General features: G+C 36.8%; 1 protein-coding gene and 1 non-coding gene across 5 annotated transcripts in view; both read right to left on the reverse strand.

The window, feature by feature from the left end:
- The window catches only part of LOC130941946 (uncharacterized), a 4,149-nt gene extending 3,346 nt beyond the window's left edge, over positions 1 to 803 (reverse strand). For 3 of the 4 annotated variants that reach the window (XM_057870589.1, XM_057870591.1, XM_057870587.1), the window contains exon 1: positions 365 to 803. The gene's annotated coding sequence lies outside the window, so the exon portion shown is untranslated. The remainder of the gene's footprint in view (positions 1 to 364) is intronic. The other variant, XM_057870588.1, reaches the window with a different exon arrangement.
- A 48,963-nt stretch (positions 804 to 49,766) lies between these two features.
- LOC130943193 (small nucleolar RNA R71) lies at positions 49,767 to 49,874 on the reverse strand. Its single transcript, XR_009071722.1, has one exon. It is a non-coding gene; the product is annotated as a small nucleolar RNA R71 (small nucleolar RNA).
- Positions 49,875 to 72,089: the final 22,215 nt, after the last annotated feature.

Here is a 72,089-nt window from a genome sequence, read left to right on the forward strand (position 1 = left end):
AAGCTCATCACAATAATTAACGACAACAAAAAGCACTAAAGGAACAGTGAGTCAGTAACATAGCTAGTGCAAATTTAAAATTTAAAAGTTATCAATTTAAAATTTATCATCAAATACAATCAGTGAGCAAAGCCAATCAACCAAGCACTGACTGAGCATTCTGTTCTGATTCTGTGACTGGGAAGCAACAAATTCAAGTTACAGCAACAAATTTAACAAATCCTAGTAAAGTCCCGATTTACAACGACATTCAGATCAGCAACAAGGCAAATTTATTGATTAGCAATTCAGCAACATGCAAAAATACAGGGAGAAGGGAAATCTGGAAAAGAGAGAACAGAGAAGCGATGGTGCACGGACTCACCAACGGTCGACGGCAAGTCGGCTACCACCCCACGGAAGGCGACGAAGCAAGAGACAACCCCACGAGTTTCTTCTGCCGCCGGCGACGAGACAGACGAACCACGAGATGCCAGTGACTGAGACGAGACTCGAGTGAGACTGGGAGGCAGAATCGAGCAAAGCCAACACGACGCGCAGCAACCAACATGCACAGATCGAGCACTCACTGGCGGAGGGAGGCGCGAGCAGCCGAGCACAGAGGAGAGAGGCGAGATGCGAGCACACGACGCGGAGGATCCGGCGAGAGGCCCGAGAGCACGAAGACGGCAGTTCTTGAGTGCGACGGATGGCGGCGCAGTCTCTAACTCCGACAGACGGCGACAACGATTGGTGGAGGCTAGGGATTGCTTTCTTTGGTGGAGGAAAGAGGTGGAGAAGGGGGATAACGTGTGCAACTGCAATCCCTTTTTCCCTTTCAAGGAAGGAAACGACTTTGGTTTTTTTTAACCGGCCGGGTTCTGGTTCGGTCTGACCGGCCGGTTCAGCAGTTTTCAAACGGTTTTAATTGGACGGTTTTATACACTGACTTGGATAATTTCTTTACCGGTTTTTGGTTGAACTGATTCGACCAGTCGATCTGATTCGATTTTCATAACATTGTTCTAAATATTTTATTGAAAGAGAGGTATTTTCCTGAAAAGCAAAAAAAAAGAGAGGGTATCTGTTTTCTACTTTTGATTTGGGAATAATAATTAAGTAATTGGCCAGCGCCAAATTCTTAATGGAGTTCAGTATTACGACAAATTAGTCCTTAGTCTGTCAGGTTGGAGAATATTGTGAAAAACTAAAAAGAAAAACGTATTAAGTATTAACAGAGACCTTCATTTAGTCTCCTTAATTCATTCAATGATTTAATACAAAAGTTATATTATTTATTTATTTATTTATTTTTAAGCATATAAAAAATATTATATAAACACAACCAATTTAGCATTATCTATTTATATATAGATATATGTGGTGTTTAATTCATTTTTAATATATATTTTGTATTGTAATATATATATATTGTATAGATGATTAATTTTTTGTATATATCTAATATGGTTATAAGCATATAAATGTCAAACCAGTAAATCTCATAAAAGTTACCATATTCAAAGTTGAAGTAATACCAAAAATTTAGAAGGAAAAAAAAGTTCAATCAAAACTAAAAAAATTCATATCCAAAATGAGCAACTGCTATCCACTCTAGACTAGATTGTATTTGCATTTATTGTAATGTTTACCAAAATAAAATTGAAAATTCACTTAAATTTATAATTTAATAATGTCAAAAACATTTTCCTAATCAGAAGTGTATTTTATTTTATTATGAGTTCCTGAGCTTTATATTTATTAATTTTCATGTCAAATTTTTCTAAAACTTAGTTCAAATATTGACATCTATAAATCATAATGTGACCCGAAACTTAGAACAACTTGACAAATACAGTAAAATCTTTAATTAAGCAACTAAACATAAAATTTTGAGTTATTAATTGCAAATTTTAGATGCCAAAAAAGCATGTCATATTTTTCAACTTTATAATGTTTAATTAAGTTGCAACATAACGTAAGAAAGTGATCATTTAAATACATTATTATCAGCATAAGATTAAGAGCAACAAGGAAAATCTCCATTAAAACCAAACTAAAACAACCAAAAGTGAAAGCAAAGGCGAGAATATTCTTTCAACTTCAAAATCTTTCAGTTGAAATCAATTCACTTCAGTCATGGCCTGTTGATCTTTTATGGTGGTAGTGGTGGTAGTGATGGTGGTTGATGTTGGTGTTATCTTGGTTTTTCTACATGACTTTGTGATCTAGTTGTTATTAGGGGGCTTAGGCATTAACCTATACCCCAATTTATCAGAAGGTTGTTCGTATGGCCTAATCGTTGCAAGTGTGGGGGAAGACCAAACTTTTTGTAGCATATATACTTAAATTATTTGACTTATTTTTTAAAATAAAGATGATTTTATTGACAAATATTATTTTGAACAATTTTATTGAAGTTAAAAATTAAAAAAAATAGTGAAAGAATTTATATTATAATTTGACTATTTTTTATTTGTATTTAATTTTTTTAATTATTATTTTTTGGTTAATTTAATGAATTTTATTTTTCAAAAAAAAAAAAAGAGTCAAGCGAGGTAGGCTAGCATTTTGAACCCACTTTAGTTGACGGCCCGCCCCGTTTTATGGTGCGGGCTTAGCAGGGCGGATTGGGGCAGAGCAGCCCGCTTTGCCACCCCTAGTTATGAAGAAGCATATGAATGTTATGTAAGGTATGCCAAGTGTATGGGGTTTAGAGTTTGAAAGGGGGATGCGGTTCCTAATAGAACTGGCAGTTACGTTCGACGTAAATTCTTGTACAACAAAGTAGGTGAGAGAGAAGAAATGCTACGCAACTACTAGTAAGATAAGAAAGCAAAAGCCTGATACCAGAACAAATTGTAATACAATTTTGTCAATTTATCTTAACAAGAGTTGTTCAATGTGAAAAGTGAGAAAGATTGTAGAGGATCATAACCATCCTTTGATACCGCTTAAATTAGTTCACCAAATTTCAAATCATCGTACAATGACAGATGTAGACAAATCGCAAGTGGATAACATGCATAGACATGGCCTCCCACCTTCGAAGATCATGGGTCCTATTGTTAGACAAGCTGCTGGTTATGAATTTGCTGGTTTTACAAAAAAAAAAAAAGATTTGGATGAACTATATTGAAAGAAATCTACAAAGATCATTGAAGGATATGTAAATAGAACTCTTAATTATTTATGTGGGAAAGCAGAGGATGAACCTATGATGATTGTGAGACACAGTTTAACAGATGACGATAAATTGGAGCATTTATTTTGGGCAGATGATGTAACACCCTAACATACAGATCCTTATACTCGAGTCATAAGTCAATGATATTAAGGTGGTACAACTCTCAAGGTGGATTATAATACGTAATTATATATGTTGAAGGGAAATATTAAATGAGAAGCCTGAAAAGGAGTAAAAGTAAAATCGCAAAAATGGGAACTCTTACGTATCGATAACATATAAATGAGGCGCGATCAAAAAGTGAAGGTAAGTATAAAATAGTAGAGCAGAATGAGATAAAGACATAATATAATGGTATAATATATGCAAATAGCCGCTAGTCATGACCTGCGAAACTTAGGCCGGCTAGGGTTACAGAATGAAAACCAGTTTGACAACAGAAATTCCTATCTCTCCCAAAATACATCACAGTCTCTATAGACAAGTTTCAAAGGATTAAATACATTGCATAAGTTTTCAAAACAAAAGCGGAGAGAATCTAAGAAAATGTAAATAAGAGAATTTCAAGGTCTTCACCGTCTTTCAGATAAACCACAGCTCACTGCTGAACTCCTGGACCTGCATATGAAAAATAAGAGATATATACGGAATGAGAACCCCCTGACCTATGAGTTTCCAGTACGGTAAAAATGCCAAATAAATACAATGTACTATAATATAAATTCACTAAGCATCTTAAACTTCTTATTTCGTCATATCCATCCTAAGTTCTCACTAATCCATAACTTGGCAACTATCTTAGGGGATTCTAATACTAACCCAATATCCTTCATACTTTCACTACATTCCCAATCCATCCCTCAAGTAATTCAACTTTATACAAACACAAACAATACAGACAAGTAATGCACAGATAAGACAAGTATGACAATTAGCAAATAATCATGAAACATGTACAATTAGGCAAACCAAGGCAAGTAAGCAAACCCAAACAATTCAAACATATGCATATGATGTATGTCTATACTATTGATCATAAGCTCACGTGTCGGTTAACTGCCAGAACCCGACACACCCAGTAGCTAACCCGGATATCGTCTCTCTATTGCGCATTAATATCATTAGAGGGAATATGTGTCTTGTCACCGTTAGAGGGTATCTGTACCCTGTCACCGTTAAAGGGTATCTGTACCCTGTCACCCTTGCAACCAGAGAAAAAATACAAGCATACTCACATTCAACATTTTTCATTCATGATTCATTTACTACATTCAGTCATTACTCATATATGCATCTCCGTCATACTCGCCACATTTTCATGTTTCCTCAATTAATCATAATCATTTAATCATCAATCATATTTCAGCCTTACTTCTTTATTCATTTCCCTTACATTCATTCATTCATTCATTCATTTTTTTCAAACTTTCCTTATCTCTAAGTTACCACTCCTCCTTACCTTCTTCTCACACTCAACATACAACTAAGGTTTAGGGGCTAAAAGAATAAAAATAAAGGTTTAGATGTTTGAAATTTGGTTTTAAAACACAAAATCCACTTTGCTAAAAATAGTGGTCACGCATACGCGTGGGAGTGTAGTTTTGCCCATTATGTGTACGCATTACCTCGTCCGCGTACACAGTACGCTGGACAGAAATGCCCATCTGTGTATGGAGGGATCCGCGTACGCATGTAATGCAGAAATGTCAAAAAGCTGCTTAGTCCAGAATTTTCAGCTTTGTACACCAAACTTTGATCGAGCATAACTTCCTCATTTTAAAACTCATCCGTTCTTCGAACGAAGTAAACATCTCAGACCAAATTTTCTTTCTAAATAAGTTTGAAATAAAATGGAGGTTCGAAGACCAAGTTACGCTCAACCAAAGTTGGATCAAAATCATAATTTTTACAAAATTTAAGAAACCTCCAATTTCAAGACATACAAACTCCAAATCCTTTGAAAACAACCCAAACCTTTTAAAAATCAACGCCAAACCTTAGCTATTCAGAATCAAACCATTCCCAACTCATATTTTCAACTTTCTTATTCAATCCACCACTTTTGACCAATCCCAAATGCTATAATTCAACTTCAAACAACATAGCTAAACATCATTCCATATCCCAAGTTCCAACAATACTCAATTTCATCCACTACCATACATATAAATTAATATCATCATTTATAAATCACATGCATTATCAACCATCACTTACCATTCTTATCTCTTTTCGGCCTCCGACACAAATTCACGGCCTCTGACCCAATATTTCATCAAATAAACTCATAACCACATAATTCACTATCTAATATCAATTTCAAACCACACATCAACGATGCAAAATCCACAATCCTTATGCAATATCGATATCATCCATTTCACATATCATACTAATCAATCATACCATTCAAGCTTAATCCTAGGGGCACCTAACCTATGAATTCACATCATATCACACGGTACCTAAATGAAACTTAAACAGTACCTTAGTCGATTCCTCGTAAAATCCAAAGACACCTCAAGGTCAATGTTCCTCAAGAGTTCACAGTCCCAAAGCCTCACCGAATCGAATTCCAGGCACCAATGTCCAACAATCAAGCTCCCAACATCATTATTGTTCTCCAAATCAACAATATTCAATTTAATCCCACAACATATCACTATAATCAACATTCAAGCTTGCTAACCCATAAATCAACAAGGGCTTGAGGTTTTTACCTTATTTATGCATCAATTGTGTAAGACCCACTAATTTTCTCCAGTTAATTTGACTCTAGAATATCAAAACAACTAAAAATCTCAACACTCAAACATCAAATTTTCGAAATTAGGAAGGAGAGGATGAGAGTGAGATTGATATTTTCTTACCAAATTAATTAGCAGGCTTTGTAGAGAATTTCAAGATGAACGTGTGGCTGTAAGCGGTTCGTCAATTGGAGCTTCGAATCAAAAGTTATCTCGCTTTGAAATCAAACTAAGGTTTTGGAATTTCACCACTCTCTTTCCCTTTTCTATGAGTTTCAGCATGTTGTTGTGTTCGATAGGGGAAGGAAGGGCTGTTGCCCTTCAAAGGAGTCCTTGGGTTGGGCCATGGGCCCAGTTTGGCCCGTTTAGCCCAATCTTGGGCCAAATTCTTTAAAATTAATGTCGAAATTCTTATTTTAATTAGCTCTATCTTATTAAATTATAAAATTCTATTTTCTAATTTCTTTAAATAATAATTAATTTATTCAATAATTATTTACTAATTTCTCAGGTTTTATATCCTACCCCCTAACAGAAATTTTTTGTCCTCGAAAATTCGCTCTCAAATCTTCATATATGCTCTCTTATATTCAACCGACCTCTTACCATTCAGTTTTCCATTCTCCAACATTAATTCTTAACACCCTATTCCCAATTTCAGCTTAAGCTATATTTATCCGTTTCACTCTTAGCTTCTTATATGTTTCTCTCAATAACTAACCAAATGTCATGTTCATCTCACCCTTCTTAAAACTTTTCCTAAAATCAAAGCTCACCACCCTACACGTGTTCCCTCAAATTGTCCTTAATACAACTTCAATATTTCAATTCAATGTTTTCCAAATCTATCATCCAAAGACTAATAATGTATCCATCACAATTTAAGCACAAATCCAATTACACCTCTAATCATTTATACAACTATCTCAGGATCAATCTAATCTCTTAGCCACAATCAAATTTAATTACATGCGAATCGCTATTGGCACTAACTCGCTAAACCTTTTAGGTCTTCAAACCTAAAGTATTTCTAATCATCTTCTACAGCTCCTATTTGCAACTATCCTATTTTAATGCTTCCGCAAGCTTCCGCTACGTCACTCTAATCATTAGTCACCAAGAATCCAATTATGCATCCATGTCATATTCCTTATCGAATCACAATACCTAGACCCACTTCTAAGTCTTCTCAACCTGACCGAAACACAGCTCATGCTCATCGTAAGATTCAATCACAATCTCTTAAAGATCCTTGATCTCCATACTCACATTACCTAATTGTCCAAAACCTATAATATTCATTGCCTAGCAATTAGTCATTCTCCAATTCCTACACAAGTGTTTAATTTCACAAACTTTCATTCCAATTCAAATCCAAACTATGCCAATGATAATTACAAGCCCATTCTACTTTAAATCATCAGGTTCCAAATCAACTCAAGCCTAATTAAACAAATCATCTAATCAACCATCCGCTTCTAAGTATTTTACTCAACAATCCAAAATCAACACACCGAGCTCACATATATCACAGCTAAGATTCCTATCTCCGCATTTCCTCATTAGTTCGTTCTTGGGAACTCCTTGCCGAGTACCTCACTCATGTCCATGAGACGCCTTTCAGGTCTTGTCCACACCAAATAAGCGATATTAAGGTGATCAGCCTTAATATCTCAAGTTAAGTGCTTCAAATTACCAAAGGTACACTCATGAACTTTATGCTAGATGTATCAACTAGATACCCTAACTAGCACATGCACAGACTCAGAGTCAGCATTGAAGCATAAGCAGTCTCTCCCTCATGCATACGAGGATGAACTGCTCTGATATCGTAATGTAATACCCTAACATACAGATCCTTATGCTCGAGTCATAAGTCAATGATATTAAGGTGGTATGACTTTCAAGGTGGATTATAATACGCAATTATATATATGTTGAAGGAAAATATTGAACGAGAAGCTTGAAAAGGAGTAAAAATAAAATCGCAAAAATGGAAACTCTTATGTATCGATAACATATAAATGAGGCGCAATCAGAAAATGAAGGTAAGGATAAAACAGTAAAGCAGAATGAGATAATGACATCATATAATGGTATAATATATGCAAATAGCCGCTAGTCACAACATGTGAAGTTTAGGCCGGCTAGGGTTACAGAATGAAAACTAGTTTGACAACAGGAATTCCTATCTCTCCCAAAATATATCATAGCCTCTATAGACATGTTTCAAAGGATTAAATACATAGTATAATTTTTCAAAATAAAAGCGGAGAGAATCTAAGAAAATGTAAATTAGAGAATTTCAAAGGTCTTCACCATCTTTTAGATAAACCACAGCTCACTGTTGAGCACCTGGACCTGCATCTGAAAAACAAGAGATATATACAGAATGAGAACCCCCGACCCATAGGTTTCCAGTACAGTAAAATTGCTAAATAAATACAATGTACTATAATATAAATTCACTAAGCATCTTAAACTTCTTATCTCGTCATATCCATCCTAAGTTCTCACTAATCCATAACTTGGCAACTACCTTAGAGGATTCTAATACTAACCGAATATCCTTCATACTTTCACTACCTTCCCAACCAAATAATCCAAGAACCAATCCATCCCTCAAGTAATTCAACTTTATATAAACACAAACAATACAGACAAGGTTTTGGAATTTAACCACTCTCTTCCCCTTTTCTATGAGTTTCAGCATGTTGTTGTGTTTGATAGGGGAAGGAAGGGTTGTTGCCCTTCATTAAAGAGTCATTGGGTTGGACTATGGGCCTGTTTTGGGCCCGATTCGACTGATTTGGCTCGTTTGGCCCAATCTTGGGCCAAATTCTTTAAAATTAGTGTTGAAATTCTTATTTTTATTAGCTCTATCTTATTAAACTATAAAATTCTATTTTATAATTTCTTTAAATAATAATTAATTTATTCAATAATTATTTACTAATTTTTTGAATTTTACAAATGACTTATGTCGATTTGACTACCAGTATTTTGGTGATGTCTTAGCCTTTGATTCTACCTACAAAAAAAATAAGTATAATAGGCTGCTATTGATCTTTTTAGGCACAAACCATCACCACCAAACTTGTATTTTTGACTTCGGTTTGATAGCAGATAAACAAACAAAATCATACAAGTGATTACTAGATACTTTTCAGAAGCGATGATGAATAAGCATCCCAATCTTGTCATAACGGCTGGTGATAATGCCATAAAGAGTACAATTGAAGAAGTTTTTCTAAATGCTACCCTTAGATTGTGTGCTTGGCATCTGTATAAAAATGTAGTATCTCATATCAAGGACCCAGAATTTCGTGAGGAATTTAAGAAATGCTTGTATGCCAAGTTTAAATGTGATGAATTTAAAGAGGATTGGCATCACATGGTTGAAAGGTTTAATCTCGTGGAAAACGACTGGATGGAGAAATAATATAGAAGGAAAGAACAATGGACTACTGCTTATTTGAGTAGCAAGTTTTCTGCTGGATTTAGAATTACATCCAGATGTGAAAGCATACATTCTTTCATAAAAAAACTTTGTTAGACTCAAGGAATAGTATACTGGCGCAAAACCTAGAACGTGCTTTAAAGGACAATAGAAATAGAAATAATGAGATTGTTGCTGAACTCAAAATAATAAATGGAAAACATGTGCCCACAATCGATTTACATTCTCTTGTGCATCATGCTACGTCAGTGTATACTAGGGAGATATTTTAAAAAATACTAGAGAAGATTAAAGGTGTGACAGCTTTGGATATTGTGTGGTATGGTAGTCGTTCACAACTTAGAGTACAAGATCATCAAGTATGGAAGACCTGATCATGAGTACATTGTTTTATATGATCAATATACTCAGAAAATGGTGTGTCCATGTCAAAGATGGGATAGTTATGGCATTCCATGTTCTCATATGTTTTGTGTGATGAAATGAAAACATATTAATGAATTGCCAAAAACTCTTCTATGGAAAAGATGGACTGAAGACGTTAAAAAAATTGACGATGATCAAGGTAACATAAACAGAGAACAGAATGAAGAAAGGAGCATTCTGATGTAGATAGGTGCATTATCAGTTGCTAGTTCTCGTATGTATACTTAGAAGGCAAAAAATTGTCTTATTTTCACTACATAATGAATGAAATTTCTAGAGTGACAAAAGATTTGGAAGCAAAATTAGAGCAGACTATTTCACAGGAAAAAAGGCAAGAAAGTTGGTGATCCTTGTGTTGCAAAATCCAAAGGTGCACCAAGAGCCTAAAAAGATGAGACGACAATGTTTTAAGTGCAATCAAAGTGGCCACACAAAAAGGAAATGCATAAAGAGAACGGCTGAAAAATATGTTTAACATAACGATTGAATGGCTAGCGAAGATGAATTTAAAGATCTTGTTGAATCTGTTGGTATTCCAAATGATTAGATAACACCAGAACTTATTATTACTCACAAAATTTATTATTACTTACTAGACTAAACAACTAATATCATGATATTTTGAGTTAATATGTATGTTGTAACTTTGGTTTTTTTTTATATAAAATTTATACCTTTGTTAATTTTAAACTAACTTTTAGTAATTTTATATGAACAGATTCCAATTGCTTCTTCTGTGGACGTGAATGTTAAAGATATATACTTTTGGAGTGAGAAAAAGAATCCACAATTGCCTCAAGAAGATATAAGTAAAGTCTAAAATTCTGGTATGCATATTATTCAATTTAGTATATTTCTAATTCAATCATTCTGAAATTATACTACTATGGATAATTTCTTTGTGAAGGTTCAAGTTCTACATTTTTTGGAGGAGATAACAACCATATTTCTGTTAGCTATGAAACTTTCTTATATGGTCCCATTCTCAGTCATAGATGGTTGTTATAGATAATTAAGATTTGTTGTCATTTATCCATCTTATATTTAGTTTTCAAATAATATTTTCTCATGAATTTATATCCTTTGGAATTTAATAGCATGTGAATGGTTTGGTTTTTCATTTTGATAGGCCATGCAAAATGCACAATAGTCAGATAAGGAGTTATTTTTTAGATTAATATCATGTAATAGACATCTTTGTATCACGAAAAAAAAAAGTATATTTGAGACTAAAGACATGGATACTAAAAAAATGTAGAAATGTTTTATAATTGTTAGTTGTTTGTAGAAACTTTTTATTTAGACACATTGATAAAAAAAATAATGCAAGTCTATATTTGTAACTAACTGTTTATGAATATTATTAAATTACTCCAATTTTATTATTATTATTATTATTATTATTATTATTATTATTATTATTATTATTATTATTATTATTATTTTGACCAATAAATCTATGTTTTTATGCTTCATAATTTTTTATTAAGCACATTATATACATAGTAAAACACATATTATTATTAAACAAAAAATTATAAATTAGGACTATATTAAATAATTAATGCTAACAATTTAATAGTACTCCGCATTAGTATAACTTTTTTATAATTAATGTAATTCATTTCTAAAAATGAAAGAGTTACATCAAGGACAATATTCCATTGAATAAACTTTGCTAAAACTGAGTCGATATTAGATAAAAATACATAATCTGATAGGGTTGGTAATATATATCCTACCTGCTGGTATCTAATCCAAAGTTGAATCCACAACTTCTCTCATGTAATGATTTGCAATAAGTGAGCAACCATTAAATTAGTTAGTTAATTTAGTAATTTGGATCATTAGTTTTTATTTTTTTGTTTTATTAATATGTATGAAATTTGAAATGATTGAATTTTATATTTATTTTAAAAAAATTTGATATTTCTGCGAGTAGGGTAGGATAGGGTAGGGTGGGGTTTAGAACTTTAGGATATGGGTAGGATTAGGGTTAAGAGATTTTCAACCCGCGGATAGGGTATGATAGAATTTTAATAAAAATTTTAACTCGTAGGTAGGGTTAGGGTAGGGTCCAAACCCTACCTTACCATACCCATTGTCAGCCCTATAATCCGATAGATGTAAGTATATAGATAACTAAAAATATTATTTATATAATTTAGGTTGTAGGAGGAAAAAAAAAACTACACAAGTACATTTTTAATTTTATAGAAAAAAAGTTTAAAATAGAATGATACATAGTCAAATACAATAGTAAAACAAAAAAAAAAAAAACTCGTTTTCAATAGGTGAACTATACAAATACATAAGAGTCAATAATAATTAAATTTTTTATATTTGATTTAATTATTTTTATAACATGTTTTGTATCCTAGATATTATTTTTATATGAAAATATATTTATATAATAACATTTATTTCTTATAGACACCAAAAAGAATTTAATTTTTATAAAAAATAATATCATTACATAATAAAATAATTAAATAAATAATAAATATAATCTTAAAAAAATTTCTAATCAGACGTTGGGTTTACCAAAAAAGAAAGACATGGGAAAGCATCAAAGATGCACTTGCTATTGCTAATACTAGTACATATTAGTGAGCTTAAGTTCCTTTTCCAGAGGATGAGGAATGGCCAAATCTCTTCCGTTAATATATTCTCATACCGCTGACAGCGGCTGGATAAGCGAGAACTGATATACAGCAAGAGGGCAAGGCAGGAAATTCCTGACAGGCCTCCGGTGATTAGGCAGTCAGAGGCTAAAGAGAGGCCTCCCCGACATATGTTGCAACGTCTTCAATAGCATGTTATGCTGAGGTTATTCTCTGTGCTGGTGCCATTGGAAACCCCTCCTGGAGTTCGGAATCGGCAAGAGATAAGAGGGACGAAAACGCGTTCTCGATGGAGCAACTTGCTCGTTCGTATCTCTTTTTCCAATTGCGGTCTCAATGAAGAGCCGGCCAAAGCAAAAGAAAGAGAAAAGGAATCCTACTTACAATTCTAAACATTTTTGGAGAAATTTTGTAACAAAAATTTTAGAATACGATTTTATTATTATCCATTAATATGGTACCTAAATTCTAATCCTTTAAAAGTCCATTATAGTTATAGATCAATACAAAGTAGATTTTTTAATTAATAATAAATTTAATGCATGTTTAGATGTAATTATGTCGTTTGAAAAATATTTTTTTAATTAAAATTTATTTCTTTTAACAAATTTTAGTGTGTACGATAAATTTTGTCGAATTAAAAAAATTACTTTTAAACAAAACATAATAAATAAATAAAAAATATTTTATATTATTGTGCTCAAACATATTTAATAGATAAAAAATATTTTTCATGAAACATAATAAATAAACAAAGTATATTTTTATATCCTAGTACTCATACTTAAAAATATTTTTTAAGGTGATATATTTAAATATTAAATTACTTGTATTTTTTATAAGATTCTTTTAAAAAAATTATTTTAACAATTTTTTAAAAGTTACATCTACACAAGTCAAATGTACTATTACTATCTGAATTATATGTAAATAATAAAAATGTGAAAAATAAAATAAATTTAATTTTAAGATAGATATTATAAATTTTATTCACTTACTTTATTTTTTAGGTTATATTATGTTAATTAGGTTAAAATCTAAAGTATTTCAATACTTTTTATAAAAATTCATTGATTTTATAATAGTGCTGGCCGGTTTTTAATATGAATGTAATGCAGTAGAATATTACGTATTAAAAAAATAAAAATAAAATAATAATTATTTTATGTAAATACATTATAACTAATAAGCTCTATTTTTAATAATCTAAACTTCATAGACTTATAATTTACTGCAAAAAAAAAGTAATGAAATTTTTTAAAGAAATAAACTAATAATTCTAATATAGAATCATAACAAGACTATACTACTCCATAAAATATAGATAATCAAAACACTTTCTTCAAATGAAAAAAATTGAAATTATTCCTAATTTAAATTATTCTAAAATTAAATTGGTCTTGAATGGTTGTTCTAATTTTTTATAGCCAGATATTATATTTCTCCTTTTTAGATGTTATGATCTTCACTAACCAAATCAATTGCAAGGCACATTCTTGTAAGATAATGCATCCTCTATTACAGAATAAATTTATAATGTTATATTAGATTAGAAACTAGCTTATCAATTTAATAAATTAAATATATTGTTATAGTACCCCATCAAATGATCCTAAAAAATCAAATAGTATTATTTGTTGTGCAACAAAAAAGATAATATTAGGTATTTTTAAATTTTAATAATATTGTTTCTTAATAATATAAGTTTATGTAATAACTATTATAATTTTTCACTTATTAATTTAGATTAAAATTAGTAAGTAAATCAGCTACGAAATTTTTATTTACTTACGAGCCATCTTCTTGTTGTATAACTTCGGGATTTACCAATTTATAAGTAGAAATGGTAGATAATATCTCAATAGGCAATTTATATGTTTCGTCACCTAAAAGACTTTTTAGAAAAGACACCTGAAAGATAGTCATCAACAATAAATGGTAATCCAAATATGATGAAAAATTATTTTTCAAATATAATCCGTTTTGTTTAAATATCATCCTTGACTTTTTTCTATATCTTAGATTTTTTAGAGTCAATATATTCAATTTTTTGATCAGATAGGTTAGCAACCATCAACAACTAGTGAAAATCCATATAAATTGGAACATAAATCTACAATAACAGATGACATTAGATTATAAGATTATGTTATAATAAATCACTATTAGCACCATACTTTGATAGTAAATTTTTCTATCATACATGTTTACCTTTTTAAAATTATCTGCTTCTCTCATAAAATTAGCCTTAATGTAATTCCAAGTTCCCATGAAAATATTTTTTAGATACATTATAATTTGCTGTAAAAGATATGTCAATTAGAATTGAGCATACATACCTATATTAATGCGAAAAAAATAAACATATCGCAAATGTTGTAGGAAGAAACCACTTGTGGCCATCATTATGAGTTAGCATGGAAGCAACAAAGGATAAGGACTTATAGTTATATCAAATTATAAGGTCCACAATTATATAAAACAAATAATTCAATAAATTTTACTGCAAAATAAAGTCATTTGAGTACATCTTGGAGGAATATTAACAAAGCAAAAAAAAAAAAAAAACCATACATCATCAACAATAGGTTGTCCAGGTTTTAGTGTTATCAAGGCTTCTCTTGTGCCTAAACAATGATCATCAGAAACTAATTCTTTCTTATAAAAAGCAAAATCATTATTTTGTGTCATTTTTTAAAAAATCACCATATACCTTCTTAAGAAGATTGTACAGTACTTTGGGTCATAATTACACTACAAGAAAAATCACTTTTAACGGTCATTTATTTTGCTTTTAGCGACAATAAAAATAGTCGCTAATACATTTACCGGCAAATAGATATTAGCCGTCTTATGCTTTGTCGCTAAAAGGTTTTAACAACAATTATAATATTTGCCGGTAAAGACCTTTTTAATGGCTACAAAAAGTATATAACTTTCAGCGGCCATTTTCTTGGCAATTTATATGCCACCAAAATAGTTTTAAGATTGCAATATCATTCACTTTTAGTGGCCATTACTTTTGTCGGCAAAACCTATTTTACCGGCAATTTATATGGCCACTAAAAATAATTCTAAATTATAATATTATTCACTTTTAGTTGCCATTACTATTGTCGCTAAAATCTTAAAACTTTTTTAATTATACTCACTCTTTTAAAAATAACATCCTATCCTTTTTTTTAAATTTTAAATTATTTTTAGCAACAATTATTATTATTGTACATAATATGAATATACTAAAATTAATTATTACAAAATAAAATATTTTATTAAATTTAAAATATTTATACACAAATTTCTCTTGAAAAGTAATAAAGCATAATACAAATTTAAAAAACATAAATACTTCTCTTGAAAAGTAATAAAGCATAATACAAATTTAAACAACACAAATACTACAAATTTATGTTACATCAATGATTAGCACATAGCTAATGATCAAAATTAAGTGAGTGTTTTATATCATGATCATTGCAAATACCACTACTATCCCCATAATTCACATAATTCACAGTAACAACCAATCCTAAACTAGAAAGTATTCAATAACCCTTCTTCATATAATTTAATAAAGTACAGGAGGTCAAAAATTACACATAATGCAGCAAGCCAAAAAAGAGTTGTTGTCCAAAATCATCTTTATCTTTGGCAAAGCTGTTCAAGTAAGTATACATGATGATGGTTGTCTTAGCAACTCCAAGTATGAGAAGAGGTTGACCACCAAATATTGAGTGTATGATTCCACTTATGGCTATAGAAGCCAGTGTTTCTACTGTACTCAAACTTCCATCTATATTCAAATTAAACTTGATTACAAATTTGCATATCTTGTATGGTATATAAATAAGAGAGACATGCATGCAGGGGAATAAGATGAAGTAGGTACCTGTGTCTCTACTGATTTACTCTCCAAATGTAATAACAAAAAGTGCAAAAATAAAGAAAATATAGGTAGTTGGAGCCAATATCCTAAAGTTAATCAAAATAAAAAGCAAAGTGGTCATTAACTACATAGTTATTTATTTATTTATAATTTTCTGAAAAGATAACTAAGAAATCAACTTGTCCAAATCTTGAGTGTATAGTAGAAGACCAATCATGTTTATAGTGAACATATCTTGCACGAATGTTGTTTAAAACACCCTTAAAAGGTGATTTTAAGCTCTCTATTGATTCAAGTTTGGTTCAAGAAAGATATATATTACTAGGTAGGGACCTATTCATTTCAAAATGTGTCAATGGTAGGGACATACCTGATTCCAGACAGAATTGTTAAAAATATCTTGTTCAAGAAGTTGGCTAAAATAATCGAGTTCATGTTCCCATCCTCCTAGTGCTTAGAAAACTCACTATCCAAACAAAACAAACATAAACTAAATTTTTATTTCACATTTGAGTAATGAATTACAGTAAATATAGTTATCAAATTATCACAATTGACAGAGTGAGGGAGAAAGGTGCAAAACCTGACGATGAGACATGAACTTTTTAAATTAGCTTCTTCTTCTTCTTCTTCTTCTTCTTCTTCTTCTTCTTCTTCTTCTTCTTCTTCTTATTTGGGTTATAATAATAAATAAACTTTATAATTTAGCTTTTTACTTCACTAACTCATAACTTTAATTAGCTATTAAAAGCTTCACTTAGCATGTGAACCAAAGATCAAGTGTAAAAATATAAAAAATATTATTGTATCTAACAAATATTGACAAGAGTGAAATAAATGAAATGATGAAATGATGAATTGTACCTGTATTGGTGACATATCTCTCTTCATGTAATCCAAAGGGGTCCAATTAATAACATTAGAACAAGTGTTAGAGCCAAAAATGCAACTCCTAATAGTGTTCCAGTATATAGGATCCTTGATTCTCTGTCTCACCCTATCAGGAACTTCAACACCACCACCCTTGCTTGTCACACCAAAACCAAACATAGTCAAACTAATGAGTACTGCTATCAAGATCAACATCACCACCAGGTAACATTAATTGAGATTGTTCTGCATCACCACCAATGATACTATTAGGATCAATATATATTAGCACAAATTAATTGTTTTACACTCCACACTCCACAAACTGAAATTCCAAAACGTGTATTGACATATATTGTAACATTTACCACTCATATCAAGATATAAATATAACTACTGTTAGCTTATGTGAACTTTATCTATTACTCAAAGGAAACCAAACATGGATTGCTTACCCGTGGAAGAGAATCTTGCCAAATCTTGCAACCAGTGAAGGCTTAATTTGTTCATATTTGGAGTTTTAGGCCTTCATTTCAGTCCTCACGTTTTTTAAAGAAGAAAGCAAGTACTCAATGGCTTTAACTTCCACAATTTTTCAGGGGTTTCTTGTTGCATTTGTTCCTATGATGTACACGAGTATTTGGTCTAAAAACACATTTCTCAACAGATAATGAAGAGTGTGTAGTGTAACCTTGAGATTGATGCTGGTTACTCTCAACTAAAGAGTAGCCATCAGAGGAAACGGCCGAAGATGTGCAGACCTTGATGAGCTCGGTGTGCTCATCACTGATGGCGAATACCACAACTACAATGAATTTGAAGGAAGTTTGGAAAATCGAAGGGCAAAGTGAAAAAAAAAAAACGAATTATTGGAATCAGAAACTGATAAAGCATTGCTAAATCACTAAGAGAAGAAAAAACTAAAATTTTGATGACGAATTTCTGAATCGCTGAATTACCGGTTTAGCCTGCAATAAGTTCATGCAATAGAGAACTAAGAAAAGTGGAATCCAATCTGGAAGAACAATTAACTCAGATAAAATCATAAATTGATAAGAGATATGGTAAAATGTTGCAGCAGAACACAAATTGGAGCACAAGAACATAAATGAGAGGAAGATTAAGGAACTTGTACCTTATGACTAGAGAGCGCCTTCCGGTGGAAACGGGAAGAGCGAGGGGAAGGGGAATGGAGAGGCGCTCGTCGATGTAGAGGTTGCGGAGATTGATGAAGCGGAAGGGGACAAGGTAGAGGAAGATGTCAGAGGAGACGGAGGCGCCGATTCGAAAGGTGGAGATGACCTAAGGCAGCGACGACAGTGGCAATGGTGGCAATAGTGACAGTGAACTTAGGGTTTTCGCGGTGAGCTCTCCTTTCCCTTTCTCGCACACACACCCGCTGATTGCATTTTTCCTCTATTGCAAATTTGCAATTGACCAACAATTATTAAAAAAATTTATTTTAATAAAAATAATACTAGCCATAATACTATGGCCACTAAAAATTTTCACTAAAACATAATTTTTTTAATATTTTTAGTGGCAATAATAATAATTGCCATTACAATATATAATATTAATGGCAAATATATAATGGCCACAAAAACATAACTTAAATTACAAAAATAGTAGCTATTTTTTTATTACCACTAAAAATTTATCGCTAAAACTAATTATTCTTGTAGTGTTAAAACAAAAAATACATAACGCAATGGCAAGATTTGTTTCTCTAAGCCTCAAATTCTTTGTTGCTTGAAATGAAACCGAAAAACACTACACAATGTATTGTAAAAAAATAAGTAATATAACTGATTATTGTTCATTAATTTATTAAGAAGGCATTGAGTTAATTGGTTCATGATAATAATTCGTCCACCTTGTTGTTCAACAACTGTAGTTGCTCAACTAGTTCTTGTAAAATTTTTATGAGAATTAGACTTACTTCAACATTAGACTATCATAAAAACAAGAATGAAACAATCAAACCAATTAGGAAATAGAAATGAGTTGCTTAATGAAAATGGATAAAAAAGAATTTATGGTTACCATTATGAAAACAAGTTGGAAATTCGTGTCTGTCCACTTAGTATCATAAGGTGTAACGAATCTATACTTGTGGACTGAGTCTTTAACTTTGAAGCATCCATTAACTACCTCTTCACTTAAAATATAAAAATGTGTTGAATATTTTCTTTAGCTGTGAAGTAAAGCATGTATATATAGATTGTGTTTTTTAAAACAAGTTAGTTACATAAATGTCCCACTACTTTTTCACTTATAGAAAGATCTTGAACAACTAAATAACCGCTGACCACTTTACATTGTCTTAGAATTCTGTGATAATGAAAAAGAAAAATTTGAAAGAGAAACAGGTAGTGCAATATGTACGTAATATATTTTTTTTCGTATACACTTGTAGATAGATATTACCATATATGTTGTTTAATAAATTGAGTTTGCGCTTATTATTTATTTAAAAATAAGAAAAAAATTGACATACTTAAATTTACACAAAAATATATTTTTTTATTCCAAACATTCACTAATTTTAGAGAGTAAATAAAATTAATTATTTATATTTATCAGTTTCATTTTTTAATTTAATATTAATTAAATTATATTATGTAAATTTTTACTTTACCTTAACTTCTTATGTTGTTATATTTTTTTTTTTCGTTCATGTGGAAAGGTGACAGAGAGTACATAAACTATTTATATATTTCTTTAAGATATAATATAACTATAAAATAAATTTGTTACATTAAAATTAAATTTTTTAACCTCAACTAAAAAAGAATTAAAAGTAGCATATCTTTATTCTGATACTCACAATTGAAAAATCATGATTTATACTCAATAATATAATAAATTTACTATTTGTGCTAAATAATAATAAGTTATATAAAAGATTACCTGAATCTATTAGAAATTAAAAATTATAAACTGATTTTAAAAGGACTAAATTTGCTAGCTAATTGAATTTTAGTAACTAACACATCAATGTTAATGTTAAAAAACATATTTAATTTCATTATAATGAGTTAGTTTATTTAATTCCAATATGAATTAGAGTTTTAGTTTTACAAAATAATTATTTATTTAGGTCATTTTAAAGAGTGACAAAAGACTAAAATATTATTATTAGAAAGAATATTATTTAATTTTATTAATTATAAAATATTTGAATTTAGTTTTAAAAACTAAAATATCTCACGGGTTCATTTTTACAAAAGAAAACATTGAAATATCTCACGAATTCTCCCATTGACCCAAGTAATTATACTATAAGATAGTTCTTTTTAGTCATTTATTTTATGTTATTTTTTTAGAACTATAAGTACCTTTCACGTAGGATCAATCTGCTAACAAAATAGTACAACCAAATGCTTCTATTAAAATTTAAAAAATTATGTAGTAATATATAATAATATTATTTATTTATCCTCATTAGTTTATTAATTTTGACATTGTTATATTGGATAATTCTATTATATTAGATTAATATAAAAATCATTATATTAGATTCAACTCTATATATAACAAATACAAAAAAAAAACTCTATAAAAAATTATTGGATTAATTTAATTGATTTCACAAAATACTCAATTACCTTATTAGTATTTCTTTACGAGTTAAGATATTCTGATTAATATATTAAAATTCAATGATTTTCTTCTCCTTACATTCATAGTTACATTAATTTTATTAGAGGTTGTCTTCTGCTCCTACTAATAACTTCACTACATTTTATATACCATTAGACGGATGAGAGTTGAGATTAGTATCTAAATGTATGTATCTCAACCATATCATTTTGTATGTATTGCCATTAGTTTACTAACTAAAAGATACTATTTAGCTAGAAAAAAACACACTTTTTTTATACTAATTATAATCCTTGTAGACTCTTTTTATTAGGTATTGTGTGTGGTTGTTACATGCATGTTGTAAGTTATTCTGTTATTCCTCCATTAATTGTTTGTTTTGCAAATGCTTTAAGTTTTTAAACTGGTTATAAGGTATTTTATTTATAGTGTATAGTGTAGCAAATAAGTTGAATAAGGTGTTAGTATAATAAAGATTAAGAGAAAATGAAAAAGCAAAAAGAAATAAGAGACATACAACATAGTAATGATAATCATGCATGTCAAGTAGGGCTAAAAGTGAGTCAAGCCAACTCATAAACCAGCTTAAACTTGACTTGTTAATTGCTTAATAAGCTAAACTCGTGAGCTGGTGAGCTGAGCTTGAACAAGGAATTGCGCTCATAAATTAAATAACCAAGCTTGACCTTGGATAAATTCAGCTCATTAGCTCGTAAATGGGCTCGATTACATGTATAATATTACATATAACATATTACATACATACATACATATATATACACGTATATTACTAATACATATATCCTATATGAATTTAAGCTATACTTTCGATGTATGACATAAATAAAAAAAAATTGTGATAATAAATAGATAGACAATATATAAAATTTATCTTTTTTAAATAATTTTTAATATATGCATAAGTTTTTATTGAAATAGAATTATAGATTATGTTCTTGTTATTTGAGCCAGCTCATGAGATTTTGGTGAGTCAAGTTTGAGCTTAAGAAATATGCTCGATTGTTAATGAGTCGAGCCGTGAGCCGAGTTCAATTTTCGTGAGCCGAACTTAAGTTTAGTATACTCGGCTCAGCTCGACTCCCATCCGGCCCTAATGCGAAGTAATATTTCTATTGTAAGTTAATAACTTAGTCTCCTATATAGATATTAAGATTCACTTGGAAAATGAAAAACGTAAAAATGAAATGAATATAATTTATAATATTTTAGTTATAACTAATGGTATCAAACGGGAGATTACAATATTTAAAAAAAAACTTAGAGTTTCGTACATAATAGCTTTAGGGCGGCCAAGAATAACCTCACACTATTTATGTATGTCATGATGTTAATTGTGAAATTTCATTATAAGTTTGAATAAGTTTTATTACATTATTTATGTAATTTTATTATATTTTTTATAAATATTAATTGTGTAAACACTTTAATACGCAAAATATATATTTCTCCTATACGAGTGTCAAAAATTTTTATATTTATGTTTGGATAATGATTTTTGTAAATATTATTAGATGCGAGTTGGCGTGACTTAGAATTATAACATTATGTTTGTAGGATTGCAAGAATAGACTTTATCTTTAATCAAACATAAAAGCGAATCAAGTTAAATATGTAATTAGCTTAAGTTCAAATTCAACCCACGATAATGAAAACTGTCTCACATATTGACTTGTGATAAATTGAATCTTTTTGTAAATCAACTTACTATATAAGTTATATAAAAAATTATAACTTATATGTATGTAAAACTATCAAATATATATTGTTTATCGAGTTAATATTCAAAATGGCCCCTGACATTTGACCTCTAACTTAATTTAGTCTTCTAGTTTTTAATTGACCCAAATTGTACCCTTAAACTTTAAGACGTGACTCAAGTTGGCCCTAACACCCATTTTTGACACGGAAAAATGATGTGGCACAATTAAACGATGTCATTTTGCAGTTTACGCCTATACGACATCGTTTTACTCCCTTTTCTTATTTGAACCTCTCACCATCCCATTGCCATCACCCTCAATCATACCTTCCCAGCCCTATCATCCTCACCACCACCACCACCACCACCACCACTACCACCACTACCACCTTCTTCTTCAACAAAATAGTTTAATACTCTCTAGTTTCAGAAATTTTGTAAATGCCGCAGCTCTCATCAACCTTTCTATCCTATTGCAATACAAGATCCTCAATTTCCTCAAATTGCGCAAACATATGAATTCGTCTTCTTCTCTCCAGATGATGTCTAGTCTTTCCAAGCCATATGGAACCAAATATTGAAGGTTTTGAAGATATTGGTGGAATGAGTATGAACCAGACACACAACACAATCTCTCCAATTTTAGACAGTACTGCACTTCTACCATCTTCAGCAAAGAAGAAGCTTTGAATGACAAAGCTACATAAGTTTCTGTTCCACTATTAAAGAGGAGGAGGAGAGTGGTGGTGATGGTGGTGGTGAGGTTGGTGGAGTTGGAAAGGCATGATTGAGTGATGTCAATGGGTGGGGGGGCCTGGTAGAGGCAATATCCCAAGGGGATATGTCGGGTTGGCAGTTGAACCGACAAGTGATATCACGGCCAATAGGGCAGGCATTCATCATGTGCATCTTCTATGTGTTTGTTTGCTTTGCTTACTTGTATCTATTGTCTAAATGTATAACACGCTTACTTATTTCTTGAATTACTTGCTGTAAACGAATATTACCTGTGTATACTTGCTTGCATTTACTTGTGCTTTCTACTGGGATTGAAGAGGCTGGTAGGCAGTGGCAATGGGATTGTATGGAGGTTACACAGGCAAAGGCTGTGGGACAGTGGTACTTATCTTAGTTAGAAATCCCTTAAGATAGATAACCCTTTTATGGTTTAAGTTACTTTAAGTTTGAATCTTATGCTTGATGTAAAGTTCTAGTATTGCCTTTGGCATCCCAAAAATTTATATCTTATCTATTGAGCACTGTTACCATACTGAGAATCTCTAGTTCGCATACCATATGTTGTTGTTATTTTTCAGATGCAAGTTGCAACCCACCTCGGTGAGTTTGCGGAATGGTGATAGAGTGGAGAAGTCGCTTCTATCTTTTGTATTTTGGTTATATTGATGTAAATTCTCTTACTTTTGTTTATTGTATCTTTTTGCCTTAGAGGCTTACTTTGAGAGACAAGATGTTGTTGTTTTATTTCAAAAACTCTGTTGTATTCGGTTGAGCTAGCCGGCTTAAACTCCGCAGGCTGTGACTAGTTTTCTTTTGTATATCATATATATATATATATATATATATATATATATATATATATATATATATATATTACTATATGTATTATGTATTTCTTATACCTTTAGGCTTGTAGTTAGTTCGTGTGTAATGCTTCGCACTTTTGTATCTCTGTTTTTTATGTCTTTGAGCTTTATTTCTTCATCGGGTTTCTAGTATTATTATTTTGATCCATATATATTACTGTATGAGCTTTAGAACTGTCATTGCACTTTGTTATCCTTCACTTTACGGCTAGAGGTAAGGCTTAGGGTGATAGGGTGTTATAGTTTAAACGAAGAAAAATTAAAATATATTATTTTTAAAAATCTAAAAAGGATAAACAAAACTTATGTCTACCATTTTTAAAAAAACTTAGCGGATAAGTAAAAGAAGGCATTTTTCTCTCACCTATTTCATCTCTAAGCCTAAAATATATATGTCAACGGCTCTTCCACTACTCCATGATCAATCATGTTTACACAAATTCTGCATTTTTTATCCAATCAAAATATAATATCCTTGATGACGAGCTATATAAATCACAATGCATTATTATACTTTAATATAACTATTACTTTTATTTGTTATTGGAGTACTCTTATCATGGCAATCAGCTCCAAAAAGAGTTACAATTGTCAATAAAGATGCTCTTACCAAAGGAATTACGTATGAAATCTGGTTGTGAAAAAAAGTTCATACTAGAAACACACACAAAAGTATTCATTTGTATTAATTGACATCCTTACCGAAGGAACAGAGACCGACATTTACAAATATATAAATGAATTATATATTGTTATTTCTGTCAAGATTGTATTATTAAACATTTATTTACAATTTTTTATTTTAACTTCTTATAAATGCAGTGGTTACCCATTTTGTTTAGACCCCCTCCATGGATGACATTTGTTTCGAGGGTTACCTGAAATATTGATTTGGGCCTGGACGTGAGGCCCAAAAACCTTCTGAGGCAGCGTCCGACTTGTTTGGTGCCGAGGTGTCGCCATCTGAGTTCTTCATGAGGAGGTGGGGATGGTACCTGCAAGAGACTCTGATGCTTAAGTTAGAAAAGACTTTGGACAGGTTGTAGTAGATTAGAACGTGTTTATACTTGAGGAGTGTTAGTGTATTTATAGTAGAGCTGATAATCACCTTTGTTAGAGTAGTTCCACCTTTATTGATGGATAATCGTTCCTTTACCTTGGGAGTTTGTTAGGATCTATCTTTCAGAAAAGATAGAGATAGTTGGAGAGATTCGAGAAGGCAGTTACTTGTTTGGACAGGTAGGGTTGGGCTCCCTTCATTGTGTCTGACTTTCTTAAAGAGGTTGGGTATATAGTGGAGGCCACCTTTTTGGGTTGGCCCTTTTACCTTATTGGGCCTGACTTTTATGTTTTGGGCTAGGATATGAATAGCGTCCCTGCTTGAGTCTGAGCTTTCAAGAGGTCGGGCCCAAGCACTTTGCAGCTTCAGTTTTGATGACGGGCACACCACCTTCAAGAGGTAAGGTACTCGACGTGTTTTGAAAATTTTAAACGTTGCCTCTTTAAATGAGGGGCTAACGTTACACGTCAGTTTCATTGGAATCTGCGCATGGCTTTAAAGAGGGTTATGAAATGACTGTTTGACCCCTAACTATTTTCAATTCCAAGATTTCTCCATCTTGGATCCTTTAAAGATCTTGTTTTGTGGTGGACGAAATTGTGATCACTGTTCTTTGATCTGATTCATTGTAATTGGATTTATTCAATAATTGTCCTTATTTGAAGTCACAACTCCGTTCAACTAACCAGCAAGTGTACTGGGTCGTCCAAGTAATAACCTTACGTGAGTAAGGGTCGAATCCACAGAGATTGTTGGTATGAAGCAAGCTATGGTCACCTTGTAAATCTCAGTTAGGGAGATTAAAGAGTAATTGTGATTATCATTAAATAAAAAGGAATAATAAAAGGGATAGAAATACTTATGTAGATCCATTGGTAGGAATTTCAGATAAGCGGAATGGAGATGCTGTAGAGCTCTAAGACGCCTGCTCTCCTATTCCTTCTACCCAATCCTTCTTACTCCTTTCCATGGCAAGCTTTGTATAGGGGTTCACTATCAGCTGTGGCTACTTTCATTCCTCTCGGGGAAATAACCTGTACGGCTGTCACTCGCACAGCTAACCAGTCTGGAGGCATCACCCATGGTTGATAGCTACATCCCATCCTCGCAGTGAAAGCTAATGCACGCACTCTGTCACAGTACGGCCAATCACCGGTTGGTTCCCGCTCCTACTGGAATAGAATCCCTCTTTTGCGTTTGTCACTAACGCCCAGCAGGTTAAAGTTTGAAGCACGTCACAGTCATTCATGAACAGAATCCTACTCGGAATACCACAGACAAGGTGAGACTTTCCGGATTCCCAGGATCCTACTCGGAACACCACAGACAAGGTTGGACTTTCCGGATCCAGATGAATGCCGCCATCTATCTAGCTTATACCACGAAGATTCTGTTGGGGAATCTAAGAGATACACATTCAAGCTTTGTTGCATGTAGAACGGAAGTGGTTGTCAGTCACGCACGCTCATAAGTGAGAATGATGATGAGAGTTATTAGCTCATCACATTCATCATGTTCTTGGGTACGAATGAATATCTTGGAATAAGAATAAGATAGAGCATTGAATAAAAGAAATAGAACTTCATTAATCTTTGAGGTACAGCAGAGCTCCACACCCTTAATCTATGGTGTGCAGAAACTCCACCGTTGAAAATACATAAGCAAAAGAAGGTTCAGGCATGGCCGAATGGCCAGCCCTCTCCATGATCAAGTGACCGAATGAATAAAGAGTTTAAAGTGGTCAAAAGATGGTCAAAAGATGTCTAATACAATAGATAAATATCCTATATATACTAGACTAGCTACTAGGATTTACATGAGTAAGTAATTGATGCATAAATCCACTTCCGGGGCCCACTTGGTGTGTGCTTGGGCTAAGCTTGATCTATCCACGAGCTGAGGCTTCTCTTGGAGTTGAATTTCGAGTTATGATGTGCTTTGGGCGTTCAACTCCGGATTATGACGTTTTTCTGGCGTTTAACTCCAGAAAGGAGCGTGTACTTGGCGTTCAACGCCAAGTTGCGTCGTCATTCTTCGAATAAAGTATGGACTATTATATATTGCTGGAAAGCCCTGGATGTCTACTTTCCAACGCCGTTGAGAGCGCGCCATTTAGAGTTCTGTAGCTCCAGAAAATCCATTTCGAGTGCAGGGAGGTCAGAATCCAGCAGCATCAGCAGTCCTTTTGTCAGCCTTTTTCAGAGTTTTGCTCAAATCCCTCAATTTCAGTCAGAATTTACCTGAAATCACAGAAAAACACACAAACTCATAGTAAAGTCCAGAAATGTGAATTTAACATAAAAACTAATGAAAACATCCCTAAAAGTAGCTCAAACTTACTAAAAACTATATAAAAACAATGCCAAAAAGCGTATAAATTATCCGCTCATCACAACACCAAACTTAAATTGTTGCTTGTCCCCAAGCAACTGAAAATCAAATAGGATAAAAAGAAGAGAATATACTACAAAGTCCAAAATATCAATGAATATTAATTTAATTACATGAGCGGGACTTGTAGCTTTTTGCTTCTGAACAGTTTTGGCATCTCACTTTTTCCTTTGAAGTTCAGAGTGATTGGCATCTTTAGGAACTTAGAATTTCAGATAGTGTTATTGACTTTCCTAGTTAAGCATGTTGATTCTTGAACACAGCTACTTTTGAGTCTTGGCCGTGGCCCTAAGCACTTTGTCTTCCAGTATTACCACCGGATACACAAATGCCACAGACACATAACTGGGTGAACCTTTTCAGATTGTGACTTAGCTTTGCTAAAGTCCCCAATTAGTGGTGTCCAGAGCTCTTAAGCACACTCTTTGCTTTAGATCACGACTTTAACCACTCAGTCTCAAGCTTTTCACTTGGACCTTCATGACACAAGCACATGGTTAGGGACAGCTTGATTTAGCCGCTTAGGCCCGGATTAAATTTCCTTGGGCCCTCCTACCCATTGATGCTCAAAGCCTTGGATCCTTGCTTTGGAATTTTCGCCTCTTTTTTTTTTTTTTTTTTTTTTTTTTTTTTCACTGCTTTTTCTTGCTTCAAGAATCAATTTCATGATATTTTTCAGATCATCAATAACATTTCTCTTTGTTCCTCATTCTTTCAAGAACCAACAATTTTAACACTCAACAAGATCCAAAGATATATGCACTGTTCATTCATTCATTCAGAAAACAAAAGCATTGTCACCACATCAAAATAATTAAACTAAATTCAATAATAATTTCGAAAATTATGTACTTCTTGTTCTTTTGATTTAAAACATTTTTCTTTTAAGAGAGGTGAAGGACTAATGGAATTTATTTATAGCTTTAAGGCATGGTTACATACTAATGATCATGAAATAAAGACACAAAACATAGATAAACATAATAATTAAAAACCGAAAACAGAAAGAAATAAAGAACAAGGAATGAATCCACCTCTAGTGGCGTCTTCTTCTTGAAGGACCAATGATGTTCTTCAACTCTTCTATGTCCCTTCCTTGCCTTTGTTGCTCCTCCCTCATTGCTCTTTGATCTTCTCTTATTTCTTGGAGAGTGAGGGCGTGTTCATGGTGTTCCACCCTTAGTTGTTCCACATTATGGCTCAAATCTTCCAAGGAGGTATTAAGTTGCTCCCAATAGTTGTTGGGAGGAAAGTGCATTCCATGAGGCATTTGTTGATGGTGAACCTCCTCTTGTTCTCCTTGAGGGCCGTGAGGAACTTCCCTTGTTTGCTCCATCCTTTTCTTGGTGATGGGCTTGTCTTCTTCTATGGAGGCATCTCCATCTATGATAACTCCGGCTGAATAACATAGATGGCATATGAGGTGAGGGAATGCTAGCCGTGCCATGTATGAAGGTTTGTCAGCTATTTTGTAGAGTTCATTGGCTATGACTTCATGAACCTCTACTTCTTCACCAATCATGATGCTATGAACCATGATGGCCCGATCCACAGTAACTTCAGATCGGTTGCTTGTGGGGATGATGGATCTTTGAATGAACTCCAACCATCCTCTAGCTACAGGCTTGAGGTCCAGTCTTCTTAGTTGGACTGGCTTACCTTTGGAGTCAACTCTCCATTGGGTGCCTTCCACACAAATGTCCCTAAGGACTTGGTCCAACCTTTGATCAAAGTTGACCCTTCTAGTGTAGGGGTGTTCATCACCTTGCATCATAGGCAAATGAAATGCCAACCTCACATTCTCCGGACTAAAATCCAAGTATTTCCCCCTAACCATGGTGATATAGTTTTTCGGACTTGGGTTCATACCTTGGTTATGGTTTCTAGTGATCCATGCATTGGCATAGAACTCTTGAACCATTAAAATTCCAACTTGTTGTATGGGGTTGGCTATGACTTCCCAACCTCTTCTTTGAATTTCAAGTCGGATTTCCGGATACTCATTCTTCTTGAGTTTGAAAGGGACCTCATGGATCACTTTCTTCTTTGCCACAACATCATAGAAGTGGTCTTGGTGGCTCTTGGAGATGAATCTCTCCTTCTCCCATGACTCGGAAGTGGAAGCTTTTGCCTTCCCTTTTCCTTTTCTTGAGGAAACTCCGGCCTTGGGTGCCATTGATGGTGAATGAAAAATAAAAAGCTTAGGCTTTTTACCACACCAAACTTAAAATTTGCTTGTCCCCAAGCAAAAAGAAAAGAAGAGTAGAAGAAGAAGAAGAAAATATGGAGAGAGGGAGAAGAGAGGGTTCGGTTATGTGGGAGAATGTGGGTTTGTGTTGTGTGAAAATATAAAAGAAAAGAAGGGTATTTATAGGGAGGGGGGGAGGGTATAGGTTCGGCCATGTTGGGTGGGAAAGGGTGGGAAATTGAATTTGAAAGTAGTGGGGGTAGGTGGGGTGTATGGGGAAGAGGGGTTGATGTGAATGGTGAATGGGGTAATTGGGAAGAGGAATTGAGGTGATAGGTGAAGGTTTTTGGGAAGTGTGACATTGAGAATGAGATTTGGATTAGAAGAGTGTGATTAGGATTAAAAGGAATGTGGTAGGTGGGGATCCTGTGGGGTCCACAGATCCTGAGGTGAGGATCCTGTGGGGTCCACAGATCCTGAGGTGAAAACAAATACCATTCTTTCACCATATAGGCATGTAACATGCCTTGATGCATCATTCTGGCGTTCAAACGCCCATTGATGCTAGTTCTGGGCGTTAAACGCCCATGTTATGCACGTTTCTGGCGTTGAACGCCAGTTTCATGCTTGTTTCTGGCGTTCAGCGCCAGATTGTCCTCTGTGTGCGCATCCTGGCGTTAAACGCCAGGTTGTTGCTTGTTTTGGGCGTTCAACGCCAGAAAGATGCTCTGTTCTGGCGTTGAACGCCAGAAAGATGCTCTGTTCTGGCGTTGAACGCCAGAAAGATGCTCCTTCTGGGCGTTGAACGCCAGCCCGTGCGCCTCCAGGGTGAAAAATTTTTTTCTTCTGTTTTTGACTCTGTTTTTAATTTTTTTTTTTGATTTTTTCGTGACTCCTCATGATCATGTACCTAATAAAACACAAAAATAACAAAGAAACAAAATAAAATAAAATTAGATGAATAAAATTGGGTTGCCTCCCAACAAGCGCTTCTTTAATGTCAATAGCTTGACAGTGGCTCTCATGGAGCCACAAGGTGATCAGGTCAATTTAAGTGTGGTATTCCCAACACCAAACTTAGAGTTTGGATATGGGGTTTGGACACCAAACTTAGAGTTTGGTTGTGGCCTCACAACACCAAACTTAGAGTTTGACTGTGTGGGCTCTTCTTGACTCTGAACTGAGAGAAGCTCTTCATGCTTACTCTCTTTTGTCATAGAGGGATGGCCATGTGCTTGAAACACAAGGTAGTCCCCATTCAATTGAAGGACTAACTCACCTCTGTTGACATCTATCACAGCTCCTGCTGTGGCTAGGAAAGGTCTTCCTAGGATGATGCATTCATCATCTTCCTTCCTAGTATCTAGGATTATGAAATCAGTAGGGATGTAAAGGCCTTCAACCTTTACTAGCACGTCCTCTACTAATCCATAAGCTTGTCTCACTGACTTGTCTGCCAGTTGTAATGAGAACAAGGCAGGTTGTACCTCAATGATTCCCAGCTTCTCCATCACAGAGAGTGGCATAAGATTTATTCCTGACCCCAGATCACATAGAGCCTTTTCAAAGCTCATGGTGCCAATGGTACAAGGTATTAAGAACTTGCCAGGATCTTGTTTCTTTTGAGGTAGAGTTTGCTGAATCCAAGTGTCTAGTTCACTAATGAGTAAGGGAGGTTTACTTTCCCAAGTCTCATTACCAAATAGTTTGGCATTCAGCTTCATGATAGCTCCTAAATATAGAGCAGCTTGCTCTCCAATCACATCTTCATCCTCTTCAGAGGATGAATATTCTTCAGAGCTCATGAATGGCAGAAGGAGGTTTAATGGAATCTCTATGGTCTCTAGATGAGCCTCAGATTCCTTTGGATCCTTAATAGGAAACTCCTTCTTGCTTAAGGGACGTCCCAGGAGGTATTCCTCACTAGGATTTTCGTCCTCCTCCTCCTTGGTGCATTTGGCCTCTTTGATTATATCAATGGCCTTGCACTCTCCTTTTGGATTCTCTTCTGTATTGCTTGGGAGAATACTGGGAGGAGTTTCAATAACTTTCTTACTCAGCTGGCCCACTTGTGCTTCCAGATTTCTAATGGAAGATCTGGTTTCATTCATGAAACTGAAAGTGGCCTTTGACAGATCAGAGACTATGTTGGCTAGATTAGAATTGTTTTGTTCAGAGTTCTCTGTCTGTTGCTGAGAAGATGATGGATATGGCTTACTATTATTTAGCCTTGCACGTCCACCATTGTTAAAACCTTGATGGGGTTTTTGTTGATCCTTCCAGGAGAAATTCGGATGATTTCTCCATGATGAGTTATAGGTGTTTCCATAAGGTTCACCTAAGTAATTAACTTCTGCCATGGCAGGGTTTTCAGGATCATAAGCTTCTTCAGAAGCTACCTCTCTATTACTGTTGGATGCATGTTGCAATCCATTCAGATTCTGAGAGATCATGTTGACCTGTTGAGTCAACACTTTGTTCTGAGCCAATATGGCATTCAGAGCATCAATTTCAAGAACTCCTTTCTTCTGAGGGACCCCATTATTCACGGAATTCCTTTCAGAAGTATACATGAACTGGTTGTTTGCAACCATGTCAATGAGTTCTTGAGCCTCTTCAGGCGTTTTCTTCAGGTGAATAGATCCACCTGCAGAATGATCCGATGACATTTTCGAAAATTCAGAGAGACCATAATAGAATATATCTAATATGGTCCATTCTGAAAACATGTCAGATGGACATCTCTTGGTCAGCTGCTTATATCTTTCCCAAGCTTCATAGAGGGATTCACCATCTTTTTGTTTGAAGGTTTGAACATCCACTCTCAGCTTGCTCAGCTTTTGAGGAGGAAAGAACTTATCTAAGAATGCAGTGACAAGCTTATCCCAGGAGTCCAGGCTGTCTTTGGGTTGTGAATCCAACCATACTCTAGCTCTGTCTCTTACAGCAAAAGGGAAAAGCAAGAGTCTGTAGACTTCAGGATTAACTCCATTTGTCTTTACAGTGTCACAGATCTGCAAGAACTCAGTTAAAAACTGGTAAGGATCTTCAGATGGAAGTCCATAAAACTTGCAGTTTTGTTGCATTAAAGCAACTAGTTGAGGCTTAAGCTCAAAGTTATTGGCTCCAATGGCAGGAATGGAGATGCTTCTTCCATCAAATTTGGATGTTGGCTTAGTGAAGTCACCAAGCATTCTCCTTGCATCATTATTATTATTTTCGGCCATCACCTCTTGTGCTAATGTTTCTGAAAGGTTGTTTCTGGATTGTTGTATTTTAGCTTCTCTTAATTTTCTCTTCAGAGTCCTTTCAGGTTCTGGATCAACTTCAACAAGAGTGCCTTTGTCCCTGTTCCTACTCATATGAAAGAAAAGGGAACACAAAAAAAAGAAAGAAGGAATCCTCTATGTCACAGTATAGAGATTCCTTTATGTTAGTAGAAAAAGAAAGGGGTAGAAGAAGAAGAATGGATTCGGATTTTTGATGAAGAGGGGTGAAGAGAAGTGTTAGTAATTAAATAATTAAATAGAAGAGGAAGAGAGAAGAGAAATTTCGAAAATAATTTTGAAAAGGAGTTAGTGATTTTCGAAAATTAGAGATAAAATGTAATTAAAATTAAAACATGAAACAATTAATTAATTAAAAAGAATTTTTGAAAAAGAGGTAGGTATTTTCGAAAATTAGAGAGGGAAAAGTAGTTAGGTGGTTTTGAAAAAGATAAGAAACAAACAAAAAGTTAGTTAGTTGATTGAAAAAGATTTAAAATCAAAAATTGAAAAAGATAAGAAGATAAGAGGTTAGATAAGATATTTTGAAATCAAAAATTGAAAAAAAGATAAAATTTTTGAAAAGGATAAGATAAAAATAAAATAAAAGTTTTAAGAAAAGATATTTTGAAAAAGATTTAATTTTTTTTAAAATTACTTAACTAACAAGAAACCACAAGATAAGATTCTAGAACTTAAAGATTGAACCTTTCTTAACAAGAAAGTAACAAACTTTCAAATTTTTGAACCAATCACATTAATTGTTAGCTTAATTTTCGAAAATTTGATAAAAAGATAAGAAAAAGATTTTGAAAATATTTTGAAAAATAATTTTTGAAATTTTCGAAAATTATATAAAAAATGAAAAAGATATGATTTTTGAAAAAGATTTTGAAAAGATAAGATTTTTAAAATTGAAATTTTGACTTGACTTGTAAGAAACAACTAATTTTGAAAATTTTTGACCAAGTCAACCCAAAATTTCGAAATTTTGGAGGGAAATAAGGAAAAGATATTTTTGATTTTTAAATTTTTAAAGAAAAACACAAAAATGACCCAAAACATGAAAATTTTGGATCAAGACACAAGATGCATGCAAGAATGCTATGAATGTCAAGATGAACACCAAGAACATTTTGAAGATCATGATGAACATCAAGAACATAATTTTTGAAAAATTTTTGATGCAAAGGAAACATGCAAGACACCAAACTTAGAAATTTTTAATGCATGGAAAATATGAATGCAAAAATGCACATGAAAAACAAGAAAAGACACAAAACAAGAAATCATCAAGATCAAACAAGAAGACTTATCAAGAACAACTTGAAGATCATGAAGAACACTATGAATGCATGAGATTTTCGAAAAAAATGCAAGAAAAATTTTTAAAGCATGCAATTGACACCAAACTTAAAAATTGACTCAAGACTCAAACAAGAAACACAAAATATTTTTAATTTTTATGATTTTCTAATTTTTTTGGATTTTTATTAATTATTTTCGAAAATAAAGTTTGTAAAAACGAAAAAAAAAGAAAAAAAAATTTTTGAAAAAGATTTTTGAAAAGAAAATTACCTAATCTGAGCAACAAGATGAACCGTCAGTTGTCCATACTCGAACAATCCCCGGCAACGGCGCCAAAAACTTGGTGGACGAAATTGTGATCACTGTTCTTTGATCTGATTCATTGTAATTGGATTTATTCAATAATTGTCCTTATTTGAAGTCACAACTCCGTTCAACTAACCAGCAAGTGTACTGGGTCGTCCAAGTAATAACCTTACGTGAGTAAGGGTCGAATCCACAGAGATTGTTGGTATGAAGCAAGCTATGGTCACCTTGTAAATCTCAGTTAGGGAGATTAAAGAGTAATTGTGATTATCATTAAATAAAAAGGAATAATAAAAGGGATAGAAATACTTATGTAGATCCATTGGTAGGAATTTCAGATAAGCGGAATGGAGATGCTGTAGAGCTCTAAGACGCCTGCTCTCCTATTCCTTCTACCCAATCCTTCTTACTCCTTTCCATGGCAAGCTTTGTATAGGGGTTCACTATCAGCTGTGGCTACTTTCATTCCTCTCGGGGAAATAACCTGTACGGCTGTCACTCGCACAGCTAACCAGTCTGGAGGCATCACCCATGGTTGATAGCTACATCCCATCCTCGCAGTGAAAGCTAATGCACGCACTCTGTCACAGTACGGCCAATCACCGGTTGGTTCCCGCTCCTACTGGAATAGAATCCCTCTTTTGCGTTTGTCACTAACGCCCAGCAGGTTAAAGTTTGAAGCACGTCACAGTCATTCATGAACAGAATCCTACTCGGAATACCACAGACAAGGTGAGACTTTCCGGATTCCCAGGATCCTACTCGGAACACCACAGACAAGGTTGGACTTTCCGGATCCAGATGAATGCCGCCATCTATCTAGCTTATACCACGAAGATTCTGTTGGGGAATCTAAGAGATACACATTCAAGCTTTGTTGCATGTAGAACGGAAGTGGTTGTCAGTCACGCACGCTCATAAGTGAGAATGATGATGAGAGTTATTAGCTCATCACATTCATCATGTTCTTGGGTACGAATGAATATCTTGGAATAAGAATAAGATAGAGCATTGAATAAAAGAAAATAGAACTTCATTAATCTTTGAGGTACAGCAGAGCTCCACACCCTTAATCTATGGTGTGCAGAAACTCCACCGTTGAAAATACATAAGCAAAAGAAGGTTCAGGCATGGCCGAATGGCCAGCCCTCTCCATGATCAAGTGACCGAATGAATAAAGAGTTTAAAGTGGTCAAAAGATGGTCAAAAGATGTCTAATACAATAGATAAATATCCTATATATACTAGACTAGCTACTAGGGTTTACATGAGTAAGTAATTGATGCATAAATCCACTTCCGGGGCCCACTTGGTGTGTGCTTGGGCTAAGCTTGATCTATCCACGAGCTGAGGCTTCTCTTGGAGTTGAATTTCGAGTTATGATGTGCTTTGGGCGTTCAACTCCGGATTATGACGTTTTTCTGGCGTTTAACTCCAGAAAGGAGCGTGTACTTGGCGTTCAACGCCAAGTTGCGTCGTCATTCTTCGAATAAAGTATGGACTATTATATATTTCTGGAAAGCCCTGGATGTCTACTTTCCAACGCCGTTGAGAGCGCGCCATTTAGAGTTCTGTAGCTCCAGAAAATCCATTTCGAGTGCAGGGAGGTCAGAATCCAGCAGCATCAGCAGTCCTTTTGTCAGCCTTTTTCAGAGTTTTGCTCAAATCCCTCAATTTCAGTCAGAATTTACCTGAAATCACAGAAAAACACACAAACTCATAGTAAAGTCCAGAAATGTGAATTTAACATAAAAACTAATGAAAACATCCCTAAAAGTAGCTCAAACTTACTAAAAACTATATAAAAACAATGCCAAAAAGCGTATAAATTATCCGCTCATCATTTTGCTGTACAGAGAGGAACGTTTGTGTTTTTTGCTGTTTGGAGTGTGGTAGCACGATTCCCCACACCTTCGTACTATTGTACCAACAAATGCACTGGGTCATCCAAGTAATACCTGAGTGAGTCAGGGTCGATCCCACGAGGATTGTGGTTTGAAGTAAGTTATGGTGATCTTGCAGGTCTTAGTCAGACGGATCAGAAGACTTGGTTGTTGAATATGGAATTGTATTAGGATTATGGGTTAAATAATAGGAATAAAATTGACATGAAAGGGGTAAAACTAATTGCATTAAATCAGTGAGAGGAATAGAGTTAAGGATTGGAATTGCTTTGCCTTTCTAAAATAACTCTGGTATTACTGTCTTCTTTGCTTGTGAATGATCTTCTTCTATGGCAGGCTATATGTGATCAAAGCCATTGCCCATGGTCATTGATCTCCTCTGTTACAGATCAAACGCCATTGCCCGTCGTCATTCAATCTGACGGAGGGTGAAGCTCTAGCAGTCCATTCTCTTGGCGATCCTACTCAAAACGCCACAGATAAGGTCGAATCTTCCGGATCAGAGAATGCTGCTTCTATGGATTCTAGCCTATACCACGAAGACCCTAATCCCCCAGAAATTAACTGAACTGATGTCTCAAGAAGTCCCCAACGAAATCGTGGATTAGCCGTTTGAGAGATGTATAAACATAGCTGTTGGCTCGTGCTTTCCTTTCAAGTATTCATATGAACCCAAGTAGACACGGGTGTTTGTCAGACACGTTCGTCTTAATGTGATGAACATAGCTAATTTGTCAGATCATCCTATTCACCATGATGAAGATCAAATATACATCTTAGAGATAGATCAAACAAAGATCAAAGAAGAAACAATAGTACTTTTATTAATTCATAGGACTCAGCAGGGCTCCTCCCCTCAACCTATGAGGTTTAGAAACTCATACTGAAATTAAAATACAAAGCAAAATTGAAAATAGGGCTGACTGATGTGCGTATATGTCTATTGATTATGTAAAATACACTTTAAATACTAAACAGGTGACTAGTAAGGGTAAAATAGTCTATTTAATGCTAAAATCCACTTCTAGGGCCCACTTGGTGAGTGTTTGGGCTGAGTTTTGATGAGATCCACGTGATATGATGTCTCTTGGGCATGGAACACCAGCTATGAGGTCCTCTTTGGGCGTTTGTACATTGGTCTCTGCTTTTTGGGCGTTGGACGCCTGGAAGGGGGTAGGTAGCTGATGTTGGACGCCAGTTTTGGGCCTTCTAATCTGAAGCAAAGTATGGACTATTATATATTGATGGAAAGTTCTGAAAGTCAGCTTTCCATAGCCATTGAGAGCGATCTATTTAGACTTCTGTAGCTCCAGAGAAGCGCTTCCGAGTGCAAGGAGGTCAGATCCGGACAGCATCTGCAGTGCTTTCTCTGTCTCTGAATCAGACTTCTTCTCCAACTCCTCAATTTTAGCCAGAAATTACCTGAAATTGTAAAACAACACAAAAAATCATAGTAGAATCCAAAAATATGAATTTAACACTAAAACTCATAAAAACTTAATAAAAACTAAACAAAAACTACTAAAAACTATATGAAAATGTTGTCAAAAAGCATATAAAATATCCACTCAGTCTTAAGCTTTTCACTTGACACTTTCATGCCACAAGCACTTGGTTAGGGACAACTTTGTTTAGCCGCTTAGGCTAGGATTTTATTCCTTTGGGCCCTCCTAACCACTGATGCTCAAAGCCTTGGGCCGTTTTATCCTTGTCTTTTGGTTTAAAGGGTTATTGGCTTTTTCAATCTGCCCTCCTTTTCCTGCATTTTTAGGCAGTAATGGATTTTTCTGCTTTTTGTTTTTTTTTCTTTTTCTTTTTCGCTATATTTTTTTTGCATGCATATATATTTTTTTCTTTTGCAACATGCTTTTTCTTTTTCTTTTTGCTGCTTTTCTTGCTTAAAGAATCAATTTTTAGATTTTTTAGATTATCAATAATATTTTTCCTTTTTTCTTATTCTTTCAAGAGCCAACATTCTAAAGTCACAACTTCAAATACGCACTATTTAATCATACATTCAGAAAATAAAATCAAATGACACCACATCAAACTAATTAAACTAATCTTATTTTAAACTTGAAATTCATCCATCTCTCAATTCTTTTTAAAAAAATTTCATTTTAAGCAAGGTGAGAGATATATAGAATATTTTACAACTTTAAGACATCAATGCAAATGATCATGCAACTAGAACAAGAGAACAGATAAGCATAACAGAAAATAAAAAAATAAAACAGGAAAGGAGGTAATAGAAAACAAATTGATGATGATGGCTACTACTCCTCCTTGAGGATCCAATGTGATGCTTGATCTCTTCAATATCACTCCTTTGTCTTTGTTGAGGCGGATGCATAGGTTCATGTGCATGCTCTCTAGTTTGCTTCATCCTCTTCTTCTATACTTAAGAGTGGTAGAAGCCACAAAGCAAGGCTTTTGCAATACCAAACTTAAGAGTTTTACTCGTCCTCGAGCAACTATGATCAATGGGAAAGAAGAAGGTGGGGTAGGTGTAGCTTTCGTGGGACCTTTTGTCCTAAGAGGCTAGGGAATTCAGATTCCCTACTTTTCCGCATAGGCGTTTGAACACCCAGGGGCTGCTCCCTGGCTGGCGTTCAATGCCAGCAATGCTCCCCTCTTGGGGCGTTGAACGCCCAATGAAGGCTTCCTTACTGGCGTTCAACTTTAACACTCCATCCAGAGTGCTCTGTTTTTACTACTGTGAGTTCTGTCTCTTGACTGATGCATATGATCATGACTCTGACTACTGAAAAGGAAAAACAAAATAAAAGAAAATGAATATGGTTGAGTAAGGTTGGGTTGCCTCCCAATAAGCACTCTTTTAACGTCACTAGCTTGACCTTTAGCTCCTTATGGAGGTGAGTATGGGCTCAGATTTTTGCCCCTGACAGTAAATTTTCTCCCTGTCTTCTCATGAATGAGCTCTACATGCTCTAGAGATAGGATACGACTCACTGTGTGTGTTAAGACTGGCTTCTTATTGAAGACAACTCTCATGCCAGGTGAGAGGCCTTCAGTAGGAAATTTCTTGTCCTTATAGCCTTTAAGTACTTTCTTTTTAGTACCTTTGTGCTTGGAGCTTGTTGATGGCTACTCAACACCAAACTTAGAATTGATGTCTGGGGGCTCTACAAAGCTCTGCACAGAAAGAGAGGGTTGGCACACTAGGTGTTGTACTGTTATCTCTCTTTTAGAAGGAGAATTGGGATGAGACATATTGAAAAAGATGTAGTCCTCCCCTAACTTTAGGGTTAGTTCTCCCTTAGCCACATCAATGATAGCATTGTTGTGGCTAGGAAAGGTCTTCCAAGGATGACACAGTCATCCTCATCCTCTCCTATGTCCAAGACAATGAAGTTTACAGGGATGTAGTGGTTTTCAACTTTAACCAAGACATCCTCCACTAAGCCATATGACTTCTTCATGGTTTTGTCTGCCATCTCTAATAAGATGTGTACAGCTTGTACCTCAAGAATTCCCAACTTCTCCATTACAAAGAGTGGCATGAGGTTAATGCTTGACCTTAGGTCACACAGAGCCTTTTTAAAGGTCATGGTGCCTATGGTGCAAGGAATCAGAAAGCGTCCAGGATCTGGAAGCTTCTGAGGTAGCTCTTGCTGAACCAAAGCATGGAGTTCTTTGGTGAGCAGTGAAGGTTCTTCCTCCAGAGGATTTGTACCAAATAACTTGGTATTTAGCTTCATTAGAGCTCCTAGGTATCAAGCAACTTGCTCCTCCCTAGTGTCTTCATCCTCATCTGAAGATGAGTAGTCATCAGAACTCATGCAATGCAAAAGTGCATTCAAAGGAACCTCTATGGTCTTTATGGTTTCCTTTGGTTTTGGGCTAGAGTGTTCTTGAGTGGGATTTGAGCACGTAAAGGGTGTGCTTTGATTGGTGTTCAACGCCAGCTCTGTCAGCTTATTGGGCATTGAACGCCCTTGCTGTCCACCCTGATTGGCGTTAAACGGCAGTCTCCTCTAGCATTCTGGGCATTGAACGCCCAGCAAGGATGCCCTTGCTGGCGTTTAACGCCAGCTTCTCTGGGTGAGTGGGCGTTGAACGCCCAGTCCCCTCACTGGCGTTCAACACTAGAAAGCCTTCTTGTTTGGGCGTTGAACGCCCAGCCAATGCTCCTTGGCTGGCGTTCAACGCTAGCTTTTCTGCCAGGATGGGTGTTATATGCCCAGTGAGGGGTTCCTCACTGGTGTTTAACGCCAAGCTTGCTGTCATTGTGGGCGTTGAACTACCCAGTGAAAGCTTCTTCACTAGCGTTCAACGCCTTCCCACTCTCCTCAATTTCGGCCTCTACCTCCATGGTTATGGCCTTGCACTCTTCTATTGGATTCACCTCAGTGTTGTTGAGAAGAGTGTCAAGAGGAGTCTCAGGGATCCTCTTGCTTAGTTGACCAACCTGTACCTCCAAGTTTCTAATGGAGGACCTTGTTTCATTAATGAAACTGTGGGTAGTCTTAGTGAGGCTGGAGACTATAATGGCTAAGTCAAAAAAGCTCTACTTAGAAGTCTTCATGTTCCTTTGAGATGATGGGAATGGTGGTCTGTTATTGAACCTATTTTGGTTCCTACCACCTTGATTGTTATTGAAACCTTGCTGAGGTTTCTGTTGATCCTTCCATGAGAGGTTAGGATGATTCCTCCATGAAGGGTTGTAAGTGTTTCCATAGGGTTCTCCCATGTAATTCACCTCCTCCATGGTGGGTTGATCAGGATCATAAGGTTCTTCTTCAAGAGAAGCTTCCTGAATACTGCCATTTGCAGTTTGCATCCCAGTCAGATGTTGATAGATCATGTTGACCTGTTGGGTCAGGATCTTATTCAGAGCCATGATGGCATTCAGAGTCTCAACTTCATGAACTCCTTTCCTCTGAAAGGTTCCATGATCAGGATTCCTTTTAGAAGTGTACATGAACTGGTTGTTAGCAACTATTTCAATGAGCTCTCTTGCTTCTGCAGGTATTTTCTTCAAGTGGAGGAATCCACCTACAGAGCTATCCAATGAAATCTTGGATATTTCAGACAAGCCATTATAGAACAAGCCTATGATGGACCACTCTGAGAGCATGTCAGGAGGACATTTCCTGATCAGTTGCTTGTATCTTTCCCAAGCTTTATAGATGGATTCACCTTCTCTTTGTTTGAAGGTTTGAACTTCCACTCTAATTTTGTTCATCCTTTGAGGAGGGAAAGAACTTAGCCAGAATAGCATTAACTAGCTTTTCCCAAGAGTCAATACTCTCTCTAGGTTGGGCATCTAACCAGAACTTAGCTCTGTCTCTTAAAGCAAAGGGAAAGAGCATCAGCTTGTAGACTTCAGGATTAACTCCATTATTCTTTACAGTATCACAGATCTGTAAGAATTATGCCAGGAAATGATGTGGATCTTCCATTGAAAGTCCATGGAATTTGTAGTTCTGTTGTAGAAGAGAGACTAATTGAGGCTTAAACTCAAAATTGTTAGCTCCAATGGCAGGTACAGCAATGCTTTTGCCATAAAAGTCAGAGGTAGGCATGGTGAAGTCACCAAGGACCTTTCTTGGCTCCTATTGAGGTTCAACCATGTCTCTTCTTTCTTGTTCAAAACTTTTTGAAAGGTCTCTTTCGGAGTGTTGTGCTTTAGCTTGTTGTAAACGCCTCCTTAGAGTCTTCTCAAGCTCAAGATCAGGAGTCAAGAGGAGTTTTTTATCCCTTTTCCTGGTCATAAACAAGAAAAAAATAAAAGAAAAGAAAAGAAGAAGACTTTGTATGCCAATAGACAAGAAGCTCCTCCTTAGAGTCAGATGTGAAGAAAGAAGAAGAAGGAAGATGGAAAGGGAATCACAAGAAAGATTTTTATGCCAATTGGCAAGAAGCTCCAAGTGAAATGTGAAGAAAGAAGAAAAGTATAGAAGTGAAGATGGAAGATGAAAGAGAACAAGAATACTGTGGCAATAGGGGATATGAGTAAAGAAGTATAAATAGAAAAAGTAAATAAGAATTAAAATATTTTTGTTTTTATTTATTTTATTTAATTAATTGATTTTTGAAAGTTAGTTAATTAATTTAAAAAGAATTTAAAATTTAAATATTAAATTTTTGAAAATGGAAGAGAGAAAAGAGGGAGAAGTTTTTTAAAATTAAGAGAGATGAGAGTTAGTTAGGTAGTTTTGAAAAAGAAGAGAGAGAAAAGAAGAAGGAGTTAGTTAGGAGGTTATGAAAAGAAGAGAGAGAAGATAAGATATTAATTAAGAAAAGATTTTTAATTTAAAAATAAAATAGAAGATAAGATAAGAAAAGATTTGAAATTAAAATGTGAAATTGGAAAAAAGATAAGATAAGAAATAAAAAAAGATTTGAAAAATATTTTTTTAAAAGATAAGATTTTGAAAGTTGAATTTGAAAAATATTTAGTTTTAAAGTTTGAAATTTGAAAAAGATAAGATAAGATTTTAAAATTTGAAAAAGATATGATAAGATTTTGAAAAAGATAAGATTTTTGAAAATGATATGATTTTTATTTTTTAAAAAGATTTGATTTTTGAAAACTTGACAACTAAGATATGATAAGATAAAAATTTAAAATCAAAATCTGAATTTTATTTTAAAAATTTTGAAAAATATAGTTAAAATAAAAACTAATAAGATATTTTTTTTTATTTTTGAATTTAACGATGATAGAGAAAAACACACAAAAGACATAAAACTTAAAAGTTTTAGATCTAACACCCGTTATTTTCGAAAACTTTTGGAGGAAAATACTAAGGGATACCAAACTTAAATATTTTAAGATCAAAACACACAAGGACTCAAGAACACTTTGAAGACTAACAAGAACAAGATTCAAAGACTCAAAGAACACAAAAACATATAAAGAACACCAAACTTAAACTTTTTTTTGAAAACCAAACATAAATTTTCGAAAATAAAAAAAAATAACAAGAAGACACCAAACGTAAAGATTTGAAACAAGATTTAACCAAAGAGACTATTTTTAAAATTTTTTTTGAAAGAAAGACTCATAAAAATAAAAAAACACAACATGAACAAAAACAAAAGACTCAAACAAAGAACAAAGATTAAACAAAGAAAATAAAAATATTTTTGAAAAGCTTTTTGTTTTTTTTTTCAAAAATTTTGTAGAAGAAAAAAATAAAAATAAAAGACTCAACAAGAATACAAATAAAGACTCTCAAACAGAAAGCTAAGGATGCTTGAAAACAAACTTTTTGAAAAAGGTTTTTGGAAAAAGTTTTAAAATTTTCGAAAAAAATTGAAGAAGAAGAAAATAAAATTAAAAGACTCAAATAAAATAAAATAAAATAAATTACCTGATCTAGGGAGCAAGACAATCCTTCAATTTGTCCAAACTCAAAAATTCCCCGCAACAGTGCCAAAAACTTGGTAGCACGATTCCCCACACCTTCGTACTGTTGTACTAGCAAGTGCACTGGGTCGTTCAAGTAATACCTGAGCGAGTCAGGGTCGATCCCACGGGGATTATGGTTTGAAGCAAGCTGTGGTTATCTTGTAGGTCTTAGTCAGGCGGATCAGAAGACTTGGTTGTTGGATACGGAATTGTATTAGGATTATAAGTTAAAAAATAGGAATATAGTTGACGTGAAAGGGGTAAAACCAATTGGATTAAATCAGTGAGAGGAATAGAGTTAAGGATTGAAGTTGCTTTGCCTTTCTGAAATAACTCTGGTATTACTGTCTTCTTTGATTGTGAATGATCTTCTTCTATGGCAGGCTGTTTGTGATCAAAGCCATTGCCCGTGATCATTGATCTCCTCTGCTACAGATCGAACACCATTACCCGTGGTTATTCAAAATGCCACAGACAAGGCCGAATCTTCCAAATTAGAGAATGCTGCTTCTATAGATTCTAGCCTATACCATGGAGACCCTAATCTCCCCAGAAATTGGCTGAACTGATGTCTTGAGAAGTCTCCAATGAAGTCGTGGATTAGCCTTCTGAGAGATATATAAACATAGCTGTTGGCTCGTGCTTTCCTTCCAAGTATTCACACGAACCCAAGTAGACATAGGTGTTTGTCAGGCACGTTCGTCTTAATGTGATGAACAGAGCTAATTTGTCAGATCATCCTATTCACCACGATGAAGATCGAATATACATCTTAGAGATAGATCAAACACGGATCGAAGATGAAACAATAATACTTTTATTAATTCATAGGACTCAGCAGGGCTCCTCTCCTCAACCAAGGAGGTTTTGAAACTCATACTGAAATTAAACTACAAAGCAAAAATGAAGATAGGGCTGAATGATGTGCGTAGATGTCTAATGATTATGTAAAATACACTTTAAATACTAAACAGGTGACTAGTAAGGGTAAAGTAGTCTATTTAGTGCTAAAATCCACTTTTGGGGCCCACTTGGTGAGTGTTTGGGCTGAGATTTGATGAGATTCATGTGCTATGAGGTTTCTTGGGCATGAAACTCTAGCTAGGGGGTCCTCTTTGGGCATTTGTACATTGGTCTCTGCTCTTTGGGCACTGGACGTTTCGAAAGGGGCAGGAAGCTAGCGTTGGACCCCAGTTTTAGGCCTTCTACTCCAAAGCAAAGTATGAACTATTATATATTTCTGGAAAGCTTTGAAAGTCAGCTTTCCATAGCCATTAAGAGTGCTCCATTTAGACTACTGTGTCTCCAGAAAAGCTCTTCCGAGTGCAAGGAGGTCAGATCCAGACAGCATCTCCAATGCTTTCTTTGTCTCTGAATCAGACTTCTGCTTCAGCTCCTCAGTTTCAGCCAGAAATTACTTGAAATTGTACAAAAATACAAAAACTCATAGTAGAATCCAAAAATGTGAATTTAACACTAAAAACTATAAAAACTTAATAAAAACTAAACAAAAACTACTAAAAACTATATGAAAATGATGTCAAAAAGCATATAAAATATCTGCTCATCAGCGTGCCCCTTCATTCTTCGAATCTCCTCAAGGTTGGTACTCTTGACTTTTTTTGCGTATCTGTTCTGGGCTTTTTGAATTCATTTATTGTATTTGGGTGACATGTTAAGTAGTAGCGAAAACTCTTACATAGTTGGTTTTATTTGTATCTTAAAACTTCTTTGGGAGAAGTTGTTGAATGTTGCCACTTTTTCTACTAAAAACCCTTTTTGAAAATGTCTTTGTCACCTGATGTTACTATTACGAACACTTGGCTATGTTTCTGTAATTTTGAGAAACTTGTTGCTATTTTATTGCTGTAGAACACAATCGTGTTTCCCCCTAATGGTGTTGCTGTCAGTGGCATAAGAGGGACACTGATGAGCGGATAATTTGTACGCTTTTTGGCATTGTTTTTAGTATGTTTTTAGTAGTTTTAGTTAAGTTCTTAGTATATTTTTATTAGTTTTTAGTTAAAATTCACTTTTCTGGACTTTACTATGAGTTTGTGTGTTTTTCTGTGATTTCAGGTATTTTCTGGCTGAAATTGAGGGATCTGAGCAAAAATCTGATCCAGAGACTCAAAAGGACTGCAGATGCTGTTGGATTCTGACCTCCCTGCACTCGAAGTGGATTTTCTGGAGCTACAGAAGCCCAATTGGCGCGCTCTCAACGGTGTTGGAAAGTAGACATCCTGGGCTTTCCAGAAATATATGATAGTCTATACTTTGCTCAAGATTTGATGGCCCAAACCGGCGTTCAAAGTCACCTCAAGAAATTCCAGCGTTAAACGCCGGAACTGGCACCAAAATGGGAGTTAAACGCCCAAACTGGCACCAAAGCTGGCGTTTAACTCCAAGAGGAGTCTCTACACGAAAAATGCTTCATTGCTCAGCCCAAGCACACACCAAGTGGGCCCGGAAGTGGATTTTTATGTCATTTACTCATCTCTGTACACCCTAGGCTACTAGTTTTCTATAAGTAGGACCTTTTACTATTGTATTTTCATCTTGGGATCTTGGGATCTTAGATCATCTTTAGGTCTTTGAATCCTTTGATCATTTGGGAGGCTGGCCTCACGGCCATGCCTAGACCTTGTTCTTATGTATTTTCAACGGTGGAGTTTCTACACACCATAGATTAAGGTGTGGAGCTCTGCTGTACCTCGAGTATTAATGCAATTACTATTGTTCTTCCATTCAATTCCGCTTGTTCTTTGTCCAAGATATCACTTGTTCTTCAACTTGATGAAGGTGATGATCCGTGACACTCATCATCATTCTCACTCATGAGCAAGGTGACTGACAACCACTCTTGTTCTACAAGCATATGAGGCTTAGTGAATATCTCTTGGATTCCTGATAACACGATGCATGGTTGATCGCCTGACAACCGAGTGCTCGCCTGACAAACGAGCCAGCCATTCCGTGAGATCAGAGTCTTCGTGGTATAGGCGAGAACTGATGGCGGCATTCAAGAGAATCCGGAAGGTCTAACCTTGTCTGTGGTATTCTGAGTAGGATTCAATGATTGAATGACTGTGACGTGCTTCAAACTCCTAGCAGGCGGGGCGTTAGTGACAGACGCAAAAGGATCAATGGATTTTATTCCGGCCTGACCGAGAACCGACAGCTGATTAGCCATATGCTGTGACAGAGCATGGGAACATTTTCACTGAGAGGATGGGAGGTAGCCACTGACAACGGTGAAACCCTACATGAGCTTGCCATGGAAAGGAGTAAGAAGGATTGGATGAAGACTGTAGGAAAGCAGAGAGACGGAAGGGAAGGCATCTTCATTCGCTTGTCTGAAGCTCTCACCAATGATATACATAAGTACCTCTATCTTTATCTTTATGCTTTATTCGTTTATCACTATACCCATTTGAGTCTGCCTGACTGAGATTTACAAGGTGACCATAGCTTGCTTCATAGCAACAATCTCCGTGGGATCGACCCTTACTCGCGTAAGGTTTATTACTTGGACGACCCAGTGCACTTGCTGGTTAGTTGTGCGAAGTTGTGTTTATGCCATGGTATTGAGCACCAAGTCTTTGGAGCCATTACCGGGGATTGTTTGTGTAAAAGTAGTGATCACAATTTCGTGCACCAAGTTTTTGGCGCCGTTGCCGGGGATTGTTTGTGTATGGACAACTGACAGTTCATCTTGTTGCTTAGATTAGGTATTTTTCTTCAGAGTTCTTAAGAATGAATTCTAGTGTTTCATGGTGATCTGTTGAAATCTGGCTGGCTGTGAAGCCATGTCTAATCTTATTGGACCGAGTTTTCAACTTATCACCACAAGAGCTTGTTGATCTATCAATCTTGCTATTTGAGCAATGATCTGCTAAGGCTTGGCTGGCCATTGGCCATGTCTAGTGTTTTGGACCGAAGCTTTCTTTGAAAGCTTGGCTGGCTGTGAAGCCATGTCTAATTCCTGGACCGGAGTCTTAGACTAACATTGCAATGATTCCTGGAAATCGAATTGAGAATTCTGAAACCTTTATTTTTCTTTTCATATAATTTTCGAAAAAAAAAAGCACAAAAAAATTTCACAAAATCATAAAAACCAAAAATATTTGATGTTTCTTGCTTGAGTCTAGTGTCTCATCTTAAGTTTGGTGTCAATTGCATACATTCATTCATTGTCTTAAGGATCTTCAAGTAATTCTTGATGATTTCTTACTCTGATCTTTGAATTCTTTTGACTTGAGTGTTTATGTGTCTCATATAGTGTCAGTAGTATACAAACTGCTAAGTTTGGTGTCTTGCATGCATTGTTATTTGATTCTGGTTGCATTTTGATTATTAAAAATCCAAAAATATTTTTAATTTGTGTCTTTTCAAGTCAATAATACAAAGAATTGAAGACTCAGAACATACTACAGAGGAATTATACAGAAAAAGCTGGGCGTACAAAACGCCAGTGAAGAAGGACAGACTGGCGTTTAAACGCCAGCCAGGGTACCTGGTTGGGCGTTTAACGCCCAAAAAGGTAGCATTTTGGGCGTTAAACGCCAGAATGGATACCATTCTGGGCGTTTAACGCCAGGATGGCACAAAGGGGAAGATTTTGTTTTTCAAATCAATTTTTTTCAAGTTTTCAAAGTTTTTCAAAATCAAATCTTTTTCAAATCATATCTTTTCAATCAAATGTTTTCAAAATCAATTTCTTTCCTTTTTCAAAGATACTTACTAACAATTAATGATTTGATTGAACATTTCAAGTATGTTGCCTTTTCTGTTGAGGAAGGTTTAATGTTTGAATCATATCTTTTCTTGTTAGGCAAGTCATTAATTTTAAAATCATATCTTTTAAAATTGTTTTCAAATCAAATCTTTTTAAAATTTTTTTCAAATCATATCTTCTCAATCACATTTTTTAAAAAACCAATCATATCTTTTTAATCACATCTTTTTCAAAATAAGTTTTCAATCAAATCTTTTTAACTTCTAATTTCAAAATCTTTTTCAAAAATCACTTGATTTCTTTTCCACTTTGAATTTTCGAAAATTATCAATCATTTTTTCAAAATGTTTTTGACATCTTTTTAATTAATTTTCGAAAATTCTCTTCCCTTCCTCCCACATCCTTCTATTTATGGAGTACTACTCCTTCTTAATGCACAATTCGAACTCTGTATAATCAAGTTCGAATTCTTCTACCTCCTTCTTCTATTTTTCTTTTCCTCTGACACCTCAAGGAATCTCTATAACTGTGACATAGAGGAGTCCACATTTTCTTGTTCTCTTCTCTTTCATATGAGCAGGAGCAGAGACAAAGGCATTCTTGTTGAAGCTGACCCTGAACCTGAAAGGACCTTGAAGCGAAAGCTAAGAGGAGCTAAGGCACAACTCTCTGTAGAGGACCTAACCGAATTCTTCAAAGAAGAAGAACCCATGGCAGCCGAAAACAACAACAATGCCAACAATGCAAGGAAGGTGCTGGGTGACTTTACTGCACCTACTCCCAATTTCTATGGGAGAAGCATCTCTATCCCTGCCATTGGAGCAAACAACTTTGAGCTTAAGCCTCAATTAGTTTCTCTAATGCAACAGAATTGCAAGTTCCATGGACTTCCAATGGAAGATCCTCATCAGTTTTTAGCTGAGTTCTTGCAAATCTGTGGCACAGTCAAGACTAATGGGGTTGACCCTGAGGTCTACAGACTGATGCTATTCCCTTTTGCTGTAAGAGACAGAGCTAGAATATGGTTGGACTCACAACCTAAAGATAGCCTGGACTCTTGGGAAAAGCTAGTCAATGCCTTCTTGGCAAAGTTTTTTCCACCTCAAAAATGGAGTAAGCTTAGAGTGGAAGTCCAAACCTTCAGACAGAAGGATGGAGAATCCCTCTATGAAGCTTGGGAAAGATACAAACAATTAATCAGAAAATGTCCCTCAGACATGCTTTCTGAATGGAGCATCATAGGTATTTTCTATGATAGTCTCTCTGAACTATCCAAGATGTCCTTGGATAGCTCTGCTGGAGGATCTCTTCATCTGAAGAAGACGCCTACAGAGGCTCAGGAACTAATTGAGATGGTTGCAAATAACCAATTCATGTACACTTCTGAAAGGAATCTTGTGAACAATGGGACAAGTCAGAAGAAAGGAGTTCTTGAGATTGATGCTCTGAATGCCATACTGGCTCAGAATAAGATATTGACTCAACAAGTCAATTTGATTTCTCAAAGTCTGTCTGGAATGCAAAATGCACCTGGCAGTACTAAGGATGCTTCATCTGAGGAAGAAGCTTATGATCCTGAAAACCCTTCAATGGAAGAGGTGAATTACCTAGGAGAACCCTATGGAAACACCTATAATTCTTCATGGAGAAATCACCCAAATTTCTCATGGAAGAATCAAGAGAGACCTCAACAAGGTTTCAATAACAATAATGGTGGAAGAAACAGGTTTAGCAATGGTAAGCCTTTTCCATCATCTTCTCAGCAACAGACAGAGAATTCTAAGCAGAACCCCTCTGACTTAGCAACCATGGTCTCTGATCTAATCAAAACCACTCAAAGTTTCATGACTGAAACAAGGTCCTCCATTAGAAATTTGGAGGCACAAGTAGGACAGCTGAGTAAGAAAATTACTGAACTCCCTCCAAGTACTCTTCCAAGCAATACAGAAGAAAATCCAAAAGAAGAGTGCAAAGCCATAAACATGGCCGAATTTGGAGAGGAAAGGGAGGAAGTGAACGCCACTGAGGAAGACCTCAATGGGCGTGCACTGACCTCCACAAAGTTCCCAAATGAGGAACCATGGGAATCTGAGGTTCAAAATGAGATCATAGAGATTCCACTGGACTTACTTCTGCCTTTCATGAGCTCTGATGAGTATTCTTCCTCTGAAGAGGATGAGTATGTCACTAAAGAGCAAGTTGCTAAGTACCTTGGAGCAATCATGAAGCTAAATGACAAGTTATTTGGAAATGAGACTTGGGAGGATGAACCTCCTTTGCTCACCAAAGAACTGGATGACTTGTCTAGGCAGAAATTACCTCAAAAGAAACAAGATCCTGGGAAGTTTTCAATACCTTGTACCATAGGCACCATGACCTTCAAGAAGGCTCTGTGTGACTTAGGGTCAAGTGTAAACCTCATGCCTCTCTCTGTAATGGAGAAGCTAGGGATCTTTGAGGTACAAGCTGCAAGAATCTCACTAGAGATGGCAGACAACTCAAGAAAACAAGCTTATGGACTTGTAGAGAATGTTTTGGTTAAGATTGAAGACCATTACATCCCTACTGATTTCATAGTCCTAGAAACTGGGAAGTGCATGGATGAAAACATCATCCTTGGAAGACCCTTCCTAGCCACAGCAAAGGCTGTGATTGATGTTGATGGAGGTGAACTGATCATTCAAGTGAATGAAGAATCCTTTGTGTTTAAGGCTCAAGGATATCCCTCTGTCACCATGGAGAGGAAGCATGAAGAGCTTCTCTCAATTCAGAGACAAGCAGAGCCCCCACAGTCAAACTCTAAGTTTGGTGTTGGGAGGCCACAACCAAACTCTAAGTTTGGTGTTGAACCCTCACATTCAAACTCTAAGTTTGGTGTTGGGAGGTTCCAACATTGCTCTGAGTATCTGTGAGGCTCCATGAGAGCCCTCTGTCAAGCTACTGACATTAAAGAAGCGCTTGTTGGGAGGCAACCCAATGTTATATTTTATATATTCTCTTTTGTTATTTTATGTTTTTTGTAGGTTGATGATCATAAGAAAACACAAAATCAATTGAAAAAGCAAAAACAGAATGAAAAACAGGAAGAAAAATAGCACACCCTGGAGGAAAATGTTGCTGGCGTTTAAACGCCAGTAAGGTTAGCAGTTGGGCGTTTAATGCCCAGTCTGGCACCATTCTGGGCGTTTAACGCCAGAAAGGGGCACCAGACTGGCGTTAAACGCCAGAAAAGGGCAAGAACCTGGCGTTAAACGCCAGGAATGGGCACCAGCCCGGCGTTTAACGCCAGAAATGGCTCAAAACGTGATTTTGAATGCCATTTGGTGCAGGGATGACTTTTCCTTGACACCACAGGATCTGTGGATCCCACAGGATCCCCACCAACCCCACCACTCTCTCTATCGTCTTCACCCATTCACCAATCACCTCAATACCTCTTCCCCAAAAACCCTTCACCTATCAAATCCCTTCTTTCTCGTCACCACTCACATCCATCCTTCATAAAACCCCACCAACCTCACCCTTCAAATTCAAACCACTTTTCCTCCCAAACCCACCCATAATGGCCGAACCCCATCTCCCCCCTCTCCTATATAAACCCTTCTTCACCCCTTCATTTTCACACAAACTAAACACCACTTCTCCCCCTCTTTGGCCGAATACACTAAGCCATTCCCCTCTTCCTCATTTCTTCTTCTTCTACTCTCTTCTTTCTTCTTTTGCTCGAGGACGAGCAAACCTTTAAGTTTGGTGTGGTAAAAGCGTTGCTTTTTCGTTTTTCCATAACCATTTATGGCATCCAAGGTCGGAGAAACCTCTAGAAAGAGGAAAGGGAAGGCAAAAGCTTCCACCTCCGAGTCATGGGAGATGGATAGATTCATCTCAAGGGTGCATCAAGACCACTTCTATGATGTTGTGGCCTTGAAGAAGGTGATCCCCGAGGTCCCCTTTTCACTCAAAAAGGGTGAATATCCGGAGATCCGCCATGAGATCCGAAGAAGAGGTTGGGAAGTTCTTACCAACCCCATTCAACAAGTCGGAATCTTGATGGTTCAAGAGTTCTATGCCAATGCATGGATCACCAAGAACCATGATCAAAGTGTGAACCCGGATCCAAAGAATTGGCTTACTATGGTTCGGGGGAAATACTTGGATTTTAGTCCAGAAAATGTAAGGTTAGCATTCAACTTGCCCATGATGCAAGGAGATGAACATCCTTACACTAGAAGGGTCAACTTTGATCAAAGGTTGGACCAAGTCCTCACAGTCATATGTGAAGAGGGCGCACAATGGAAGAGAGATTCAAGAGGCAAGCCGGTTCAATTGAGAAGGCATGACCTCAAGCCCATGGCTAGAAGATGGTTGGAGTTTATCCAACGCTCAATCATTCCCACTAGCAACCGGTCCGAAGTTACTCTAGACCGGGCCATCATGATTCATAGCATCATGATTGGAGAAGAAGTGGAAGTTCATGAGGTTATAGCCCAAGAACTCTATAAAATGGCAGACAAGTCTTCCACCTTGGCAAGGCTAGCCTTTCCTCATCTCATTTGTCACCTCTGTTATTCAGTTGGAGTTGATATAGAATGAGATATCCCCATTGATGAGGACAAGCCCATCACCAAGAAAAGGATGGAGCAAACAAGAGACCCCTCTCATCATGAGATCCCTGAGATACCTCAAGGGATGCACTTTCCTCCACAAGACTATTGGGAGCAAGTAAACACCTCCCTAGGAGAATTGAGTTCCAACATGGGACAACTAAGGGTGGAGCACCAAGAACATTCCATCCTCCTCCATGAAATTAGAGAAGATCAAAGAATCATGAGAGAGGAGCAACAAAGACAAGGAAGAGACATTGAGGAGCTCAAGCACTCCATAAGACCTTCAAGAGGAAGAACAAGCCGCCATCACTAAGGTGGACCCGTTCTTTAATCTCCTTGTTCTTTATTTTCTTGTTTTTCGAAAACTTATGCTTTATGTTTGTCCATGTTTGTGTCTTATGATCATTAGTGTCTTAGTATCTATGCCTTAAAGTTATGAATGTCCTATGAATCCATCTCCTTTCTTAAGAATTGTTCTTAATTGAAAAAGATGAGAATTGCATGAATTTTGAATTTTATAACAGTTTAATTATTTTGATGTGGTGGCAACACTTTTGTCTTCTGAATGTATGCTTAAACGGTGCATATGTCTTTTGAATTTGTGGTTCATGAATGTTGGCTCTTGAAAAAATGATGAAAAAGGAGACATGTTACTGAGGATCTGAAAAATCATAAAAATGATTCTTGAAGCAAGAAAAAGCAGTGAATACAAAAAAAAAAAGAGAGAAGCAAGCGAAAAAAAAAACCGAAAAAAAGAGAAGAAAAAAAAAGGAAAGAAAAAGAAAGAAATAAAGTTGTGATCCAAGGCAAAAAGAGTGTGCTTAAGAACCCTGGACACCTCTAATTGGGGACTTTAGCAAAGCTGAGTCACAATCTAAAAAGGTTCACCCAATTATGTGTCTGTGGCATGTATGTATCCGGTGGTAATACTGGAAGACAGAGTGCTTTGGGCCACGGCCAAGACTCAATAAGTAGCTGTGTTCAAGAATCATCATACTTAACTAGGAGAATCAATAACACTATCTGGATTCTGAGTTCCTAAAGAAGCCAATCATTCTGAATTCCAAAGGATAGAGTGAGATGCCAAAACTATTCAGAGGCAAAAAGCTAAAAGCCCCGCTCATCTAATTAATACTGATCTTCATAGATGTTTTTGGAGTTCATTGCATATTCTCTTCTTTTTATCTTATTTGATCTTCAGTTGCTTGGGGACAAGCAACAATTTAAGTTTGGTGTTGTGATGAGCGGATAATTTGTACGCTTTTTGGCATTGTTTTTAGTATGTTTTTAGTAGTTTTAGTTAAGTTCTTAGTATATTTTTATTAGTTTTTAGTTAAAATTCACTTTTCTGGACTTTACTATGAGTTTGTGTGTTTTTCTGTGATTTCAGGTATTTTCTGGCTGAAATTGAGGGATCTGAGCAAAAATCTGATCCAGAGACTCAAAAGGACTGCAGATGCTGTTGGATTCTGACCTCCCTGCACTCGAAGTAGATTTTCTGGAGCTACAGAAGCCCAATTGGCGCGCTCTCAACGGTGTTGGAAAGTAGACATCCTGGGCTTTCCAGCAATATATGATAGTCTATACTTTGCTCAAGATTTGATGGCCCAAACCGGCGTTCAAAGTCACCTCAAGAAATTCCTGCGTTAAACGCCGGAACTGGCACCAAAATGGGAGTTAAACGCCCAAACTGGCACCAAAGCTGGCGTTTAACTCCAAGAGGAGTCTCTACACGAAAAATGCTTCATTGCTCAGCCCAAGCACACACCAAGTGGGCCCGGAAGTGGATTTTTATGTCATTTACTCATCTCTGTACACCCTAGGCTACTAGTTTTCTATAAGTAGGACCTTTTACTATTGTATTTTCATCTTGGGATCTTGGGATCTTAGATCATCTTTAGGTCTTTGAATCCTTTGATCATTTGGGAGGCTGGCCTCACGGCCATGCCTAGACCTTGTTCTTATGTATTTTCAACGGTGGAGTTTCTACACACCATAGATTAAGGTGTGGAGCTCTGCTGTACCTCGAGTATTAATGCAATTACTATTGTTCTTCCATTCAATTCCGCTTGTTCTTTGTCCAAGATATCACTTGTTCTTCAACTTGATGAAGGTGATGATCCGTGACACTCATCATCATTCTCACTCATGAGCAAGGTGACTGACAACCACTCTTGTTCTACAAGCATATGAGGCTTAGTGAATATCTCTTGGATTCCTGATAACACGATGCATGGTTGATCGCCTGACAACCGAGTGCTCGCCTGACAAACGAGCCAGCCATTCCGTGAGATCAGAGTCTTCGTGGTATAGGCGAGAACTGATGGCGGCATTCAAGAGAATCCGGAAGGTCTAACCTTGTCTGTGGTATTCTGAGTAGGATTCAATGATTGAATGACTGTGACGTGCTTCAAACTCCTAGCAGGCGGGCGTTAGTGACAGACGCAAAAGGATCAATGGATTTTATTCCGGCCTGACCGAGAACCGACAGCTGATTAGCCATATGCTGTGACAGAGCATGGGAACATTTTCACTGAGAGGATGGGAGGTAGCCACTGACAACGGTGAAACCCTACATGAGCTTGCCATGGAAAGGAGTAAGAAGGATTGGATGAAGACTGTAGGAAAGCAGAGAGACGGAAGGGAAGGCATCTTCATTCGCTTGTCTGAAGCTCTCACCAATGATATACATAAGTACCTCTATCTTTATCTTTATGCTTTATTCGTTTATCACTATACCCATTTGAGTCTGCCTGACTGAGATTTACAAGGTGACCATAGCTTGCTTCATAGCAACAATCTCCGTGGGATCGACCCTTACTCGCGTAAGGTTTATTACTTGGACGACCCAGTGCACTTGCTGGTTAGTTGTGCGAAGTTGTGTTTATGCCATGGTATTGAGCACCAAGTCTTTGGAGCCATTACCGGGGATTGTTTGTGTAAAAGTAGTGATCACAATTTCGTGCACCACCTGCTGAAGCTTGGCTATCCATGTCTAATTCCTTTAGACTGAAGCTTTAGACTAACATTGCATGATTCCTGGAATTCTCATTAAGAATTTTGATACCTTTATTTTCTTTGCCACTTAATTTTCGAAAAAAACCAAAAAAAAATTACAAAATCATAAAAACCAAAAATATTTTATGTTTCTTGTTTGAGTCCAGTGTCTTATTTTAAGTTTGGTGTCTTGCATGCATTGTTTATTTGATCTTGGTTCTATTTTCAAGTCAATAATACAGGGAACTGAAGATTCAGTACATGCAACAGAGGAATTATACGGAAAAAGCTGGGCGTTCAAAACGCCCAGTGAAGAAGGATAAACTGGCATTTAAACGCCAGCCAGGCAGGGCGTTTAACGCCCAAAAAGGTAGCATTTTGGGCGTTAAACGCCAAAATGGATACCATTCTGGGCGTTTAACGCCAGGATGGCACAAGAGGGAAGATTCTGTTTTTAATGCAAATTTTTCAAGTTTTCAAAGTTTTTCAAAATCAAATCTTTTTCAAATCATATCTTTTCAATAAAATCTTTTTCAAAATCAATTTCTTTCCTTTTTCAAAGATACTTGCTAACAATTAATGATTTGATTGAACATCTCAAGTATGTTGCCTTTTTTTTGTTGAGAAAGGTTTAATGTTTGAATCATATCTTTTCTTGTTAGCCAAGTCATTAACTTTCAAAATCAAATCTTTTTAAATTGTTTTTCAAATCATATCTTTTTCAAAAATAGTTTTCAATCATATCTTTTTAATTTCTAATTTCAAAATCTTTTTCAAAAATCACTTGATTTCTTTTCCACTCTTGGTTTTCGAAAATCAATTAGTGTTTTTTCAAAATGTTTTTAAAATCTCTTACTTAATTTTCGAAAATTTCTTCCCCTCTTCTCACATCCTTCTATTTATGGAGTAACACTCCTCCTCAATGCACAATTCGAACTCTATCTCACTAAGTTCGAATTCTTCTACCTCTTCCTTCTATTTTTCTGTTCCTCTGACACCTCAAGGAATCTCTATACTGTGACATAGAGGATTCCACATTTTCTTGTTCTCTTCTCTTTCATATGAGCAGGAGCAAAGACAAAAGCATTCTTGTTGAGGCTGACCCTGAACCTAAAAGGACCTTGAAGCGAAAGCTAAGAGACGCTAAAGCACAACTCTCTGTAGAGGACCTAACAGAAATCTTCAAAGAAGAAGAACCCATGGCAGCCGAAAACAACAATAATGTCAACAATGCAAGGAAGGTGCTGGGTGACTTTACTGCACCTACTCCCGACTTCTATGGGAGAAGCATCTCTATCCCTGCCATTGAAGCAAACAACTTTGAGCTTAAGCCTCAATTAGTTTCTCTAATGCAACAGAATTGCAAGTTCCATGGACTTCCATTGGAAGATCCTCATCAGTTTTTAGCTGAGTTCTTGCAAATCTGTGACACTGTCAAGACTAATGGGGTTGACCCTTGATGACAAGTCATCATATACCCATTTTTCAAGCTAATTTCACTTGTTTTGCTAGCATTTATGCACTTTCTTACATCCTAAGTAAGTGATTTGGAGTGAAAATGCACAACTTCTTTAAATCAAGCAACCACCATGAATTTAATGTTAATCATTGAGGTTTGAGCTCATTTTAATTGAATTTTAATTGACTTATAAGCCTCTTGAATTTAGTGATACTTTGAGTGGTTGTTTGGTTTATTTTAGGTGAAGAAAAGAAAAGAAAATGAAAAGCGTGGCCTAAGAAGCGTGACACAAGAAAAGGAAAGCGTGGCCAAAGGGGAAAGAAGCGTGCCGCATCACAATGGAGGAAGCAACCTTGCCCTCCACAAGGGCAGAATGCCCTCTAGGAGGGCAGCATTAAGTGACCAAGCAAGCAAAGGCAACCCTGCCCTGCCCACTCTAAGGGCAGAGCACAAAATGGTGCCTTGGAGCCAAGAGAAGCAAACTCTGCCCTGCCCTTGTGGAGAGCAGGATCGGGCTCCATGAGGAAGAAAATCAAGGAAAAAATGTCGACAATGCAAGCCACAAGGTTCGAACAAAGAACCATGAGGAAGCCAAAGACTAAGGGTGACTAGCGTGCCAAGAAACCAAGAAAATAATTAGCGTGCATGCCTCCGCCCAGTCTCGAACACGGGCCATGAAGGAAGGATCATTGCCCTGCCCTTGGCGCGGGCAGGGCAGAATCGTGAGTGTGCGCATCAAGAAGCACCAACCGCACGCACAACGCCCCCTGGCAGCACCATCCGCGCGCACAAACGCCCCCTGGCGCACCAAAACCATTCCTGCCCTGCCCTTGGCGCGAGCAGGGCAGCATCCCGCGCATCAACGTGCAGCACGCGCACGCGCGCTCCTCAAGCATGGCGCACCAAGCGCGCGCATCAACATTTTCTGCCCCGCCCTTGGCGCGGGCAGGGCAGCCTCTGGCGCACCAACCTCGTGCCAAACGCGCACCACGCAGCACCAAGACGCATCATGGCCGCACCAACTCCAAGCACCAAGCATCAATTTTCTGCCCTGCCCTCCACAAGGGCAGGGCAGCCTCCTGGGAGTGGTTTTTGGGCCAAAAATTCAATTTAAAAATTCATTTGAATTCATTTCTTCACCAATCCAAAAGCCCATCCAAATCCCATTATCCAAGAATAGAAAAGTGTATAAATAGGACTTAGTTTGATGTAATTAGGACCTTTAGCTACCTTTATGCTCACTTTTGAATTTTTACTTTTACCTTGGCTTTAGAATTTTCACTTTCACATTCCTTTGGAGCTTTGACTCTCTTGGAATTGTTCTTGAGAGAATTGGCCGAGACTCAAGAGGATCAAGGGAGAATTGATTGATCTCCTTCCTCAATTCCCTTGGGCAATTCTACTCTTCTTTTTTCTGAGTATTGGGTGTGTGAAATTGGGGAAATTCTGTCCCAATTCCCATTCAAACTCTTTGCTCTTTGATTTCTGCATAATTGAATTCCAATTCTGTTCTTCTATTGCTTCTTCTTTCATTTTCTGTCAATTGCTTAGTTCATTTAGATCTGGGAAGGAAATTGGGTTTTAGGCTCTGCTACCTAAGCCCTTGGGATCCTGAGATCACTATTGGTTCTTCTGTGAACCTTTACTGCACTTTAATTTCCTTGCTGTTTAAATTTCTGTTTGCTTCCAATTCAATTTCTGCTACCTTCATTACTGCAATTTACTTTTCCTTCGTTTAGATCCTGCAATCCCATTCCTCAATTCCCTTTTACATTCAAGCAATTTACATTACTTGCCATTTAAGTTACTGCAATTTAAGTTTCTTGCACTTTAAGTTTCAGTCATTTACTTTCTTGATCTTTAAGTTTCTGCACTTTTACTTTTCTGTTCTTTATTTTACCGCACTTCTCCCTTCCCCCTTTACATTTACTGTCATTTAATTTCTGTTAAACACAAATCACTCAACCAAAACTTGATTCGCTTGACTAAATCACCCACTAAACTAAAATTGCTCAATCCTTCAATCCCTGTGGGATCGACCTCACTCATGTGAGTTATTATTACTTGATGCGACCCGGTACACTTGCCGGTGAGTTTTGTGTTGGATCGTTTTCCAACCATCAAGTTTTTGGCGCCGTTGCCGGGGATTGAAATAGATTGACAATGATTAAGTGAAGTGGAGGTCTAGATTAAGCACTTTTTCTTTTCTGTCATTCTAATTCTTACTAACACACTAACTGTTTGAATTTTTGCTTAAACTAACTAAAACTTCATTCTAAGATTACAGATTGAAGTTCCATTGTATTTCTGGGTTTGTGTGTTTATTGTTGTGTGTTTGCATGTCAGGTATAGGAAGATCTTCTCCCATCCTCTCTGAAATTGATCAAAGAACTCTTCGGAGAATAAGAAGAGCTGAAAGAGGGAAGAACATTGTTGGAGAAGAAGAAGAATCTGAGGAGGAATTCCAAGACATGGAAAGAGATACCAATCAACCTGAAGGAGGAGCTAATAATAATCAACATCAGAGAAGAGTCTTGGCCTCATACACATTTGCAAATGCCAAGCATTGTGGGAGTAGCATTCTTCCTCCCAATGTCAATGCAAACAACTTTGAACTCAAGCCACAACTCATCACTCTGGTGCAGAACAATTGTTCTTTTGGAGGAGGGCCTTTGGAGGATCCAAACCAACACTTGTCTACCTTCTTGAGAATCTGTGACACAGTGAAAACAAATGGTGTGCCCCCTGATAGCTACAAGTTGCTACTCTTCCCATTCTCTCTCAGGGATAAAGCAACTCAATGGTTAGAGACCTTTCCAAAAGAAAGTATCAACACTTGGGATGACTTGGTGAGCAAGTTTCTTGCCAAATTCTACCCCCCTCAAAGAGTCCTAAGGTTGAAGACAGAGGTTCAAACATTCACTCAATTGGAGGCCGAGAACTTATATGAAGCATGGGAAAGATACAAGGCTCTATTGAGGAAATGTCCCCCAGAAATGTTTACTGAATGGGATAAGTTGCAAAACTTCTATGAAGGACTCACTCTTAAAGCTCAAGAGGCTCTTGATCATTCTGCAGGAGGATCCTTGCAACTCATGAAGACCACAGAGGAAGCTCAAAACCTTATTGAGATGGTGGCCACCAATCAATATTTTTTTGCTCATCAAAGACAATGCCAACCATCACAAAGAAGAGGAGTCATGGAGTTGGAAGGAGTTGACTCAATCTTGGCTCAAAACAAGATGATGCAGCAACAGATTCAACAACAATTTGAGCAAATGGCCAAGAGAATTGATGGCTTGCAAGTGGCAGCAGTGAGCACCACAAACCAACCTCCAACCACTTGGGTGCAAAGTGAAGAAACCCAAGAGGAACAACAACAAGAGCAAGTCCAATACATGCACAACCAAAATCCTGGAACAAATGAAGTCTATGGTGACACCTACAATCCATCTTGGAAGAACCATCCTAACCTCAGATGGGGAGACAATCATACTCAAAACCAACAACCATGGCAAAGAAACACAGGCCAAAACAATTGGAAAAACACAAACCATAACCCCCAGCCAAACACTAACCAAAATTCATACAGAAAACCACAAAACAACTACCCAAATTCTAACCAATACCCACCCAATAACCACCCAACCAACCAAAACACTTATCCTCACCCATCAACACCCCAAAATCAACCCACCTCACAAGACTCACATAGAATCACCCATCTAGAACAGCTCATGGAAAAACTGATGAAAAACCAAGAACTGACCACCAAGAATCAAGAAGCTACCATGAAGAACTTAGAGAGGCAAATTGGCCAAATCTCTAAGAAGATCTCTGTTGAGAAACCATCAAGTTCACTACCTAGTGATACCATTCCCAACCCAAAGGAAGAATGCAAGGTGGTGCAACTGAGAAGTGGAAGGGTGTTAACAGAGGGTAACCAAGGAACAACAAAGAAGCTTATGGAGAATGACACTGAGCCAACAAAGAAGGATGAAGCCATTAACAAGGATAATATAAGCAAGAATGCTCCAGAAAAACTCACAGAGGAGGATAACAAGCCACAGAATCTGAAGAAAGGAAAGAAAATCATGGAGGAACCAATTCCAAAACAGCAACAAGTGGTGAAGAGCTCAACACCACCACTACCTTATCCACAAAGATTTCACAAGGAAACAAAGGACCAGCACTTCCACAAATTTCTTGAGACTTTCAAGAAGTTGGAAATCAACATACCTTTGGCAGAGGCTTTGGAGCAAATGCCCCTGTATGCTAAGTTTCTAAAAGAGCTCATCAACAAGAAAAGGGATTGGAATGAGAAGGAAACAATGATGCTTAATGAGGAATATAGTGCCGTGCTCCAAAAGGGAATTCCACCAAAACTCAAGGATCCAGGGAGTTTTGTAGTGTCATGCACTATAGGCAAACTATCCTTGGATAAAGCTCTTTGTGATCTAGGAGCTAGTATCAACTTAATGCCTTTGTCCATGATGAAGAAGTTGGCAATAGAAGAACTCAAACCCACCAAGATGTCACTAGTTATGGCAGACAGATCAATCAAGATGCCAAATGGAATTGTGGAAAATTTGCTAGTAAAGGTTGGAAAGTTTATCTTCCCTGCAGATTTTGTAATCCTAGATACTGATGAGGAAGGGAACAATTCAATCATCTTGGGCAGACCATTTCTAGCAACTGCAAGAGCCATCATAGATGTGGAAAAAGGAGAAATGATTTTCAGAGTACACAATGAGCAGATGATCATCAATGTTTTTAAGTCAATGCAACACCCTCCAGAGCAGGAAGATCATTTGAGGGTGGATATGATAGAGAACTTGATGGAAGAAATGCTAGACAGTGATCAGCATGAGCAAGGAAAGGACAATCAAGAAACAATAGAGGAATATGTGGCTGAGACTTTCATAAATAAAGAAGTGGAACCAAGCAAGAAAGAAGAGGTGCAAAAGCAAGAACTGAAGCCACTACCTTCTCATCTCAAATATGCATTTCTTGGGACTTCAGAAAGCCTCCCGGTAATCATCAATTCATCCTTGACAAAGAAAGAAGAAGGAGAGCTTCTTGATGTTCTCAGAGCTCACAAGGATGCCTTAGGGTGGACTATTGACGACTTGAAAGGCATCAGCCCCACAGTATGCATGCATAAGATTCTTCTGGAAGACAGTTCTAAGGCAGTAATTCAACCTCAAAGAAGACTAAATCCTGCAATGAAGGAAGTTGTCCAAAAGGAAGTGATGAAGTTATGGAATGCAGGAATCATATATCCCATTTCCGATAGCTCATGGATAAGCCCAGTCCAAGTGGTACCAAAGAAAGGAGGGATGACAGTCATTACTAATGAGAAGAATGAACTCATTCCCACCAGAACAGTGACAGGATGGAGGATGTGTATTGACTATAGAAGATTGAATGATGCCACACGCAAAGATCACTTCCCACTTCCTTTCATTGATCAAATGCTTGAGAGGTTGGCTGGCCATGCTTACTATTGCTTCCTTGATGGCTATTCTGGGTATAATCAGATAGTGGTGGATCCAAAAGACCAGGAGAAGACTTCATTCACATGCCCTGTTGGAGTCTTTGCTTATAGAAGAATGCCATTCGGATTATGCAATGCCCCAGCCACTTTTCAAAGGTGTATGCTTTCCATTTTCTCAGATATGGTTGAAAAATTTTTAGAGGTTTTCATGGATGACTTCTCTGTTTTTGGTGATAATTTCAAGACTTGCTTAAACCATCTAACTCTTGTTTTGAAACGGTGCCAAGAAACTAATTTGGTTTTGAATTGGGAGAAGTGCCATTTCATGGTACCTGAGGGGATTGTTCTTGGTCATAAAGTTTCAAGAAGAGGAATAGAGGTTGACAAGGCAAAAGTGGAAATAATAGAGAAACTCCCTCCACCAACTAATGTGAAATCTGTCAGAAGTTTCTTGGGGCATGCAGGTTTTTATAGAAGGTTTATCAAAGATTTTTCTAAAATAGCCAAACCTTTGAGTAATCTTTTGATGATTGATCAACCTTTTGTTTTTGATAAAGAGTGCCAGCATGCTTTTGAAACTTTAAAACAGAAACTCACAACAGCACCAATTATCACACCTCCTGATTGGAACTTACCATTTGAACTCATGTGTGATGCAAGTGAAATTGCAATTGGTGCTGTACTTGGACAGAAAAAGGGAAACTTGCATCATGTCATATATTATGCAAGTAAAGTATTAAATGAAGCTCAAAAAAATTACACTACAACAGAGAAGGAATTGTTAGCTGTGGTTTATGCATTTGATAAGTTTAGATCGTACTTGATAGGATCTAAAATTGTGGTTTATACTGATCATGCTGCTCTCAAGTATTTGATGTCAAAGCAGGATGCTAAACCAAGGCTTATCAGATGGATTTTACTCTTACAAGAGTTTGATATTGAGGTGAGGGACAGGAAAGGCACTGAAAATCTAGTTGCTGATCATTTGTCAAGGCTGCCACCAGAGACAATTCAAAAGGCTACATTACCTGTGAATGAAAGCTTCCCAGATGAACATCTCATGCAAATCCAACAAACACCATGGTTTGCTGATATAGCAAACTACAAAGTAGGGAGAAAGATACCACAAGAATTCACTAAGCAACAAGTGAGGAAACTAATCAATGAAGCAAAGAAGTTCTTGTGGGATGAACCCTATTTGTTCAGAAGATGCTCTGATGGAATAATCAGGAGATGTATTCCTGAAAGTGAAACAAAAGATATATTATGGCATTGCCATGGCTCAGCTTATGGTGGACACTTTGGTCCAGAAAGAACAGCAGCAAAGATTCTACAAAGTGGTTTCTATTGGCCAACCATCTTCAAAGATGCAAGGGAGTTTGTCCACCAATGTAATGAATGTCAAAGAGCAGGAGGACTAACAAGAAGGAACGAAATGCCACAAAACTTCATTTTGGAAGTAGAATTGTTTGATCTTTGGGGCATTGATTTCATGGGACCCTTTCCTCCCTCCTATTCATTTAGATACATCTTGGTAGCAGTAGAATATGTTTCAAAATGGGTGGAAGCCATAGCCACAACTACCTGTGATGCACAAGTTGTCCTTCAATTCCTAAAAAAAACATTTTTACTAGATATGGAGTGCCCAAGGGTCTCATTAGTGATGGTGGTGGCCATTTTTGTAATAGACAAATGGAGAAACTTCTCCACAAATATGGAGTTATTCACAAAGTAGCCACACCATATCATCCCCAAACCAATGGTCAAGCAGAATTAGCAAACAGGGAACTAAAGAAGATCCTAGAGAAAACAGTTGGTAGCACAAGAAAGGATTGGGCTCGGAAGTTGGAAGATGCACTTTGGGCATATAGAACAGCTTTTAAAACTCCTATTGGGAAGTCTCCATTTCAACTGTTATATGGCAAAGCTTGTCATCTCCCTGTAGAACTTGAGCACAAAGCCTTTTGGGCCACTAAACTTCTAAATTTGGATTCTGAAGCAGCAGGAGAGAAAAGATTGTTGCAGCTGAATGAGCTAGATGAGTTTAGGCTAGAAGCCTATGAAAATACCAAGATATACAAGGAGAAAGCATGACAGGAAGATTTTGAAGAAAGAGTTCAAACCAGGACAACAAGTACTCTTGTATAATTCACGGCTCAAGATATTCCCTGGCAAGCTTAAGTCTAAATGGATTGGTCCATACTTGGTGACTAAGGTTTTTCCTTATGGGAGCATCGAATTACTAGATGAAGCAACAAAGAATCAATTTACAGCAAATGGTCATAGAGCAAAGTTATACCTAGGAGGGCAATGGAACAAAGAGAAGGAGGTCCAGAACCTGAATCCCTCTTGAAGCAAAAACGAAGATGTCAAGCTAATGACAATAAAAGAGCGCTTGTTGGGAGGTAACCCAACCTGAGGTAGTTTCTTTTTCATAGCTTTTCAATAAAAATGTTGAATAATTGGTATGCATTGCAAGGAGCTAAGTTTGGTGTTGCACACCAAAACAATTTGAGGGAGAATGAAAACTTCTAAGTTTGGTGTTCCGCCAAAAATATCATTTAAAAAACACATCCTCACCTCTTGCATGATTCTAGCTCCAAGCAATCAAACATATTGTTCAACTGTTGAATTATTTTCTAGCTTTAATTCCATTAACCTTTAGCAAGGATACATGGTTTCAAATATGGTTAACTTGGTACATCTGAGACAGTGGCAAAACAATTAAGTTTGGTGTTCACACACCAAAACAAATCATGGAACCACACTCAGTATTATGCTCACTAACCATATAATAGGGCTTGAGAAGCAAGCAACTTTGAGGATTATGCAGGACATGAGTCAACAATTGAAGACACTAAGCATCTTAACTCAAAGAAAAGACAGCAGCAAGAAAAATCAAAGGGCTGCAACTTCAAAGGTTGTATCTGAACTTAATCCTTGCTGCTGTGTGATGTTTCAATTCTGGAAGCCATTGTATTTCTTGCTAAAGTGTTCATTTAGCTACAAGTGAAATTGTTTGTGAAAAATGATGAGTCTGCATAATGCTTGTATCCATCACTTAGCTTTAAATATTGCTTTGTTTCCCATATGCTTGAATAAAAGAGTTTGGTTTGAATTGAAAAGTAAAAAAAAATCCAATGTTGCATGAGTATGAATGGAAGTTGGTGGTGGCACATGTGTTTGATTAAATGCATAACTCATGAAATAAATGTTGCATAATATCATTCCCATTCAATTGTAAGTTAGCTTGCTGTTACAAAGACTCCTATCAATAATGAAACAACCCTTGGTAACAAAAATAGAAAGAAAAGGGAAAGAAAAAGCCAAAATGGCAAGAAAAACAAAGAATAAAGGTTGGACACCAATGGTTTGAACCTTAGGACAAATGCCTGTGGTGTTCTTGTACTGAGATCTGCTTGGATGAGTAAATTCTAAGGGGTATTTTGAAACCCGGTCACTTAGATCAACTGATTTGGGATGGCCAATTGAAAATCCACAATAAAGAGCAACTTAGATACAAAGCACTTAGTGATCCAAAGAGATGCTGGGCATCAATGATCCTAGGAAGAATTAGCAAGCTAAGTGTCTGTGGTGGAAAGATGTTGAGCAAAATAAAAGAAAATGAAGCCAAAGGCTAAGCTGCAACATTTAACACCAAACCTCTTAAAGAATAAAAAGCTTGTTAAAGCATTATAAGCCAAGAAGAGTTAGCAAGGGAGTGAGTAAAAGGTGAGTCTTATAACAGCAAGTTTAGCAAGCCTTTGAAGAAAGATATGTATTATGCAGCAGTAACAATAAGTGAGTATCATTGTCTGCATAAATGCCCCATAAATTGAAGTTCTGCTATCTGCATAATAAGGATTTGTGTTCTTTTCTTATTCATATCATTTACTCTTAGTTTAGATGCTTGCTTGGGGACAAGCAAGATTTAAGTTTGGTGTTGTGATGACAAGTCATCATATACCCATTTTTCAAGCTAATTTCACTTGTTTTGCTAGCATTTATGCACTTTCTTACATCCTAAGTAAGTGATTTGGAGTGAAAATGCACAACTTCTTTAAATCAAGCAACCACCATGAATTTAATGTTAATCATTGAGGTTTGAGCTCATTTTAATTGAATTTTAATTGACTTATAAGCCTCTTGAATTTAGTGATACTTTGAGTGGTTGTTTGGTTTATTTTAGGTGAAGAAAAGAAAAGAAAATGAAAAGCGTGGCCTAAGAAGCGTGACACAAGAAAAGGAAAGCGTGGCCAAAGGGGAAAGAAGCGTGCCGCATCACAATGGAGGAAGCAACCTTGCCCTCCACAAGGGCAGAATGCCCTCTAGGAGGGCAGCATTAAGTGACCAAGCAAGCAAAGGCAACCCTGCCCTGCCCACTCTAAGGGCAGAGCACAAAATGGTGCCTTGGAGCCAAGAGAAGCAAACTCTGCCCTACCCTTGTGGAGAGCAGGATCGGGCTCCATGAGGAAGAAAATCAAGGAAAAAATGTCGACAATGCAAGCCACAAGGTTCGAACAAAGAACCATGAGGAAGCCAAAGACTAAGGGTGACTAGCGTGCCAAGAAACCAAGAAAATAATTAGCGTGCATGCCTCCGCCCAGTCTCGAACACGGGCCATGAAGGAAGGATCATTGCCCTGCCCTTGGCGCGGGCAGGGCAGAATCGTGAGTGTGCGCATCAAGAAGCACCAACCGCACGCACAACGCCCCCTGGCAGCACCATCCGCGCGCACAAACGCCCCCTGGCGCACCAAAACCATTCCTGCCCTGCCCTTGGCGCGGGCAGGGCAGCATCCCGCGCATCAACGTGCAGCACGCGCACGCGCGCTCCTCAAGCATGGCGCACCAAGCGCGCGCATCAATATTTTCTGCCCCGCCCTTGGCGCGGGCAGGGCAGCCTCTGGCGCACCAACCTCGTGCTAAACGCGCACCACGCAGCACCAAGACGCATCATGGCCGCACCAACTCCAAGCACCAAGCATCAATTTTCTGCCCTGCCCTCCACAAGGGCAGGGCAGCCTCCTAGGAGTGGTTTTTGGGCCAAAAATTCAATTTAAAAATTCATTTGAATTCATTTCTTCACCAATCCAAAAGCCCATCCAAATCCCATTATCCAAGAATAGAAAGTGTATAAATAGGACTTAGTTTGATGTAATTAGGACCTTTAGCTACCTTTATGCTCACTTTTGAATTTTTACTTTTACCTTGGCTTTAGAATTTTCACTTTCACATTCCTTTGGAGCTTTGACTCTCTTGGAATTGTTCTTGAGAGAATTGGCCGAGACTCAAGAGGATCAAGGGAGAATTGATTGATCTCCTTCCTCAATTCCCTTGGGCAATTCTACTCTTCTGTTTTCTGAGTATTGGGTGTGTGAAATTGGGGAAATTCTGTCCCAATTCCCATTCAAACTCTTTGCTCTTTGATTTCTGCATAATTGAATTCCAATTCTGTTCTTCTATTGCTTCTTCTTTCATTTTCTGTCAATTGCTTAGTTCATTTAGATCTGGGAAGGAAATTGGGTTTTAGGCTCTGCTACCTAAGCCCTTGGGATCCTGAGATCACTATTGGTTCTTCTGTGAACCTTTACTGCACTTTAATTTCCTTGCTGTTTAAATTTCTGTTTGCTTCCAATTCAATTTCTGCTACCTTCATTACTGCAATTTACTTTTCCTTCGTTTAGATCCTGCAATCCCATTCCTCAATTCCCTTTTACATTCAAGCAATTTACATTACTTGCCATTTAAGTTACTGCAATTTAAGTTTCTTGCACTTTAAGTTTCAGTCATTTACTTTCTTGATCTTTAAGTTTCTGCACTTTTACTTTTCTGTTCTTTATTTTACTGCACTTCTCCCTTCCCCCTTTACATTTACTGTCATTTAATTTCTGTTAAACACAAATCACTCAACCAAAACTTGATTCGCTTGACTAAATCACCCACTAAACTAAAATTGCTCAATCCTTCAATCCCTGTGGGATCGACCTCACTCAGGTGAGTTATTATTACTTGATGCGACCCGGTACACTTGCCGGTGAGTTTTGTGTTGGATCGTTTTCCAACCATCAACCCTGAGGTCTATAGACTTATGCTATTCCCCTTTGCTGTAAGAGACAGAGCTAGAATATGGTTAGATTCACAACCTAAAGAAAGGCTGAACTCTTGGGAAAAGCTAGTCAATGCCTTCTTGGCAAAGTTCTTTCCACCTCAAAAGTTGAGTAAGCTTAGAGTGGAAGTCCAAACCTTCAGACAGAAGGAAGGAGAATCCCTCTATGAAGCTTGGGATAGATACAAACAATTGATCAGAAAATGTCCCTCAGACATGCTTTCTGAATGGAGCATCATAGGTATTTTCTATGATGGTCTCTCTGAACTGTCCAAGATGTCTTTGGATAGCTCTGCTGGAGGATCTCTTCATCTGAAGAAGATGCCTACAGAAGCTCAAGAGCTCATTGAAATGGTTGCAAATAACCAATTCATGTACACTTCTGAAAGGAATCCTGTGAACAATGGGGCAAATCAGAAGAAAGGAGTTCTTGAGATTGATACTCTGAGTGCTATACTGGCTCAGAACAAAATATTGACTCAGCAAGTCAATTTGATTTCTCAAAGTCTGTCTGGAATGCAAAATGCACCAAGCAGTACTAAGGATGCTTCATCTGAAGAAGAAGCTTATGATCCTGAGAACCCTTCAATGGAAGAGGTGAATTGCATGGGAGAACCCTATGGAAACACCTATAATTCTTCATGGAGAAATCATCCAAATATCTCATGGAAGGATCAACAGAGACCTCAACAAGGTTTCAACAACAATAATGGTGGAAGAAACAGGTTTAGCAATAGCAAGCCGTTTCCATCATCTTCTCAGCAACAGACAGAGAATTCTAAGCAGAACCACTCTGACTTAGCAACCATAGTCTCTGATCTAATCAAAACCACTCAAAGTTTCATGACTGAAACAAGGTCCTCCATTAGGAACTTGGAGGCACAAGTGGGTCAGCTGAGCAAGAGAATTACTGAACACCCTCCTAGTACTCTTCTAAGTAATACAGAAGAAAATCCAAAAGGAGAGTGCAAGGCCATCAACATGGCCGAATTTGGAGAGGATGAAGAGGCAGTGAGCGCCACTGAGGAAGACCTCAATGGACATCCACTGGCCTCCAATGAGTTCTCCAATGAGGAACCATGGGAATCTGAGGCTCACACTGAGACCATAGAGATTCCAATGGATTTATTTCTGCCATTCATGAGCTCTGATGAGTATTCTTCCTCTGAAGAGGATGAGTATGTCACTGAAGAGCAAGTTGCTAAATACCTTGGAGCAATCATGAAGCTAAATGACAAGTTATTTGGTAATGGGACTTGGGAAGATGAACCCCCTTTGCTCACCAAAGAACTAGATGGCTTGTCTAGGCAGAAATTACCTCAAAAGAGACAAGATCCTGGGAAGTTTTCAATACCTTGTACCATAGGCACCATGACCTTCAAGAAGGCTCTGTGTGACTTAGGGTCAAGTATAAACCTCATGCCTCTCTCTGTAATGGAGAAGCTAGGGATCTTTGAGGTGCAAGCTGCAAGAATCTCACTAGAGATGGCAGACAATTCAAGAAAACAAGCTTATGGACTTGTAGAGGATGTTTTGGTAAAAATTGAAGACCATTACATCCCTGCTGATTTCATATTCCTAGAGACTGGGAAGTGCATGGATGAATCCATCATCCTTGGCAGATCCTTCCTAGCCACAACAAAGGCTGTGATTGATGTTGATAGAGGTGAACTGATCATTCAAGTGAATGAAGAATCCTTTGTGTTTAAGGCTCAAGGATATCCCTCTGTCACCATGGAGAGGAAGCATGAAGAGCTTCTCTCAAATCAGAGCCAAACAGAGCCCCCACAGTCAAACTCTAAGTTTGGTGTTGAACCCCCACAGTCAAACTCTAAGTTTGGTGTTGGGAGGTTCCAACATTGCTCTGAGCATCTGTGAGGCTCCATGAGAGCCCTCTGTCAAGCTACTGACATTAAAAAAGCGCTTGTTGGGAGGCAACCCAATGTTATATTTTATCTATTTTTCTTTGTTATTTTATGTTTTCTGTAGGTTGATGATCATGGGAAGTCACAAAATCAATTGAAAAAGCAAAAATAGAATGAAAAACAGGAAGAAAAATAGCACACCCTGGAGGAAGATCCTGCTGGCGTTTAAACGCCAGTAAGGGTAGCAGTTGGGCGTTTAACGCCCAGTCTAGCACCATTCTGGGCGTTTAACGCCAGAAAGGGGCACCAGACTGGCGTTAAACGCCAGGAAAGGGCAAGAACATGGCGTTAAATGCCGGAAATGGGCACCAGCCCGGCGTTTAACGCCAGAAAGGGGCACCAGACTGGCGTTAAACGCCAGGAAAGGGCAAGAACATGGCGTTAAATGCCGGAAATGGGCACCAGCCCGGCGTTTAACGCCAGAATTGGCAAAGGGTGCATTTTTGCACGCCACCTGGTGCAGGGTTGAATTTTCCTTGACACCTCAGGATCTGTGGACCCCACAGGATCCCCACCTACCCCACCACCCTCTCTTTTCTTCACCCATTCACCAATCACCTCAACCCCTCACCTATCAAATCCCATCCTTCTCTTTACCACTCACATCCATCCTTCATAAAACCCCACCTACCTCACCATTCAAAATTCAAACCACTTTCCCACCCAAACCCACCCATAATGGCCGAACCCTATCCCTCTCTTCACCCCTATATATACCCATCTTCACTCCTTCATTTTCACACACCCTAAACACTACTTCTCCCCCCTTTGGCCGAACCACAAAGCCACCTCCATCTCCTCCATTTCTTCTTCTTCTACTCTCTTCTTTCTTCTTTTGCTCGAGGACG

Source organism: Arachis stenosperma, chromosome 7, assembly GCF_014773155.1.
Source record: "Arachis stenosperma cultivar V10309 chromosome 7, arast.V10309.gnm1.PFL2, whole genome shotgun sequence".
Taxonomy (NCBI): Eukaryota; Viridiplantae; Streptophyta; class Magnoliopsida; order Fabales; family Fabaceae; genus Arachis; species Arachis stenosperma.